Source organism: Haemaphysalis longicornis, unplaced genomic scaffold (assembly GCF_048455015.1).
Source record: "Haemaphysalis longicornis isolate Haplotype H1 unplaced genomic scaffold, Haemaphysalis longicornis Haplotype H1 scaffold_7, whole genome shotgun sequence".
Taxonomy (NCBI): domain Eukaryota; kingdom Metazoa; phylum Arthropoda; class Arachnida; order Ixodida; family Ixodidae; genus Haemaphysalis; species Haemaphysalis longicornis.
Window position 1 is genome coordinate 106,456,574 of NW_027526422.1, and position 59,123 is coordinate 106,515,696.

A 59,123-nucleotide genomic window follows, 5' to 3' on the forward strand; every position below is an offset into this window, starting at 1 on the left:
GAACCGAGAGTACGCGCACCGACACTGAACACGCGGCGCTTGCGGTGAGCGCGTCCCAACGCCTACTTATAAAACCGCTGTAGGTTGTTTCTATGGCCAGAGCTCTTTGTTTGCAGTATCAGTCCTCATTTTATCCGGATATAAAAGGGCGGTGCCAGGTATTGTCACCCCCTGTGCGCTCTTCTTTTGCACACGTAGTTCGTCGGTATAGCTTGCTCTTTTATTGATTTATTGTGGTGTTTAGCGCGCCGACGCTTCACAGACAATAGGGCGCGCCGAGTGTGTGCTCCGGAATAATTTTCACCATATTCAGGGGTTCTTAAAAGTGCACCAAAATCTCGAACGCACGGGAGTTATCGCTTTGCATGTGTCGAGTCGTAGAGACTCACTTCTTCGCCCACAGATCCGCGCTCACACACACCCACCCACACAAGCTTCGCATACCACACTTCCTGCGTTGCCACAAACGTGAGAGAGAAAAAAAGAGAAAGTTTAATCAGAATGTATTCGATACTTACTTGTGTTACATGTGTGGATTTTCTAAAGCCATTTCGCCCTGCACAACCCCACTGGTAACAGGCCTTGAGGAGCTCGAACATGTTGGCTCACGAAACTTTAACCCCACCGGCCTTCGGGGTTGCCCATATGACGGTCGGCCATCTTTATCCCCTAATTTCCCATTAGAAGAAATGAAGTGGTTCTCTCTCTATGCTTGGGTGCCCTCATTCTGCGCGGCTTGCTTCGGGCAGGATTGGCTGCGTTTGACTAATCCTTATGAATTCAATATTCACATTGGAATATTGCTTTCCCTGTACAGTCCTTTACAGAGAATAACCTTCGCCGAGAAAAATTGCGCAAGCCAACGTGCGCTTTCTATTGTTAAAAGGAGCAGTGGTATCACACCTCACCTAATTGAACCGCAATCTTATCCAACCGCAATCTCGGTATCACACCCCAGGTTATCCAACTGCAATCTTACCGGGAAACGCACATTGCGGGTGCTTGTGCCCTGCTTTGTTTGCGCCCGATATGTTATCTATCATGTGCTTCGGATCCTTACATTGTGCTTGCTTTTCACTGCAACGAGTGCTGTTGTTTTACTTTGCTGAACGCGCCTTACTATTAGTGGCTTGTGCCCGTTTTGGTTCAGTTGGCTGAAGTCTTTTTTTTTTTTACAAATGCCATGAAAAACTTCGTCCAGAACACTCTCATAAGTCCCCGTATAGCGTCTTCACCACAATTCTCCAGAATGAACGATAGAATTGGCCTTGTGTGTGAATTCGATGAATGACGGGGCCGACCATTCACTTCGAAATGAATCCGGAGCCCTCCACTACGGCGCGCCTCATCGCCTGCGTTGCGTCGGCGCGTTAAACCTCACAATCAATCAAAATCAATCACTTCGAATAAACAAAACACATCTGCGCAGGAACATTTGGCGACGAAACACGCCGTTCACGCCTTCCGCGTTTTCCTCTACACATGCTTTTTTTAAAATCAAATCATCAAATCATATGTTGAGCTTTGTCGTTCTCCCAATGTGCACACTTGGTTACTACATTTGGTGATTCTAGAGCGGTGAGTTTAATGCGACCTACTGCTACTCCTTGGAATGCATGGCTTATAAAGCTTCGTCGCTGTAAAAAAGCTAGGCATGGTTTGAAGAGCGTCATTACATTATTAATAGAACTTGAACCAACGTCTTTTTGCTATTCCGCTGAAACAAACTGAGCTGGTGCAAGGGTGTCGTCCTTGCTGGAAATAAAGCTTCAATATTCTTCATAACGCCGCGCATCGCTGATTGACCTGTATGCATCTCGTGTGAAACAACAAACTATAAACCACAAAATGTGCGGCAATAAAATGTGGTGCTGATCTTTCATTCCAGTTACACGCATCAGGGAGGCGAGAAAACCGGTTCCTGTCACTAGTAGAACACATTTTGCAGCCAATTCCTGGTTTTATAGCCATCGGGAGATTCCCGACACCTTGAAAGGGCTTGTATGTCGGTCGGGGACTTATCATGGGTATTCAGTCGGCACCTGGGAAGCAGCCGGCTGGGTTAGGTAGAGCAGCCATTCTATTTTGGGGCAGAAAACCCCATAGCTTCTCTAGAAAGATCTCGGCAACGCCACATTTAAGTCATCTAGCGTTGCTGTCACGGAAACATTCTTCTGTGGGTTGTTTCCCATTTACAATCGTTCAGACCATTGTAACGGTGCCGTCGTCTGCCGCGGAGCTTTATGTAAGGGATAGGAGGTAATCAGCCCTTCATGATTACCTACACAATGTCAGAAGGAATGCCAACGGGGGTACCTGGCACTGGTTCCAAGTCCGTCGTCTTTGCGGCGCTTTTACACGATGAACGTACAGAACGTCATCTACTGCAGTAGAACTGGGCAATTTATACCAACGATTTTCACCTATTTCTCACTGGCGTATGAGGCCGGGGAGGGGGGGGGGTGGTCACGCCCCCCTGTAACCTTGCTGCGAGGGGCCTATAGACTGATCTTCTCTGGCTGCCACGGGACGTGCTACCACGAGCTACTTGGTGTTGCGCACGGGGAAAACGAGGAAAGGTGAGGTTAGTACACCGACTGGGGAAACTCTCCTGGCTTAGTAACGGCTAGTAGGCCCGGACCGATCTCCTCTGCCGAGCGGCCACACCACGGCAATGCCAAAAGACTCTTGTTCCATTGAGCGAAAGAGTAGGCACAGAGGAGGACATAAGTACATGGCTCTCATAACCGCTCCCGTGGGAGCCTGGCGAACGTGGTTGGCTTGCCAACATGGAGTTCAGTTCACGTTCGCATACAAACTTCCGGTGTCCGGAGACCGTGAAAAGCAGGTGCTGCAAGTACCCGTGTATAGTGGAAAGCTTCACTGGTGATTCATGAGTACTTTGTGCGGGACAGTTGACCAAGGACGTTAGTACGCATCGGCCGCAGAGCTGGGGGTCGGGGGGGGGGACCCGGCCGTCGCCACTAAATAGGGTACTTCCTGTCTCCGACAGTTGGGGCCCAGTTATCGGACCCTATGGGTGAGCGTTAACCCGTGGCAGGGACCGCATATTTGGCAATTGGCACTGTCTGATGCCCTCGCTGAGCAATCAGTCTTGGAAGAGAGTCAGACAAAAGGATTGGAGCAAAATTGCTTCCCTCATTCCCATAACCCATCCCGATGTCCAAGTTCCCGTTCCCAGCAACGAACCCTATCCGGCTTTTTCCTAGGGGGGACAAGAGGGGTCCCCCCGGGCTCGTCCCCCTGGCGGTGGGTCGCAAGAAAGTCTTTCCCGTTAATTTCTCTCCACCTTCGTGTGGACAAAATTCTCTTTGCCGGTTGGCCTGTTCTTGTACTGTTGCAATTGGGTATAACCGGTTGTACTTCGTGTGGTACCGGGGAGCTATTGAAAGCTCCATTTACTCGATGGCTGCAGTGCCGGGCGATGCCCGGGTGGGCCAATAAACTGATTGGCATAACACATACCGAGTTAAATCATTTCTTGCAATAATTAGTTGCCTATGGATTCAAAAAAGATTAGTTATGTCAGTGCATGGGCTTCTACATAAAGTGTGCCACGGAAAACATTTTGTCACATATTTGCGGCAATTAACCTCCAAGGGCTCCCACGGGAGGCATGTGGTCGCTGTAGACTGTGCGAGGGGTCACTTAACAGAAGAAAAGTGAATGGAATTCCACAAAGTTGGAGGTATGATCCTAAAATATAACCCACCACCACGGCTCAGTTGCTGAAGCGTTGTGCTGCTGAGCACGAGGACTCGGGTTCAATTCCCGGCCGCTCCGGACGCTTTTCTGTTGGAGGCGAAAAGCAAAAAGCGTCCATTACACGAGATTTCGGCGCACGTAAAGATCCCCAGGTGGTCAAAATTAATCCGGAGCCATCCACTATGGCTTGCCTCATCGCCTGCGTTGCGTCGGCGCGTCAAGCCCTAAACTCAATCAATCAAATTCTAAATTCCTGTTCACATATCCACGTGTTGGTTTTCCACAAAACCCTGAAATTGGTTTCTGGGTAATTATATAGGTAGCACTTGGAAGCAAAAACCAATTAAATATATCAACGGCTGAATACTTGTTGAGGTGTAAGAAAACACGGAATACGCCCGAAATCCTAACTCGCCCATTACGTGGCTGTTTGTGGGAGACCTTGTAAAACAACTTTCGATAGCCGTATTTGTGTTGCAGACGACAAAAGCTGGCGTTTTCGCTCAACGGGAATTTTATCGTTATTGGATTTAGAGCCGACACCGACAGCCGCGGGGTCTGTATCAGTGAAACGGCTTCTAAAGTGAACATAAAACGGTGCGTTCTTCGGCACCTGAATCCGCATAGGCGCGCACACACAGTGCGAGGGACGAAGCGCCCGCCGTTCAACTTCCGGGGACGCGTTCCATAATCACTGCTCCAAAAACAAAAAAACGAAAAGCGGCTAACCATTCGCACAGAAAGACTGAGGCACCTCTACAGCGGCCGCAGTTCAGCTTCCGACGGCAGTGACAACTTCCGGCTACTCTCATCAGCTGTACGCGCCTGTAAACTGCAGAAGTAGGACAGCGGGAGAATGTAGTCCAACGAAAGAGGAGCAAACATTACTCGCAATGCGAAATTTGAGGGAGCGTTAGGTGGCGTTGGACTGGACAGTAAAGTTTTTGCATTCACATGCTTGTACTCGTAGCAATCGGTTATGTGTGCTCGGATTTGTTGTTCGTTTCAAAATGCTCGCATATATTTATTTCATGATGTTTCTGCGCGCGTAATATTAGGAATTCTACAAAGTTCACATCACGGTATTTATTCTTCTTAATTAAAAAAGAGAATGGAGGCAGTGCCTACCGGCAGAAGGGGACTGCGTTTTATTAGAGGGTGAGGAAAAAACAAAACGGCGCGATGGAGAAGCGACTGGCATGTCACAAATGCATGTTCTAGAAAGAAAACCTTCTCTGTGCTGCGTCACCACTTGAAGGCCTTGTGCAACAAGTTCTAATACCAAGGGCGAAAAACCCCACGGTACGTCAACATGTGGGAACATATTTAGCCCTTTCTAGCCCCGACCTTGGAAAAGATAAGCACAGTGAGAGTTGGTCTTTGAAAGTGCTTATCAGTTCGTCCTATACGCGAACAATGGGCATGACCATAGCCTTATCAGCCCTGCAGGATCGAATATAGCAAATATATTGCAGGGGTGCTATGCCCAAAGGACAGTGCGAAAGTCAGCCACACTGACACTCGCGCCAATGCGACTCAGTCCTTATCAATGTCATCAGTGCTTGCCTCCCTTCCCAGTTTTTCTCGTCATTTGTGAAGCATTTTGATGGGAAGGTGATGGAAGTACCGGTTTTGTCAAGTCGAAAACCAATAGGCACTCTTTTATTGTGAAAATATTGTTGAGTGGAACAACTTGAACCCATATGTATTTGCTATCAACAACATGGTTGAAGTTTTACAAAAAAATTGAAATCATTCTTTGTGTAAACTTTTCATTGTATTCCTACCCTGTAACAGCCAGGAAGCGCTCGTGATGTTGAAAATAAATAAATTTATTTGAAGCATTTTCCCCAGTTTTGTAACAACGGAGCTATCTACGCCCGTGTTATTTTGAATTGATTTTATGGGGTTATTTACTTCTTCCAAGGTACACCTTCCGCATCTGAGGCCTTCTCATTGTTTCCATTGAAAACTTTATGCATAAAGAAAAGAAGGTCTCTTGTTATCAATGACTCAATAAATCATGTAGATCAAAAGACGGTTCTCTTCTCTTCACAAAGTCCTAAGCATTTTAACTGGAAGTGTTCATCGGCTGTCGCTTCTGTGTAGCTGAAGGAGGCCTCTCCAAGACACCCATCTACAGCTAGAAAAGACTTACCGGGTGCTGTTCATACGTAATGCCCAAATTACATCGACGGCGAAGGGACATCTTCATAGCTGCACCCGACTGATGTTTGTCAATTTATGGGAATTGGAAGGTGCGTCCATATGCCACGCAGTGGCTTGAAAGGTGAGGATAACTAACTCTACAAGGGGAAAAATTGTTGCCTAAATAAAATACGCGATCGCCAGGATGATGATCATTGAGCTGTTCTTGGCTTTAGGAATATTTTCTCAATTGCGCGACATTTAAACTTTATACTGATCGGCTTATTACACACATCAAATGACTACCCGGTCACACAATCCAGTAATACTTCGTAGTTACGTGCGGAGTAGAACAATGCATGTGAAATGCATACAGTGCGGGGTAGTGCATGCGCTGTTGGTTTCATGGACGAAGGTCAGCGGCTTCCGCACGAAGATTGTTCGCGCTATGTTGCCAGCCATTTGAAAACCAGTGGTTGCCAGAATTGCAACTAACGAAAGCGCAACTTCGACACCAAACTCTTAACTTTTTAGAGCAAAGCTTTCTAACTCTACCAGCCAACGGTTCTTTCGTGGCATGCGGCACAACAAACTACCAACGCGGGGGGGCGGCGGCTGGGGGAGGGAGGGGGGTGGATGGTTTCACTCGCGGAGCACACTAGAGATGGCGCAGTGTATTTACCCAGCGTTCCCCGGCGGAGGTGCCTGCTCCCCGCCGGCGGCGGGGACGTCGGCGGTAAGGCTTTCTCGTCTTCTTTAGCGACGGTTGTTTTGGGCCTATTTTGGTGCACCTTCGCGTCCATTCCGCGGTGAATTCACAAGGCTTGATTAACTTGCTCGACAGCACCTCTAGTGTAATCCGCACCCGATGGAATTAAATGGTCGCACGGCAAACAAACGTTAAGGATTGGTTTGCAGGGTGGAAAAACAGAATGCACAAACCACATACAGACATCTGGCCGCTAGAGAAACGCTACCTTTTGCGCACCGCTTGCCAATAATGGGACTCCGTTTTCTAAATTGGTGATTACCTATTCGGTTGTCTTTTAAGAGGTATTACAAACGGCGAAAGTAGCACCTGGTTCTGATAAATAGCGCTTATAAACGCTCCCTCAGCTTTCTCGCAGTTCTCAATCTTACTAAACTAAATGGGAATCACTAAGCTCACATGCCGAATTGTTTCGGTGTCTGCGCTTGTGTCGCGCGGGGGTTTAGCTCTTAGATAGCACAGCACGATGGCTGGCTAGGTTCCTCTACTCATTCTTCGAAAGGCACTCCTCTCCGTTTTCTTTCTCCCGTCTGGCGGCCGGGCTACAACGACGGCATCCGGCGCTCCGACGCTACTCCTGCGTTAGGGACGCCGGCCCCGCGAATTCCAGGTAACGGCTGGCGGAATCTCTGGTTTCACTCTTTGTAGAGCCACGTGTGTGAATTCAAGTGACGTAGCATGGGCAATTATTTTGGGTGTCGTTTAAAGCTTTGCTTTCCAACCATTTTCGTATTTTTTTGCGGCGTTTCCTTTGTATTACGGGCCATCATTTCAACTTAAAGACGCTGAAAAATTCGATTGCATGATTGGTTTTTCTTGGAGGGCGGTGTTGTATTTCATTTGCTTCGGACTAGCTGAAACGGCCTCAATGACGAATGTAGCAAAAGTAATAAAGGCCGACCTCGCAGAGATTTTCCTGTGAGGTTTATTTAAAATTCCCACATTATTTGGAGGTTTAGGAAATGTGCTACGCACGGAGCCGAAGCTCTAAAATGTTCCTCCGCGCATATGCAATTAAAGGAGCCCTGAAGGAGGTTCTGCCGACGCCTGGGTCTTCTCATTTTCAAATAATGCAATGTTGTAGTAACCACCTACCTCAAGATTTTGTTATAGCGATGAGTATTTGTGAAGATACTCCAAATCAAAACGTTGAATTTTCACCCACGCCGCGATTCTTTATCGTTTCGTCCACCTCCTCGCACCGCGCGCGGAGGACTGCCCATGATGCCTCGCTTTTCGGTGACGTCTACACGAACATCCGTCTGCGGGCGTAGTAGGCTGCTGCGATGTTGTGCGCTGCAGTACAGTGCCTAGATTAGCCGCAGCATCGCTTTGGGACGGGGCCGTCTGAATTTCTGGGTTACGTGTTGCGCTGTTTTTTTAAATAGGGTTGCCTTTCTTGAGATACTTCAACGCAGAAATGTTGGTCTGTCTGTCTGTCTGTCTGTCTGTCTGTCTGTCTGTCTGTCTGTCTGTCTGTCTGTCTGTCTGTCTGTCTGTCTGTCTGTCACTCAAATCAGCCGTCGGGCCAAAGTTAAAGAAGATGCTGAAGAAGTTGATTATACACGCACAGTCATTTCAAAGTTCAACGTTCGCGAATCTCAATGTTTGCGGAGTGCACATAGCTGTGGAAGGGATGGCGCCACATGCACAATTTTCCATCCTTCAGCGACTATGGCAGTGGTGATCAAGTGCCAAGTCTAGATGAGAAGACATGCCTTCAAAATACACGCAAAATACCGAGGACACGACAATGCGGCACAGGAGTGCCGGCGTCTCAAGCCCGTCGTCTCAAGCGTGTTCAGGAAACGTCATAGCAACGTACTGAGTGGCTAGCGCGAGACCGCGATGCGAGGCGCACCCAGAGGCAGCATGAAACACACCTTGCGCGAATAGTCAGTTTCCCGACTACTCGACGACAATGCGGTAAACATGAAATCTCCATAAACAAACCGAAATTGCGCTCATGGCAGGACGGAAATGGTAGAGGAAGAGCATCACGGGTGGGCGGTGGAGAGACGAGGACTGATGCAGCAGGTGCGGCAGAATATCGTATTTTGACGACAGTTGCAGCGAAACAGGCAGATACGCTGCCAATTTTTTTGTTATCAATTTGCTTGTGAATCCTGCACTCCGCTCACGTCTGGAAAAACTGACGGAAGAAATGGCGCGGCACTGTTACGCTTTCCCACCACGCCAAAAGATCGGGCGAAACGAAAACGACGCTGTCACCGAGCGTACCCGGTGACGACTTGTGGTGGCCGTGCGAGTGTAAAATATGTGAGCTAATGACTAAAGAATCGCCTCAACATTTCTTAGAGTGAGCACACAGAGGCGTTCCTAAGCGACCGCGGTTCATATATTGCTAATTTGGCTGCTCGTTCGCGCCAATGTCGAGTTTGGCAGTGTTGTGGTGACACCATACCTGCGCGTGCACAGGAAGTATTCTATTTAGTTATTCCAACCGGTTCTAAACAATTATTCCAACCGGTTCTAAACAAATATAACCGCAACCAAATAAGCTCAGGCGAGAAATTTTACGACGAGTCTGTAGTAACGGCAGGTCAAGACTGCACTTCATTGTAGTTATACTGGCTGTACGGTTATAATTGCAAAGAATGAAGCGTGCAGAGTTATTCTGGACCATTTCAAGACGGTAGGTTAGTTTATCGTGACTGGGGTCTCATACTGATGAAGCATATTGTAATTTAGAGCGCACTAATGTTTTATACAGTAGTAGTTTTAATGAAGATGGTGCGTTATGGAAGTTCCTACGCAAGTAGCCCAGCATTCTGTTAGCGTTATTACCAACATATTCCACGTGAGCATCCCACGCTAGGTTAAAAGTAATATGGACACCTAAGTATTTGGAAGAGTCAACGGATTGCAAGGATACGTTATTGAGGTAGTAAACATCGAGTTACGTTAATCCTAGAAACATGCATGACTTTACATTTATTTGTATTCAGTTCCATTAGCCAGGTATTACACGAGTTATTAATAGCAGAGAGGTCAGACTGAAGTATTGGACTATCATTTTCACAAGGTTATTTCCCGAAATATAACACAGTCATCTGCGAAAAGGTGTAAATTAGAAGTCACGGCATTTATTCCTTATTACCCAATAAACCTTCCGCAGCTCTTCTCCGACTCTTGACTGATGTTCATTTTCTACAAGCGTTGCTATTCGCACACTATAATGCAGTTTGCAACTGCGGAAAACGATCTGTCGCCAAAGCGAACAGCCTAAGCGTCGTAAGTCAAAATACGGACCGCATTAGCGGTAGTGTTTAGTTGTATGAACATGATGGACATTCCTACGTTTATCACGCTTTAGGAACTGACAGAACCGAGCCGCATTCATTACCGCACGAATTTAATATTGTCTGCCCGCTGTTTCCACTTTACGATCGATTCCTGACGACCGGTCGGCCGATCGGTATTGTCGCCGTCTTCGGTCAGTGAGCCGTCACACCACGCTCACTTTCGATTACCCGGTGTGTCCGTGTCGGCGTCGTGTGACAATGCGGTCAGCCATTTCGGAAGTCGGAGTCGCCTAGCCAAGGCAGCTTAACCTGTAGCGGGGTAATTGAGTAAAAAAAAGACATCCCCCTCGCGAGGGGCACGATCAAATGCACAGCATTTCCGAGGGGGTGCGCCGGCAAGTCGTATTTCTTGATCGCGGGACCCGTGTCGCCATCTTTTGGAGGCGCGGGACAACTTGTGGCGCTTTCGAAACAAACGAGAAATGAGTGAAGGATATAAGGCGCGTTCGGTGCATCGAAATCTGTGTCGGTTTCGTGGCTCGGTCGGTAGGGCGCCGGGCACATTGCGTTCCGGAACGCCCGCGGCGTCATGGGTTCGAGACCGGGCGCCGGAAACTGTTATTTCTTCCTGGCTGCGGACTACGACAAGGCGCGCCTGCGGACTACGACAAGACGCGCATGCGGACTACGACAAGGCGCGCATGCGGACTACGACAAGGCACTCCAACGCCGCGTGACATTGTGAGTTACTAAAATGCTATGCATTTAAAACCGCCCAAGGGTGTCATGGTAATGGACTTTTAAGTGTGCGTAGCGCATTCAGTGTTCCCTCCCTCTTCCCCCCCCCCCCTTACCCACTACTTTCCGGGAAACTTCTATGCGAGCCTGGGTTTATGAACTAGACAAGTACACCGTAACCGATATTACGGGTGGTTTTGGAAGAGTATAGTGTGAGGTTTGGGGCGACGCCTGCTCCTTGTACGACCCTGCATTTGATTGCACAAAACATATATTTTACCCTCAGTTTTTCTCTTGTTGGCCTCGAAGCGGAATTTCCTGACCATCCGCACCACCAACCCAGCCACAGCGGAAGAGGCGGCGGTAGCATTAGCGCTAACGGAAAAGCCGAACCCTTCCACAATCATCACCGATCCTAAAACGGCAGTTCAAAATTTCGCCTCCGGCTTTATTTCACCCCAGGCACTCAAAAGTCTCCAACAAGCACCCCCAACGTCCCCCGTAGAAACCATCTGGGCTCCGCCGCATGCTGGCATGGAGGAGAATGAAGTTGCCCACAGTATGGCTCGAGAACTCACTATCCGAGCCGTGCCCAGCTCGTTCCCCTACGATGTCGCCAGATCCGCTGGAGACCGGATGATCACCTACAATGAAATTACCACCCACTACCGCCTCTCTCACCGCGTATATCCCCCGGCACACACACAACTCACCATCCAGCAAGAACATACATGCCGTCTTTTACTGACAAACACATATCCCAATCCCGCTAAATTACACTTAATTCAGCCAGCGCTATACCTTTCACCTGACTGCACTGCCTGCCAGTCCCTCGGCACACTTCAGCGCCTTATGTAGGGATGCCCGAGAGATTCCTATCCAAAAATAACCTCATGTGAGCAGTGGGAGGAGGCGTTGCGCTGCCCAGACCACGAGGCTCAAGCTTCACTGGTCGCCCGGGCGGCTGCGGTCGCCGCCAAAACGGCGGCCACCATCGTCAACTAACTCTGATCCCAAATAAATGTGTTTTTTCTTCTTCTTCTTCCCTATAACGACTCTTAGTTCATTTTTTACGTCCTCAGTGCAGCCAGTTGCGATATGTGGAGGGTTTGTTTGCCGGCAGCGGCCCTACATACACCTCCTGCCTCCCTCCCTCCCTCCCTCCTTCCTTTCCCAAGCCCATCTGTTGTCTTGTTTAAGTGGAGGGAAGCAAACTATGTTTACTCTCAGATGTTCCAATGTCGCAAAGCACACCCATCAGGATTTTTTCCTCTGAAAGCACAATTGCATTTTTGTATATCCGTAGTAGGAGTATAAAATGAATAAATTGTGCCAATGCCTTAAACGATGCAATCCCATTTGATATGGTAGTTGTACAGTTCAACCTGAAAGTTTTGTTTTCGATTCGCGAACACGATACGCAAACCATGCCACTTAAACAACCGCCCCCCGAAAAAGAACACACTGCCGAGATTTAAATCCGTGACGTTTTTCGAGTGAGTGGGAGGCATTACCCATGCAGTGCGCCGCAACACACTGGGCGGTTGCACCAAAATAATCTGTATATAACAAGATCGAGACCCACTATTTGTGTCACATCAATGTTTTTTTGTTTATTTTAAGCATACCTGGCAGGTTAACTCAGCGTTTCTTGAATAACAGTCGCGAAGTAAGGCTCCTTTACGACCCCGACCCCACATAGCTGATCTCCAGCAAGAGCCCTGTTTCGGCTGCGACTGCGATTTCGCCCAGCGGGAATAGTGCTCGCCGTGCCTCTGGTTTACGCTTTACGCTGCATACTTTTTCGCGGACATTTATTTATTTATTTATTTATTTATTTATTTATTTATTTATTTATTTATTTATTTATTTATTTATTTATTTATTTATTTACCCTCAGGGCCGGAAGGCATTACAGAGGGGAGTGGTTACAATCTACAATACAAACGCAACTAAAGCAATCAGTTTGTTATGTAAAGATTAATTCACCTTATTATAGAATGTTAGGAAGGGCATCGTGAAAAAAAATGCTTATCAGTAATCGATACAACTTCTGCAGGAAGGTGGTTCCAGTCTCGTGATGTACGGGGTATAAATGATTGCGCGAACGTTCTCGTAAGACATGAATTGAGACCTACTTTGTGAGCGTGATCAATTCGATGGGAAAGGTACGACAGAGAGGGAACTAATTTTGTCCTAGCTCATTATGATGGTATAGTTTGTGAAATAAGCTCAGGCGAGAAATTTTACGACGAGTCTGTAGTAACGGCAGGTCAAGACTGCACTTCATTGTAGTTATACTGGCTGTACGGTTATAATTGCAAAGAATGAAGCGTGCAGAGTTATTCTGGACCATTTCAAGACGGTAGGTTAGTTTATCGTGACTGGGGTCTCATACTGATGAAGCATATTGTAATTTAGAGCGCACTAATGTTTTATACAGTAGTAGTTTTAATGAAGATGGTGCGTTATGGAAGTTCCTACGCAAGTAGCCCAGCATTCTGTTAGCGTTATTACCAACATATTCCACGTGAGCATCCCACGCTAGGTTAAAAGTAATATGGACACCTAAGTATTTGGAAGAGTCAACGGATTGCAAGGATACGTTATTGAGGTAGTAAACATCGAGTTACGTTAATCCTAGAAACATGCATGACTTTACATTTATTTGTATTCAGTTCCATTAGCCAGGTATTACACGAGTTATTAATAGCAGAGAGGTCAGACTGAAGTATTGGACTATCATTTTCACAAGGTTATTTCCCGAAATATAACACAGTCATCTGCGAAAAGGTGTAAATTAGAAGTCACGGCATTTATTCCTTATTACCCAATAAACCTTCCGCAGCTCTTCTCCGACTCTTGACTGATGTTCATTTTCTACAAGCGTTGCTATTCGCACACTATAATGCAGTTTGCAACTGCGGAAAACGATCTGTCGCCAAAGCGAACAGCCTAAGCGTCGTAAGTCAAAATACGGACCGCATTAGCGGTAGTGTTTAGTTGTATGAACATGATGGACATTCCTACGTTTATCACGCTTTAGGAACTGACAGAACCGAGCCGCATTCATTACCGCACGAATTTAATATTGTCTGCCCGCTGTTTCCACTTTACGATCGATTCCTGACGACCGGTCGGCCGATCGGTATTGTCGCCGTCTTCGGTCAGTGAGCCGTCACACCACGCTCACTTTCGATTACCCGGTGTGTCCGTGTCGGCGTCGTGTGACAATGCGGTCAGCCATTTCGGAAGTCGGAGTCGCCTAGCCAAGGCAGCTTAACCTGTAGCGGGGTAATTGAGTAAAAAAAAAGACATCCCCCTCGCGAGGGGCACGATCAAATGCACAGCATTTCCGAGGGGGTGCGCCGGCAAGTCGTATTTCTTGATCGCGGGACCCGTGTCGCCATCTTTTGGAGGCGCGGGACAACTTGTGGCGCTTTCGAAACAAACGAGAAATGAGTGAAGGATATAAGGCGCGTTCGGTGCATCGAAATCTGTGTCGGTTTCGTGGCTCGGTCGGTAGGGCGCCGGGCACATTGCGTTCCGGAACGCCCGCGGCGTCATGGGTTCGAGACCGGGCGCCGGAAACTGTTATTTCTTCCTGGCTGCGGACTACGACAAGGCGCGCCTGCGGACTACGACAAGACGCGCATGCGGACTACGACAAGGCGCGCATGCGGACTACGACAAGGCACGCCAACGCCGCGTGACATTGTGAGTTACTAAAATGCTATGCATTTAAAAAAATAAATATGTACGAACACGTTATCGTGACGCGTGCTCCACGAAGCACTGATTAACCAAGGGAGTCACCGCGACCCGTCTACGCTGAGCAGACAACGCTTCTCTTCGCCGGAGGTTCGAAAAAAAGCCGTACAATTGCAAGATTTCGCCTTCGTGACACACGTGGGAGACTCGATGACGTGCATGCGTCTTAAAAGGACACTGAAGGGATTTGTAAACATTGCGGGATTACTACCGCAAATTGTAGTCCGGAGTCCACAGGCCATGTTTCGACCACTCTGAAACCGTTTACGCGAATTTATGTAGCAGAAAAATCAATTCGAAAATGTTGTCCTCCTCTCTGCATCTTCGTCCATTTTCTGTGGCGTTTTCGTGTGACGTCAGGAGGAGGTGACTTGGCTTGAATGCGCTACTGCACGGCTCACCGACCTTCCGGCAGAGTCAGTCGGCCCAGCGTTTAGTCGGCCGGCCGCCGACGGGTCGTCTAAATTCGTTCGCTCAGTTGAAACGAAGCCACGACACGTTTGTGAATGGAAGAATGTGCCTTTCTTTACTTTGTTAGTTTGTACACTGTATCTAGCTCGAAATCAAGGTCGCTCCACACAAGCGCACAAGCGCACATGCGACGCTTCGCTGACCGGTACGCTAGTAGGAAAATATAAGGAGTCTTGAAAGCGGGAGCAGAGTCAGCGAAGTCAATATATGCACTAAGGAAACAGAATCAACTGATCCTTTTACTGTACAGCGTAAAACTAGGGAGGACGAAGCACTTTTTTGCGTTGGGAGAACAAGCACAGCGGTCAGCAGCACGACCACACATTTGCGAACGCTTTCCTGTTTAAAAAATGCAATGTCTAGATAGGAGATATATTGAAAATTTGGAGGACGCTTACTGCACGAGCGCTATACAACAAATAGTCACCTAAGCAGCTTAAAACACTAAAACTAAATAAAGTGTAAACTGGTTATGCATTATATACCTTATATTTCCCAACCGTGCTGGCCCGTGGCCGAGTGGTCTCGAACAATAGGTATTATAGTTTGCAAGTCGGAAGTTCGAATCCCCTAGGGTACTTTTTTTGTACGCTGAATTTTTCCGTTTCGGCCGATGTTGCTCATACTGAGTTCCCAATTTTTGGCCCGTAACGTTCACTACTCCACGAGCGAGTTCACAGAACGCGCGCAGACTGACACTGACGCGCTAGCGAGTTCTCCTTGGCATGCTGTTGCCATAAGCACCGACTGCTTGCGGGCAGTGGGCCCAGGACAGAATCAGCAGACCCTTGACCTGGTGCGAACACGCTCAGGCTTTTTATAATACACGCATCAGTGACGAAAGCTCTAAATATGGGGTTAAAGGGCATGGCATTTGAGCGTCTGCGGTGACGTGGAGGGCGTTCATCCCCTGCGTAGGCCTCGGCTATGATTGCTACGATTCCAAGCCATCCTCGGAGGTTTTTCTTAGGTATTTTACAGCCGGAAATATGGCAGAAGCGCGGTATGACTATTACTGAGATATCAAAAATGCCCATCCAACGAGTCCGTTGGATTTCAAACATGTTGTTTTATGGCACCGAAACCGAAACTTGTTTGAATGCTAATCGTGGGCATCGTCCCATCACGGTGCACCCTTCCCGTCGTCACAACGTTTAGTTGGTGGGGCCACCGCAAACCGCGCATGGTATCTCCAGCTGTATAAAATGATTACCGACTTGCCAACCGGATAAAAGATGAAAAGTGGGTTAATTTGAGCCAGTCTACGCAGTGCAAGCATAAACGGGAGTTTGACAAATTCACTTCAGTGTCCCTTTAATGGCGGAGCCAAAATACACACAGGAAAACACGGGAAAGCAGCAACAAACTTTGCAACGAGAGTGTGTGCTTTCCGCTGCACGTAAAAATTTTGTACTTTGCGCAGAATATGTTGACCACACCATCCAGCTATTGCGTTTGTTCATTTAGTGTGCTCAAAATGGCGTTCAGGGCCCTTTGAATCGATAATGCTCGGTGTATGATCTTGCTGACTCCATATCTGTGTGCTGTAAGGCATGTTAGTCTCGTGAGGCGTCACAAACAAAGTCAATTAGTCGAAAATGGGCAAGGTGCAACTCATTTGAAGGAATCTGACGCTGCTGGTCTCACTCGGGCAGGAGGTGCAAATTTATACGCAAAGTCAGTAATTATAATGTACGGCCAAGGCGTAACAGCATCCACGGCAACAGGGGTGCTTAGTAAATCTTCAATAGGAGCTGGTGTAATTGGGTTAAAATGAAAAGTCACCGGGACAATCTCTGAGCTAGTGGCGTCAGCTGAGGCCACAACACTGCTCGCTGTTTGCGTGAGAAAGTTGGGTGAGTGGCTGTCCTGTTTTGTCCTTTGGTGTCGGGTGGTTTCCTCGCTCAGAACAGAGCGTTGACTCGTTGAAAGACTCCCCGTGGTGTGGTCTGCCATTGACGATGCTGATTCAGTACTTTGGTGCGTTGTCGCGGGCGGAGGATGAGACCTGTTGCTATCGAACCTGTACCGAGCGGTGGTCGCCAAGTTTGTGGCTGGTGCCCAGGTTTTTGCACGAAGTGTAGTCATAGTGGTATCCACAGTTTCAAATTGTCTAGAATTTTCTATAAGTGTGGTTCCTGGGACTCGTGGAGGAACTGATGGCGACCAATCTGGAAAGAGGAGTAAAGGAGTTAAACATAGTGTCATGTTACATGTCATCCGTGGACGCAAATTATTTACTCAACACTCTTTAGTCAGGAACAAGAATGCCCCGCGGAATTTCATCGTCGATTTTACTTCGCAAAGAAATACTTATTTCATTTATGCCGGTGCAGGCTGAGCAAACAAGGTGGTCAAATCTTTTAATTCCTGAATAACTGTGTGTTTTTTATAGAAGTATTACTTGCCTGATGGATTGGAGAATTCAAAACATAATAAAAACATGAAAGCTACCGAGAACACACCAAGGCAAAGTATGAGGCACTGCACGTGTTGCGTGTATTGTCTGCATAAAGCAGTTGACTGACCCAGTTGCATTTCTATCAGCTGGAACTCTCTCCCGAGGATTCTATTATGGTAGCGCCGTTTGGTTGTGCGAACTGTTGGGATATATTTTATACAACTCCCAGAGTAAATCACAACGTTTGCATATGTCAAAACTTTTGAACCTCATCGATTGGCTCCAGCACCAGAGTTACAGCTTCATTTTGAAGCGAAGGCATGAAAGGCTAAACTGCGACAAAATCAGATGCCTTCGTGACCGAACATACTCCTAAAGAAGGTCGACTGCGCCAAGGAAATGAAGTAGAGAGACGCACACTGGGTGCACTTCTATCTGGGATACAAACCAGGGTTTGCACACATGTCCTTACACCATGGCCAATTCTTGGCTCTTGATAACAAAAGGTAAACCAAGAAATACGCTGTAGGCTATTTAGAATTGTGTGATAGAAGCATCTGCGGAGTTTTACAGTACCAATCCGTACTTATAGAAATAGCAACAGTACGTTTACGCTAATAACGTACACGATGTGCCAACAAGGACGAATATAAAGAAAACACGATATTACAAGAAAACGCCGAAAAAAAGGATCATGGCAACAGTAACGATTCGTAACAACCGCGCCACTCTAGACCTGCAGGAGCTATTTGAGGGTGTTTAATACAAAACTAGCAAAGCAAGCTTTCGCTGTCGACCCGATTCTGCTGCCAGCGTTTATTTGCTGTGATTGACTGTTCAGCCTCTAACTCACCGACCGGTATGAAGCGTGGGCGACCAGGCGAGTATGCCGCCCGGCCTGGAAAGAGGCGGGTGTGCTGTCTGGAGCTAAATGTAGCACCAGTCGACGCAACCGCAACAGTTCAGACAATAAGGTTACACGCCAGACATATGTCCCACTCCTATCAAGGACATTTTCACAGCGCAGGGCGGTCCAATTACTATCATTCTAAACTTAAACAAACTGTACCGCCTAGACTTAGTAAAAATGCATTGTTTCGCTTTCCAATAAGTAAGCAGTCGTAGGCGTTACTCGGAAATTTTGAACTCATATTATCCACACAGTCTTCTTATACATTTAGTACTAATGAACGTCAAGAAACCACGGCACGCGAGGGTCCCTACGAAAAACTTGCCACGTTACCACATTACCACAAAAAGCTTACCAAATTGCTGGTTGTAAGGACGTAGGTTCACGTATAGTAATTACCCATCAGCTGAAGTGCCAAATAACAGAATTTTTGGGCTAGTTGTTTTAACAATGTGACTACGGCAACGCGAAACGGGGAAAAAACCTTGTTACCGTCTAGTTAATTGACGGCCGGAGACTGAAATAAATTTTGTTTGCGTGTTTGCTTTAGAGAAAGATACCGTACTTTTTGTTAGAATATTACACATTTTAGAAACAACTGCCACTTTTTTACAAGATTCCCTTTTGGGTTATCCAGGATTGATGCCGATGAAAATATTACTGTATTTCACTATTAGCAGAAGCTCAAAGAATAGTAACTGTTTTATCAAAACAACGCCATGCAAACCGCCAGTGCTCGAACCAGCGTTACTCGATAAGATAAATAAAAGTTGATTCGATGCCGAGTTGGGACTTTAACCATGTGAACTCACAAAGATAAAATTATTTAGTAGTTGAATGTCACCTTGTTTAGGCCGCCCGGTTGTGATTGGCAGCACTGCGGAGGACGTCGTCAGTTTCTGGCAGGCGCCCGCGTGACACGCACCTGGTTCCATCGTTGCCGTCTGCGCGGCAGATATAAAGTTGCAACGCACACACAAAAATCGGGTAAACCTTTAATTTGTACGTGGCGCAAGTCACCATAGGGTTTATCATGACGAATCACGAAACAGGAGTTGCAAGGGGGAGGCACTGTATAGCTCATTGCGACGTATCTTCTCACCACTCTAACTTCGGGTGATATTGTCGAAGCTCGATTTGCTTTTTTCAATGCGCGGGTTCCCGCGGCACCTCAGCGCTGAGGATCTCGCCGAAAATTGAGCAAATTGGGGAAACTTTTTCGAATCCGGCGTCGTTAAGACCTTATCCCCAGGACTGCTCTTCAAAGCATCTGTGAAGATTAGACAGGTGGCACCACCACCTGTGTCCCGAAATCGTCCCGATGTTAATGTGTATGGGGGCGGGATTTGGATGCTTCGGCCGCTTGACTACAGTGAAATTGAATATCAGGAATTGGACTGGGAAATTCGTCATTGTGAAGCCGCTGCTTTCGCCGGAGTGTTGCCAGGTACGGTGCAGCTGCTGTCGTACCCTCGGTAGTGATGCCACAAACGTGCTTGCACACGTGCAGATGATGACGCTAACAGGAAAGCACCATATTACTGTTAATATACCTCGAATGACGAAACCGATTTCAAGCCTACCTGGTATTGTGCGTCAGACTCTCTATTCAAAAGCGGTAGATGCGTACTTGGTGGAAGCCACATATGACTAAATGCGGGATAAAGCCCTCAACAAGGGAAGTGTACGCGTGACACCTGTCTTTCTGCTACCAGTTTGCTTCTTGATAAATTTGAATGAAAATTACGCATCGCTTGCACTCGTGTCGTTCAGGAAAGCTGTGTATAGTGCCTGTTTTAAACTCCATGCCCAACGGCAATGTTCTTTACAAGGTCTACGCTACCGTAAAACAGGAACTGAACAGTACCCCTACAGACGGCTGCTGCGTTTCAGCCTGAAATAGTTTATAACGATAAAACGTTCTAAAGTTTATTTCTGTTAGGATTATGTAGCCAACACTAAGTGGTGACGCTTAGAAGAATGAATACGCAGCGATATATTTTCGAATGCGTTTTCACTCACTTTTTCTGGCCTCGCACGTACAGGTGCTGTGCTCCCCTCTAAGAACAAAAACCCTTTGAGAACGAATTCACTTTCTCCTCTGTTCGAAAATAATACACCCGATTACCAAAACGCTAGGTCTTTCTTCTCAAAAGTGCGAAGGCTAATTTTTATCTGTTTAATTTAGGAATGAGTGAACAGTCAACTCACATATAGCATTTGTTTCATTTGCGGCTCCACCTGAATTGCATGGCTTCTTTGCGTCTGCCAGACTTCTGCATATCCACTCAACGCACAATTGTATGAAGCACTTCTAGGATATAAAACTTCGCCATTTTCTTTGAAAGAGGTTTCGCATGGGCGTGACCCTCCTGCAGCAGTTCATTACGATGCTCTAACAATGAGCAATGCCACGAAAAAGCCCCCTGATATGTCCATCACATTCTGGATGATCCTGGAATAAAGTAGAGTCCGCATGCGTAATTCATCGATATGCTCTCCACTTTAAGCATGAAATAGCATTTCTGCGATGAGGGTTCAATGAGTTCTCATTTTCTAAATACTTTGTGTACCCGGAAACGGATGGTCTTTTTGCATAGCGAGGGTGGCCATGCAGAATATCGTTTTCAATGCATATTTTTGGCCCGGAGCCTGAGATTTCTCGTCTACGGGACAATGTGATGTAATGTGATTTCATGATATAAGGCAATGTGATGTGCTTGCTCTGCACAATGTTTAGTTTGACACTGGGGTGGAGGCATAGGCACAAGTGATAACTGTACCCTTTGTGTCTTGGCTGCCGTTATCGCAATGCGGAGTACTCGGAACTGCTATCGAAACACGGAACAAAAGGGAGGAGCTTTACGCCGCTCCCCACTGCCTTGCATGCGTAACCATACGAACGGCAATTAAACTTCGTAGTTCAATATCTCGAAGAAGGATGAGCTAGAAGAATTCCGCCAAATGAAACTGTGTATAAACACTACTGCGTCTAACTTGTCAACACAAACATGCCTGCTCACTGAAGTCACTAAACGGTATTATTCAATTAGAGTTAATTAAGCAACCGACACCAATAGTTGCCACCTCATCCTGTCCCTCTGCGCGCATACTACTTTGTAGAGGTGGTTAGCGTAAGCGCTATTTTAAAGAAAAACTGTCGACGTAACTTTAATCCCCCTGTATATGTCTTCTAGAAGTCTTATGTAGGTATTCTCTATTCTCCGGTCTTTCAGTGCTGGTACCTCGGCGTCAGTGAGTACGGAATCAAACGCTTTCTCATAGTCTTTAAATGCCCTCTAAATGGGGTTTAGTGCATTCTGCGGATTTTTCTATCATTTGATTGACAACATGAATGTGACCCATAGTTGAGTACCCTTTTCTAAACCCAGCCTGCTCTCTGGGTGGTTGGAAATCCAAGCTGTCATCTATGGGGCTAACTATAACTTTGGTAAAAAGCTTGTACACGACAGACAGTATGGTTCCGTAATTCTTGAGCCCCTTGGGGTCCCTCTTCTTGTAACCAAAATAATAGTGGCGTGTCTACAGGCTACGGGAACTTTTTATGTCTTCAAGTATACCGAAAATAGTACAGCAAGCCTTCCCAAAGGAACATCTCATCCCTCTTTGAAGAAGATCCACGGTTATGCCGTTGCCACCTGCAGCATTTCCTCTTTTTATGCTTTTAAAAGCGTTTCTTATCTCCTCTTTAGTTACTAGTGGGTGATCGCAAGATGAGCTTGTACTCTCAGTAGTTTCCTCTTGTATAACAATCGTTCTGCTACTTTTAATACTTCATCCAAGTTGTGCGTGATGTTACCTTGCTCGATTCTGAGTACGCCCATGTGGTCTTTGCCGATGACTAGCTTTCTCTTAGTTGCTTTCAAGCTCCCCCCATTTGCAGCGTATCCTCTATGACTGCCATGCTATATGTCCGAATGTCATTTGTTTTACATCTGTTAATCAGTTTCCGCTAGTTCAGTCTGATCTGCTCAACTTGACATTTTCAGGGTCTTACATTTGGCAATTATTTCCTTCGTCTTTTTAGGTAGTTTTACAGTTGGTTCCCTACATATTGCTTCTCCCACACAGCTGCTGCTGATTAACTTATTCCCGATGTTAGGTTCTCATCTAGCCTGTCTACGCTGACCTGGTTGTGCCCGTCTCGTCTAGGAGCGCGAATTTGTTTTGAAGAGCTATTTTAAACTCATGTGAAATGGCTCTGACTGACTCTATGCGGACTTTCTGAGTTTTCACGAGATTTCTCCTTTCACTTTTCACATTCAGCCTTAGCTTGCATCTATCATTTATGAATTTTCATCATCCACCGATATCGCTGGTTTGGAGATTTGTGCTCGGCAGCCGAAAGACGGTTCTCCTCCGGAACTTCTTCTCTCAATATAAGCATAACAATAAAGTTTGGAAGCTTGGCGCCAGCCTGTTCTGTTGGCAGCGTTTCAACATGACTTACCTTTGTGAGGCCCAGTCTCTGTTTCTCCTTCTCTGTGTATCTCTGCAGATATGTATATATCAGTATACGTGCGTGTGCGCGTGTCGTGTGTGTGTGTGTGCGTGCGTGCGTGTAGGTGTGTGTGGGGGATGCTTAGCTAATGAAATAGCTGATGACAGTAACACCTAAATGCAATCATAAGTAATATATGTGCGCTAAGTGTTCCCTTTATTCAAATGCAATCGCTCCAAATTCACTCTAGAAATTTCTATATCATTCCTTTGCGATGAAAGCCCCTTGGCGGGAAACCGGTGAGCTCATCTGCAGTGAGTGTTATATTCAGGAATTCTGCATTACGACAGATTACAGAGTGAACGCCCTGGGTAAAGTTGGTTGGTTAGGCAATCAGGAATCATTACGTTTAGTTACCGTTACCTGCCGCCAAAAATGCGTGATTAATTTATATGCTTTATAATAAGACAATTAGAAAGGGTTTATAAATTTTGTATTTTGAAGGGTTCATGTTATATGACCACGAATACCTATTTCATGTTCACGAAACCGTGTTTTATTAGGTAGAAAAGAAATTCAGTTTCACGCACTGCCTGAAATCCCCGCGTGCCGCGACAAACACGTTGATAATTAGAACCAGACGGGACAAATGGTTACGTCACACTGGAATAAAAAAACAAAAAGCGTCCAGGTCATTTTACGTAGTGCAGCCATATTTAATGTTAGCGTGGCTCCCCTCAATTCTAGAGTCTTTTTCTCGAATTTTTCATCACATTCTTTTTGTATCCTTTTCCGATTCCTTCTGTAGCCATCGAGCGAGAACCTCCCGTCTGCAGCACACACACCATTTACGCGGCGTGTTACCAAGCAGAGACTTCTTCATCGCGCAGCATCCTTTCTTGATGACTTCAGGAGGCTTCCCATTGGGAAGGGATGACGTCTCCTTGCAATGACGCGGGACATTTTAAAACAAATATGATGTTTCCAGCCATATTCTAAAACGTTCCGTTCATACGGAATTATGAGAATGCCGAATTCATACGTAGTATTATTCACCCAGGCGTAACTAATACAGATAATCTTTCGAAAACCAAACGAATCACAAGATAAGTCAGAATATAGACTTTTGACACAGTTTTTGTAATTATGTCTGATTTAAAGCCCGAATTTCAGCACCATACGTTTTTGGTGTGCTTTCTGTATATTCCTTATATACGGAATTTATACGGACCACGATTTTGCATTGCTGGCTGTCGTACAATAAAACCTGTCTAAAAATATTTTAGCCTAATGCCGTAGTTTATTATCATGTGTTGCGGACACATTTACCTGTTTTTATCTCGGCGAAGTATCACAAAAAGTAAAAAGTTCATTTTTCCGTAATCCCGTGCATAGTACGTAACGTTTCAGAAGGCTACAACCGCGACTACACCTGCGGCACTGATCTTTGAAAGGTCACACGCACTCCTGAGCAATGTGTTGGTGTTTTTACCGAGCTTCACACAACTTCGAAGTACAGGAAAGACGCGAATCTTCGAAGTGACAGCACGTCCGCTAACACGTAAAAACGTTACGTAAGCTTACTTACATTACATGGAGTACCGTCATGTTTGTAGTCAAATTTGGCGAAATGACCTTTACACCTGACGAAGCACTGGAGCAGAGCACCAAATATCCCGTCAACCTGAAAAAGCAGAATAAATGCAATATAGAAAACATGGGGCCAGGTGTTTACTCTCGGACCGAATACTAGGTTAGCACTTCGCCACCATTTCATAAGTAACAGCACAATTCGACGCGAGTAAACATTCATGTTGGCGCGGGGTGACAAGAACAGAATGTGGTTATTCATCTTTGGTGTGCCTCAAAGCATCGGCCTTCCCCAGAAAACAAGCAAAAGTAAATCATTGTATAATTATCAGCCAGCATTATTAAAATATGGAGCACACGTAAGCCGTTCTTTTAAGTTGTGAATATGTAAGCATCCTTGCTCAGCTCGATGCCTCAGACGGTTTGCTTCGGTCTCGGATCGTCGAAGTACTTCGCCCTCTTTCTGCTACAGAGGCGGTTTCTTCGTGGTCCACTACGCCCTTAGCGCTTTTAGAAGATGGCTTCAACTCGTTTAGCCGCTACTGCTTCTTGGCTTTGGGGAATCGCAAAGGTGAGGATGGTGAATTTTTTTTTTTGCCAGTATGTCCGCTCGTTTGGAGGCATTACTCTGGGTGTTTAGTTCTTTTGCGGCATACAAGCTTTTGTGACCATATGGACGAACCTTTCGCTACTGAAGAGTTTAGGTTAGCGCTGCGAAACGCCTCACCCTATGGAACGCTTCCCAAACACAAGGGTTGCAACCAATTTCTTCGCTTCCAACGCACACGCCTGCTTTTTTGACGCAAGGGGCCATTTATTGATTTCGCTTTGACTGGTTCCCTTTGTAGTAACTTCATTATCCTAGTTTTACAGCCGCATAACCGTACTTCTGGTGAAGCACTCGTTAAAAGCAAGCCCCGCTAATGGTAGTGCTCGCGCTGAGAAAATGAGCAGGCGACATAATTACCATAGACGAGAAATTATTAAAAATGCCCTGTTAAACTTTAAACGCTCATTGTTACTGTTTCTTCTGAAGCAAATGCTCACAACACGGAGGGTTATTTAATATTCATAACAATACTTGATACGTTGACCTAGTGAGGACACTCGTCTAAGCGGTCCTGGTAGCACCATGCGTTTCCAGGCAACGAAAGGTCCCTCTAAAAACCTAACCCAGGCGATAAGCACAAACACATACAAAAATCTACAAAGGTCTTTTAAAGGGACAACCAAATACAGCTCATTTCATCAGAATATTATGCTGCTATAAGAGGTGTTTCAATAAATAAGTATAATGTGTATATATGCATGGAAAGGAAGGCGGGCTGAAGCTACTGAAGGTTACGAACTGAACATGCCATGTGTGAACATAGCAATTCTAGACTGCAACGACTCAATGGCACATATATCCGTACGCAAGGATGTAAACAAATACACGAAAGAGAAGTAGGTTCAAAATGAATTTGATATAGAGGCACAAATACTGAAAAAACCTAGTATTGTATAAGTCTTCAATCATTGCCTACACCATTTCCTCGGTTTGTGTGGCCACCATTCCTTTGCACGGGAATTCAGCTTGTTGGAGGTGTTTCGCATGGAATGTCTCAGCCTCGTTGGTAGTTTTTTAGCGTCTGTATGCGAACAAATGGTCTCATAGGATTCCGTACCCGAGAAGCAGCTACTGCACGGACAGGTGTATTGCTGAACAAAGTTACTTATTTATTTTTATTTACTTTCTTCCCCATGCTGACCGACGCGTCCACCTTCTGAAATAATGTTTTGTTATGTTGTGTTATTTTTATTTATTTATTTATTTTGCTGGTTTGTTTATTTTTTATTTTTATTTTAACTCAAGGTCAATAGACATTGCAGAGTGTAGTGGTTATGAAGAAACAGTAAAAAAGACCAACACGGAGTAAAAACAAAAAGAAAACTACAATAATACTTTTACAGTCAGTACGAACACCTCGGTAATGTCATGAGCATTCCCGGGGTGTTCTTGACATTACCACTAACATTACCATTTGAGGTCTAATGAATTTAAGAGGTACCCGGGGCATGGAGCACGATGAGATTGTTGGTGCTTGTATCGGGAAGATCACCCAGGAAGTTGCGCCTCAGATTAGTCAACTGTAACAGCAACTCTAACCTCTAACGACGTTAAAAGGGCATGGAGCTCGACGTACAATAAGTATGAGGGTGCTTGCAAACAAAGAACCGTTTTCTGTATCTTTTGGACGTTAAGGCTTACACTTTGAAGTTTAACGACGTCATCTCATGCGCCCAGTCAGCCGTACGACTGTCATGTCGCTTGGATTTGCAAACAATGTTTTGGGATAAGTCTGACGGTACCACTAAAGTTGCCCTTTCAGAGAGAAAGAGAGAATCTTTTTTTTTTAGTCTTTCTATCTCAATCGCCATAAGATCCCTAGCTTCCTACCCCAAATAAACGTGGTTGTGATTATAAATAATATAGAGATGATGTTGCATATTCTGATGCGTACTGATGCACTCAGTCATTTGCAGTTGCTGGTCAAAACCCGAGTTTCGCAGGTAAGGGAACAGGTACGCGATCGCAAGGAAATAATGAGGTTCTCACGCCTTCTTAAATGTAACCAAAAAATCTTCCAATAATTCTTTGGAATCTACTGAGGCAGTGTTCTCTTTCTTGGAGGTTTACTTGCCACGGAAAAACTTGATAATCCCCACAGCACGGGCTCTGAAAACGGTGGCAGCAACACGATGGAATGCCCAGTACGTTTTAACACAACCAGGAAAAGAACATTTTCGTAACTTCGAGGTTGAACAAATGTGGACACATTAGGAGCAGCATAATACGGGAATACTTGGGCTTTTCTATTCTGCTTGCACGTATGGTATGATAATCATGTGAAATTTCTATCGTACCCGCCAGCGCATTCAGGAAAAGGCTTTCCTTTAGCAATGTAGTGGCAAACAGGAGGCCTTAAAGATCGTCGTCGAAGAAGGGTATGATCGCCTAATCCCCAATGCTGCGAAGCAGGTGCTCATAAAAGGAAGCGAACTAAGATTTGCACTGGAAGTAGTAGTACTTACATTTGTTTAAGGATTTGCAGAACGAGCGTACGTATCTGTCGAAATAAATATTTTTCCCCGCTGACGATTTTGCTGGACGCTCGGTAAGTTACATGATGCCGATGGATAACAGGACCCCGTCACACAACTGTGGCTCACTTTATTACCGACATCCTCATATGATTATTATTAAAAGCAATTACGGCCTTTAGCGGAATAACAGACTTGCCTGGGCATTTGTGGAGTCAAGTTCGCAGTTTACCAGTCTGTTTTGGTGGAATAACTCTACAATTTTATGTGCCCATTCCCGTTCACCTGAAATAAGAAAAGATCGTTGTTTGTTGGTTCTTAAGCTGAGATATTTTATTGAAAACTAGACACTTTCGGTACAAGCAATAAAACGTGCGACAACGCTTTCTGCAACCGGTGGCAGGAGTGACGCCAGCGTTGCTGGTACTTACTGCATCTTTTTCAACCCGAAAAGCATCCTCAAACTTAATTACAAGGCAATGGCAATTGAAGATATCCATCTTCTGAAGAAGTAAAGTGCCGAACGTAAGGGAAAAAGCAAGGACACATGCGATGTCTGCACACAGTGACCCAAACTTGCACTTGATGATGATGATTGGGTTTAAATGGAGCAAGGACGACTGAGGGCAAAGAACGCTACACTGCTAATTCCTGCTAACACCTGCTATTTTAACTAGGGCCAGATATCTTTCCTCGGTCGTAAGAAAGCATAGTGTAGATTGACCGCTTTGAAAAAAGCCTACATAAATAGTCAACAATTTTGATGAAGTGCACCGACCGGTTCGGCATATTGTTATTTATTCGCACAATACTGTCAATCCCTAAGGGGGATTATAACAGGAGTGAGCATATGCAATCAAAGTTTCAGAAAAGATGCGCGACTTGCGCAAGCAAAGCCAAAGAGGTTATCGCAGTACTACTGTGCACATTCTGAGTAGGCATAATGAAAATCTTACACTAAAAAAAGAAAACAAGTATGCATAATGAAACAATAAAGACACCAAGATGCAAGAAAGCATCAGATTAGATATATTTTAGGGTATTCAGGAAATTCACACAGTATGAATGCACGAAGGTAAACAGAACGCCATCCATCAAGATTCACAACCCAGCACACTTTTTTCAGCAAGTTGAAAAACTTTTTTATTGGTTGGCTGTTGAGCCATAAGAGGGCCTATAGAATTTCATTAACGAAAGTTACAAGACCTCAAGGATAACTGTTCTTGAAAGTTCTGGTGTGCCCGTCTGTGAGGCTGTATGCGATATTCTTCTAAGCCGCGGCGTACATTTACACTGCTTTTCTTTAAGGTTTCAGTGTGTATGGAGTAACCGGTAGTGAAGCTTCTAAATTCCATTGCTACAGGAGCATATTTCACAAAAACTGTATAATATTATGAGCCATTCCGCTCTGCGAAAGTGTATGAACTGAGAAAGCTTTTAGTACACGACATGTACGTGACAAAGGTTATGCGTGGCACATAAACTGTGTTCCAGAGACTCACCTATACTTTGTTAGAAAGTACGTGAGAAAGCACAATCTGTGATTTTTTATCAAAACTGAGTATTTTGAGCCGTCAAAGAGGCTAAGTGTGCAGGAATGTTTGGCGTTGCTTTCAAGAAATTATAGATTCGTTGGAGCATGCGCATTTTGTAGTACTATTTCAATCAAACTGCATTATATTTTTAAAATAAAATTATAATAGGAAGTAACCTGTCAGAATTTGACATGTGCCGTAACATGTTTCTTGGAGAAGAAAAATGTTATTGTTGTTCTCCATAGTAGTCGTTCCTCACACTACAGTACAATAGTGGATCTGCCACAGAGAGAGGGAGAAAACTTCTCTGTTAAGAGCAAATAAGCAGTGTCAGGAACCCATTGACGGTGCCCGCTACGACGGCCCCAACCAACGGAACCTGCTCATGGAAGTAAAAGCGGGGTACTGGGTGGGGTATATTAACAGCAATTTGTTTTGGGTGAAACGGGGGGAAGTGGGGGGGGGTGGAGGGGGGGGGCGCACGTATTTGTCTGAAGCTGCCCAAGTGAGCGCTCCTGGCTTTTGGTAAGGATTTGTGCCGCGGAAAAAGCGAATATGTTTGAAGTCCTATATTCCCTGGTGTAGTCATTAGAGAGGGAGATGCAACTTGAGCTATTGAGCAGAGTTTACTGGCACTGTGTTTATCTTGCGAAACTTAACTGAAATTACGCGAAAACCAGTCACCGAGAATGTTGTGTTAATCAACCACTTCAATACATTATTATTGTAGGGTAGGCTACACCACGGCGTTGAAGTTTTTTATACCTCAAAACAACGCTGCTTTTTACTGTAATTATCGGGCAGTTGGATTGTGACCACGGCGAGAACACATGATCGAGACAGTTACATATTACTGCCAAACTAACGACAACTCAGCAAGTTTTTTATACCTCAAAACAATGCTGCTTGTTACTGTAATTATCAGGCACTTGGATTGTGACCACGGCGCCAACCCATGAACGCGACTGCCAATCTAACGACAACTCTGCTGTCATCTGCATATCTGCATATCTACAACTCTGCTGTCATCTGCATAAATTCATACCTTCTTAAACGGAAACTGTCACGAATGTTTAGAATAAAAGGAAGGGGCCCCACAACACTACCTTCTCGAACGTCACAAGTTTGCTGTATCCTGATGCAGCAAGCTGTATAGAGAGAAATGTTTAAAACTCGGTACGGTTAAAAACTGTTCCCGCCAGTTTCGCAGTTGTTCTTGTGCGTGGTGGTGTCGTTTTTGTCGAAGTAAGCGGATTCAATACATCCTGTGCATTTGTTAACAATCTTGCATTTCTTTTAACAGTCGTCGGAATAGGCAAACGGCGGTTGCGCCTAAATAGAGGTCTAGGTCTGATTTATCTAACAAAACAAGCTACAGTGCCCTTAAAGGGAGACTGAAGTGAATTTGTCAAGCTCCCGTTTTTGCTTGCACTGTTTAGTCTCTCTGAAATTAACACACTTTTCACCGTTTATCCGGTTGATAAGTCGGTAATTATTTTTAAAGCCCGAATGAAGGAAACCTACCGTGCGCGGTCTACGGCGGTAGCAGCAACTAAATGCTGTGACGTCGGGAGGAGGTTTACCTTGATTGGACGATGTCCAAGCTTAGCATTCAAATAAGTTGTGGTTTAGGTTCTGTAAAACAACATGCTAGAGATCGGGCGTTATCGTTGGATGAGCATTATCGATATATCAATAATCGTCATACCGCGCTTCTGCTATGTCGTTGGCTGTAAAGCGCCTAAGATAAGCCTCCCAGGACGGCTTGGAATCGTAGCAATCCCTAGCCGAGGCCTACGCGGTGGATTAACGCCCTCCGCGTCCCCGCAGACACTCAAGTGCCATGCGTTTTTTTACCCCATATTTGGAGCTTGCCTCACTCATGCGTGTATTGTAAAACGCTATTTCGCACCAGGCCAAGGGTCTGCTTATTCTGGCCTGTGCCCACTGCCCGCAAGCAGTCGGTGCTTATGGCAACAGCACGCCATCGAGAACTCGCTAGCGCGTTAGTGTCAGCCGGTGCGCGTTCTGCGAACTCTTTCGTGGAGCAGGGAATGTTACGGCCCAAAAATAGTGAACTCATTATAGAAAACATCGACCGAAAACTAAAAAAAAATCAACTTACAAAAAAAGAACGTACCCTCGGGGATTCGAACCTAGGACTTGCATATTGTCATACGTGGCCCTCCAAACCACTCGGCCACGGACCAGCACTTTTTTCTCTACTGCATAGAAAACTACACTTACTACAGCCTACAAAAGTTATGAGTAATCCAAGAAGATGCACATCACTGCAGCTAAAATAAGCCGTCCGTCAAACCTCCGGCAAACAGACGCACGCGTCCAACAGATGCAGACATTCTGGTGGGTCACTTTGCGCCGCATGAATGCTCCGCACCAACGCAGCTTGCTCCCGAAAAATGGACTTTGTTGGGCGAGGGAGTTCCGCGTGCCTGTCCGTCATGCGGCACTTCCAGAAGCTATGCAATCCCATAACCACAAATATACCATAAAGAACTCAAGTAACATCTCGAAAAGGCAAGAACCGAATTGTATAAGGGGTAATGTCCATGTCCTTTTTAAGAGTTCGTTCCAATACATCCCAGAAAAACACCTCATCCCGGCACAAAACAAACAATGATGAATAGTTTGAGGTTGATTGCATAAACGGCTATTGTCAGACCAAAGAATGAACACTCCTTTCTCGCGCAACCGTGTTTTCACTGGGAGGGTTGATTTATGGAGCTTAATAAAGAAAAACGTTTTTCCCTTTGGAGGAAGACACATACCTGTAACACGCTTCAAAACACTGTCTTTATGGTGGCCGATGTAAGGCTAACGATAAACCGGCACTCGGAACAGACTCTCTAATAAAGTGTTTGTCAAAGCCTTCCTAGATAGGGTAAACAGATATTGCAGGGAAAATCTCGCAGTAAGGAAATGAAAGGTGTCGACACCTCCTTTAAAAAGCCCCATGGTGGCTTCGTACTAACTTCATCAATGGAAAGCAAAAAAAGGTAAATGGAAACTTATGCGCTGTTGAATGACGTTTAACAGAAGTGGATGATGCGTAACCTTATAGAAAAAAAAAAACGACATAAAAGCTGGTGTACAAACAAATGTGTCAGTCCAGCACCCCCAGACACTAATGGAAGAAACAAATTGTCCCTACGTAGAGGTTCCCATTGAGACACCCACATAAATGTCGCAAAAACTCTATGTAGAGCTTGTGCTTTAGAACGCGCACAATGAAGTAACTGCAGCCCATAAACAAGCTTTGCTACAAGGAAAAAATTACAAACCTGCGCAAGCGCAAACACAAAAATTTCTCGCCCCATTCATGCCTGAGAGGCTCGCTTGAGTTTTTGGAGTGCCAATGACCAATGCGGCCTGGTGTTTCGTATTTGGTGCAAAGGTACACCTAGATATTCAAGTGCGTCCTTATCCCCAGTAATTCCAGCAAGTAGGGAGGGTTTCGCACCCCATTCACCAAACCGAATGCCTTTGTTTTTTTTCCTATTCACAGCCGCTCCAGACGCTTCACAAAACTGCCTGGTCAGATGAATGGCTTCTTGGATGTTTTTTTATCAACACAAAAATAGGGAATGTCATCAGCGTTACAAAGAACCCTAACCTCGCAGCATAGTAAAGAAAAACCCCTTACTCTTTGACTCTGACTGAATACTAAGGCCCAGACGTTCGAGGTATAAGGCAAACAACACGTGTGAAAGAGGGCAGCCCTGTCTAACACACGACTTAATTGAAAGTGCCTTAGAACGCGGCTGACGACCAGTTGTGTGGTGCACTGTTTTTTTAATAAAGCTGGATACCTCTTAACAATATATCCCCTATATTTGTCTCTTCCAATAGTGCGAATAGGAAATCATGAGAAACGCGATCAACTACCTGTGAAAGGTCAATTCGGAGAGGGACCACCTGCTCTGCCGAATCAGACACACACTCCAATATTGAACGAGCAACATGTATGCTTGTTTGAATGCTCCTACTTGAAATACCGCAAGTTTGGTGAGGTCCTACTAAACTAGTGATTACAAGTTGAAGGCACCTGGATACAATTTTTGCAGAAATTTAGTCTACGTTGCAGAGAATTATTGGCCGATAGCCGTCAACCATTTCAGCTTTTGTTCCTGTTGCGTTTTCGGAAATAAAATGGCGTGTCCCATATAAAAGGTTGGCGGAAAAACGTTATGGTCGTATGCTTCTGTGAATATGTCTAACAGAACGGGAGCAAGGATAGCAGAGAACTTTTGATAAAACTCTCCACTCAAACCATCTGGCCCAGGGGTCTTGTTTGTCTTAAGGTAAGATATGGCAGCCTTAATTTCTTCGAGTTTAATAGGCCCAGAAATCAGACCGCACTTATCGTCTGACAGCTTAGGCAGTAAATCAATGAGGGAACTCAATTGTTGCCCCCGAGCCAAAAGACTTGACCCAGCAAATAGTGTGCTGTAATGGTCATGGAAAGTCCTAGCAGTTGCAGTTGCTTCGATGTACCTCATACCTTTATGTTGAATTTCAATTACTTTCTTTGCAAGTGATGACTCCCGCTAATCACTTAGTGAACGACGAGTGGGGTAGCTATCAACTAATTTTTCAGTTCTCGACCGAATAAGAGAGCCATGCTAATTTTCGGTAATCTATTGCAGACGTTTTGCTTTAACAATGCCAATTTCCTCCACACCTGATCGCGGACTCACGGCTTCGAGTTCATGAAGCCCAGCCAATGTACGAGTTAGTTCCCGTACATAAAAACGTCTTAAAAACGAAAGGCGAGCGGACTCTTCCATTGCGCGATTGCATACCTCCTGTTTGGATACCAGAAAATGAAATATAAGGTATATAATGTATGACCAGTATACACTTTTATTTAGGTGTACCATTTCAAGCAGTTTAGCTTACTATTTGTTGTATAGCGCTCGTGCAGTAAGCGCCCCACAAATTTTCACAATATCTCACGTCTAGAAATTGCATTTCTTAGAAGGAAAAGCGTTCCCAGATGTGTAGTGCTGCTGACAGCTGTACTTGCTCACCCAGCGCAAAAAAGTGCTTCCTGCTCGCTAGTTTTACGCTGTACGGTAAAAGTTTCAGTTTATTTAATTTTCTTAGTACCTATAATAACTTCGCTGACTCTTGTCCCGTCTTCAAGTGGCCTTATATTTGCCAACGAGCGTTCCAGTCAGCGAAGCGTCGCATGTGCGCATGGGCAGCGCTTGTGTGGAGTGACCTGGACTTGGAGCTTGATATAGAGTACAACCTAGCAAACTAAATAAAGGCACATTCTACCATTCACAAAAGTGTCGTGGCTTAGTTTTAACTGAGCGAACGAATTGCGACGACCCGTTGGCGGCCGGCGGACCGACTGGGCCGACTGACTCTGTCGGAAGGTCGGCGAGCCGTGCAGTAGCGCAGTCAAGCCAAGTCATTTCCTTTTGACGTCACACGAAAACGCCACAGAAAATGGGAGAGGTTGCTGAGGGGAGGACAGCATTTTCGAATTGATTTTTTTCCTAAATAGCTTCGCGTAAACGCACTCACAGTGGTCAAAACATGGCCTATGGACTCCGTACTACGATTGGCGATAGTAATCTGGCAATGTTTACAAATCACTTCAGTGTTCCTTTATTACAATGAGAACGCTATAAATCACGCCAAATTTTTTTATTCTGTAACCCATATAAACTCAACCTCCGACCGTACGCAAAATAACAGTTAGGGTAATTAGTAAGATACAAGTACTAATCTAAACGGTACAAAGATAATCTTCTTACGCTAACTTTTTGTTACCTTTTTGTTAACTTTTTGTTTTGTAACTTTTTGTTACCTATAGATTTTTGAATACAAAAATCTTGCACATAAAAGCTGGTATACGCCATACATAAGACAAGTTAAGGGTATTTTGTGAACGAATATGTTTTCCTAGGCCAGTTTTGTTTATTAGTGGCAAGCGCATCAGCACGTACGCTCGAGCAGGCGTCATGATTACAATAGGTTGAGCATAACTTTCGCCTGCATGTACAGGATCAGCTCAGGAAACGTGCGTACTAGAACGTTAAACACTGACGATCCGAATCCTGTTCCACGAAATCTTTGTGACTATTAATTTTATCTTTGGCGTCACTTTCACGACATGCTCCATATCTCATAATCTTGAATTGATATTTTCACGTAGCCGAGGACGACGCAGGGTTTTTTATACAACGAGTTTTCTGAGCGACTTGTGCTACGTGATGGGCATGAACAGTACACAATCAGCAAAGAGCGTTCAACAAAGTGGAACGCGCCGTTAAGCGTCATCAAATCGCTTGTCGCATTGCTTTCCCTGCGAGCATTATTTCAGTCCTGTCCTTTATTTATTTATTTATTTCTTCATTTTCTTAAATACCTCACAGGCTCTCTTACGAAGCATAGAGTAAGGAGCGTACACAGGAAAAAAGTCTAGTGAGTGCAACTTGTGCCACATTTTAAAGCAATACACTTGGACTAACAATGATTGCGCAAATGAGTAGGAGGGGTTATAGGCAAAAACAAGATTTTAACAGTCGCAAACAAAACACCATGAACAAAAACAGAATTGAAGAAGTTAATACAATGCAATCGAGATAGATGTATCAATAATTGTTTGTGAAATGTTGCCGGATTAGTTAAATTGACAATGATGTCGGGAAGGTCATTCCAGAGTTCCACGGCACGAGGCAAAGCCTATGCAGTGAATAAGCTGGTGTTTCCAAAGATGCATGTGATGCTTCGTTGATTGTGCAATCGTTTAGACATGCGCAATGGTGCTGTTAGTGGGAAGGGTGGTGGGCCGGACTCGTGAATATATTTATGAGTCAAAGACAGGAGGGCAACTGTGCGCCTTATTTTAGATGCTGTAATCAAAGGTCATATTTTAGTTGTGTGACACTCGAAGGACCACTGAAAATGCATCAAAGCACCAACGAATTTAAAGAATCATCGAATTGAAAGAATGCTCGAATCATGAAGAATCATCAAAAATTTAAAGATTCACCGAATTGGATCGAGAACACCATCGATTAGAGAACATGCTAGTCAAGTGTTAGAAGGTTGAAACAGTTTCGTTAGCAAACAATCCGTGTCACAAGACAAAAAATTGCAAATGCGCTCAGCTCTAAAACGACAAGACAAGCAGGCGGCACGAAGCATGGTAAGAAAACATGAACAGGAATGTTCGTGGGAATATTTTTTTTTCATCACGCAGCATAAAAACTTATACCTCGCTTGTACCACAGTGCGCTTTCAAACAATGTATTTTTTACTTGGTATAAAACTGAAACGACAGCATGAATGAACATCAGGCAACACTGAGAAAGTACATGCCCTACTTTGCGGCTGGACCGTTCAAAGCAGGTGGCGCATAAAATGGATGAATTCCAGCGCTATTTTTTTGCAATGAAATTGAAACGAGGTTGTTAGCAAAATCTAACATTTTAGGCTAAAATTTTTTTACAGCTGCACATCAGCACATTGCAAGACAAACATTCACGCAAATAGTTAGTGGGTGTCATTTAAAGCTTCACTGCTGCATATTTGCATTACAGTCGCTATGGTTAATGTAGTATGTTTATACTAAGACGAAACATTTTCAAGGTGAATGCTTCATTATCAACCATATTCTGCCATGCAGCTGCTAAACTGTGATGCGATGTTCGAACAGCAACATCAAGGGTTGCATTTGATAAAAAGAGGTCTAGGGATTGCCCCTCAATACGTTTTGTCAGCACGGTAATCTCACTAGGGCTGGTGAATAATAATTATCTTCCGAGAGGAAGACAAAGTACAGTGACTTTGTTAAAAAACTTGCTAGGCACTTATTTGAACTATCTGGGGAATAAAATGTAATGTGGCTCAGACAGCGGTGACTTGCCTGAAACTTGAGAAGAAACGGCCAATAGGGAGATGAACACTGCGACTGTGGCAGCACAGATGTTAATTCGTGCCATTCGCCTTGAGTAGATGTGAAGCTGACCCTTGAAGCTTATTCTTGACGGTGTTCAGCAGGGAGTTGGCTTCACGTTGCGCCGCGAGCATATCGTGTGCCAGTTTCGGCTGTTGTTGTCAAGGCAGCTGTTATTCCCACGTAGTTGCGGTGTGTCTATTCCTTATCGGGGTTATTACTTTCCGGAACGTCGAGTGTAAGGCAAACACTTATCCCTTTCTTCCTTGATAAGGAATCGCTGGTCCGATTCAGCATACTACGGCGTAACGTAAATGCAGGGATGTCATGGTCCTTCTTATACTGAATATTGTGTTTATGGGTACTTTTGACGGCAGAGTAAATACCACCACACTTCAGAGAAGCAACAGTCGAGATAGCGGTGACCCTAATTTTAGAATAATGGGCGAGTACAGGCCCCGAGCTCCACGTTTGCTGCAACATCTGTCGCTCCTTTTGCCACGCTTGCAGGGAATAGAGGCTCATGTGGTTTACCATTGTAACTTCCTGAATGCGGCGCTCGTGCCGGGAACTACGTCGCTGCAAGTGAGCATCTCCAAGCTTTGAGAAGCTGTGCGTGATGCTTAGCGTTGTGTTTTGACGTAGGGCATTGGGCGTTACACATTTGCTAGCCTGTTGTACGCCTCGTAGCTAATGGGTGGTTTAAACGTGTGAGTAGTTTGGTTGGTTATGTCGATGTCGACACTAAACAGGATTTCGCGATTCACCCGTGCGTGTCTGTTGGCAGTGGTCGCACAGTGGCAAATCTTCTTGAGTGGAGATGGGACAGATGTGGTTGGGTGTGTCGACGGCTGAACTGATTTAGAATGAGTGTAAGTAACGGGGATTTTCTGTTACCGGCAGCAGTCATGGTCCCTGGACAATCCATCAGAGTGGGCACATTATCATGTTTATGCGCAACCTTGCCTTGTAGTTACCTAAACGTTTACACTACCAAAGGGAAGAACATTCAGAATTGTTGAACGTGTCTCTCGGGTTGTTGACATTTTCCCGTAATCGAAGCCCGAAATGCAAGCACGCAGTCCATAAATAGTGAGTTACATTGAAGGTGTGTAACGGGTGTTGTGGGAAGTAATCTTGATACTTATTTTGGAAGCCGTGGTTTGATTCCAATCCAGACTCAAATCCATTCAATTTTCATCTAACTTCAGTTTTTTGCACCTGTGTGCAATATGCTATTTTGGGGCTGTTTGGTAGTTACAGACGCCGGTCATGTTGTTTCTCGCTGAATAGACAATGTATTGCTTTCGCATTACAAATGACAGGCTTCTGCTGTCCGGGCGAATACATGGCGGTGTGTCGGCACTACGACTTCCTCGCGGTGCAACGCCGGGTCTTTGCCTTTGATCAACGTTTCCGTCCATCGTTGACGAGCGCCCGAACACCTGCAGAAAAGTTGAAGGCGCTTGCTAAAGGGCTGTAGAAAGAGCCAGAAACTGCCGACGAAAGTTCCTCTCAGGGACCTTTTGGAGGAGGCCTCCAACAGGACGGTGAAATACTGCCTAATGAGAGTACTTTGAACACACCGAGACCCAGTTTCAAGCTTCAAAGCAAAATACTGCCTCAAGAGGTCCAAGCTAGGCTTCACGAAAGCAAATCTGTGCTTGTGGGTGACTCCGAACAACCAAAGATTGCGGTGAAAGAAGCTACAGCTATAGGCGCAGTGATTACCCAAACAGATACGCCGCTTTGAACTTCTGCAAAAATAAATGGATTCCGGAAGTGAGTGTACAGAACTTCGACCCAGCCGGTTCCAGAGGGAGCCCAAACTTTCTCTGGAGGTGAGCAAAGTGCGGAAACCTAAAGTCAAGCCAAAGAAGGAGAAGCGGTCGTCCTGAAGATGTATAGGACAAACCGCAAGAGCCTTCAGGAACAGTGTAGCCACAACCATCTCAGGAGTAGGTTGTGGCTACATTACTTCTCGATTCAGACGCAACCAAAGCCTAAAATAGGTGTCCAGATGCCGCGCGAGGTCAGCTCCGCAGGGACGCAGTTGAAGCACTGGCCAAGACATGTTACGTTTTCGAGTGGCCAAACAAATCCTGCCATGCATTCAACATGTCTCTTCCACTCAGGTATCGGAACGTCAAGACCACGTCGGGAGAAACCCAAGAAGTTTTCTGAACTACAATGGTCTCATTATGTCCAGATGTGTTGCACTGGAATCTATGGCACCAAAAAGACAGGATGATCAGCACTGCAGTTGCGACAATTTATCAGCACTGCAGTTGCGACAGCCTGGAATATCAACTTAACCATTTGTTACCAGTGAAGAGGGCTAATACTTGCCACCGAATGAAAGGCTGACAATCGAAAAATGTTAAAATATCATTTTGGCTGTTTCTTGTAGTAGCGTATTTACGCACGTGTTTCGAGACGACGAGTTATATTTAAGGCTCTGTCTATTCGTCTTAAATAATTGATGTTTAAGTGTGGGTAGAGTGCACAGAAAAAGTAGAGCTCCATTTTTTCAGAGTTTCTAGTTCGTAAATTGTGAGTTGATGGTGTTCTTCTCAGTTTATTTTTTTAAATTTTGATGTTTATCGGAGTTTATTTCTCGGAAAATACTCATTGTCTGAAATTCACAGTTTAGGTTTCCCTGTATTTTCACGATCCAAAACGTTAGATAAACTAATATCCTTACAAGGCTCCGCACGAGGCACATTGAGCAATCTTTGTGACGGCATTGGAGACACCGCGGAGCCCGAGTCCTCCAACATAAGCTGCAACCTACTTTCGTGATGTGTTTAAGGTGAACGGTAAGAAACCACAAACGGTGGCCGTCGGAGCCTAAGTCAAGCTCCGGCGAGTGAGCTCCTTGCCTGTTAGCAGGTAGGGTGTTCCGGGACACCTTCAGCTATCAGAGCAAGGCTGACGAAGAAAGTACCCTCGTTCCCTGCTTTCTACTATATCATATGGCATTTCTCAACCCCCCCCCCCCCTCTACAGACGTGATCGGTCCCTGATAAGAGGCCGCAGCGGAGTATATTTTCCTATATTGCCAACCTTAAGCTTTCCTGAACCGGAAAATAACTCTCGATTTCTTGCTATGCAATCTCGTGATACAGCCCTTTATCTTGCAACAAAATCAGTTTTCTTGATTACTAAATATCTTGAAGGCATAATTGGAACATCTTACAATGCTGAACAACAAAGTACTGGTGAGGTCCGATGTAGATAGGAATTTGTTAGTGCTGCATTAAGACGAAGTTTATGCAGCAACGTCTCCACGTGGCGCGGTAGACGCTCTGGCAGCCGCATTCTGACATATGGGTCTATAGAATATAAAAAACCGCAATTATGCTGCTGCAAGGACCATAAACGGTTCCTTTCCGACAGAGCTAGTGCCTTCGTCATTGTGGCGGCACTATCCTTCGTAAAGAAAATCTTCTTTCTTTTTTTTCATTTGTAGGCCCTGGCGGGCAGCCTCGTCCGCTTTCTCGTTTCCAATGATGCCGCTGTGGCCTGGAAGCCACTGGAAGGTAACGCGATGTCCAGCGCCATATGCGAGATGGTGCAAATACTTTACGTCGCGCTGGACGTGTTCGGGAAAGCTGAAACAGCTGGCGCGTTGTAAACTTTTAAGTGCTGCCCTCGAATCAGAGAAAACGGTCCGCCAGACATCAAGCCCATATTGCGATAATTGTGGATCACGTGAAACTGTTGAACACATATTACTGGAATCATCTGCCTATGCCGACTCAAGGTGCCATTTACAACATTAAATTGATTGCCTCCACCCTGGACCATTGACATTAAGATTGGTACTTGGACCATGGCCCTCTCCCTCCGCTTAGCGCAAAATCTCGTCCGCGCTATTCGAATTACTCCAAGACATTGATGTGTCGACGAAATTGTAGTCGTTCCTCCATCTCAAGAACCTTTGAACTGAACACCCTGAAGAAGGATCATAATTTTTTTCTCTCTACTACTACTCTCCTTTTCTTCACTACACCTACTACATTTTTCCCTCTCCTCCTTTCCCCGTAGAGTAGCATGCCGGCAATCTGATGTCGGCAAACCACTCTACATTTTCCTCTTTAATAAAGAGTTTCTCTCTCTGTCTCTCTCTGGTGAGGTCCTTGTTGATGTAAACAACAAGCAGCAGGCCACAAAGCTATCAGCTGAGACTCGAACTGGTGATCTGGACATCAGGCTCACACCCCACCAGAGCCTGGACAGCTCCCAGGGTGTCATCTCTGAACCAGATCTGCTGAACGGAACAGATGCAGACCTCCTTGCAAGCTTGAAGGATCAGAGCGGGACTGCCGTGAGAAGCATCACCATTCGCAGAGACGACGAGGAGATTCCCACCAAGCACATCATCTTGACTTTTGACGGCGCGGCCCTTCCACATCGTATAAATGCAGGCTTTATCCGGCGGTCCATCCATCCCTACATCCCGAACCCATGGCGCTGTTTTAGGTGTCAGCGGTTCTGGGACGGTACAAACTCCTGCCGCGGTACAAACTTGTGCCAAGTGCGCCGCACAGGGCCACCCCACTGGCAATTGCACCTCTGCTACCGTCACTTGTGCTAGAAGCGGAGGCCCACACGTGGCTTACTTCAGAAAATACGAAAAATTTCAACTTTAAAAGAAGGTGATCCACATAAAATTGACGGATAACACCTTTCCAGAGGCGCAAAAGAGGGTCGCCTCTTTCCCTCTGGGGAAGTATGCCGACGTGGCTCACCGGGGGGCGGGGCGGCGTGTGGTTTCCACAGGGACCCAGTTCAGCGAGTCTGACCTGGTGCCGCCCCCGCTCCCCGCTGGGTTGGCTCAGGCAGCCCAAATCGTCACCACACCGCTTGCTGAGGCAGCAGCGGTTGTAGTGCCAACCGCTTCCGTCAGGACCGATGCCGCTCTCTCCCCTGCCTTCCCGTCCTCCACTGCGTTGGAGGGTGCAGGGGGGATGGATATCGGGGGACCCGTATTGGCTCTTACCACCACCGCACCGTACATGCCACCTGTGGCGCTCCTGACGTCCTCGGCGGTTGCGGTTCAAATGAAAGGCACTCGAAGGGGTGCCAAGTGCAGGGGGCACGGTCCATCGGGCACCCCCTGACGTCTGACGAGGAGCTGGATGTGGCGCCGTTCCAGCCTGCAACGCACCACAAGGAGTGGCCTCCGACATCCACGACAACAGAAAGGCCCAAAAAGCCCCCTCCTAGAGCACAAGCCCCAAAAGACAATACAAACACACACGCTCCAGTTAATTTAAATAATGGGAACAAAAAACATCATTCAATGGAGCTGCAGAGCCCACCTTACAATTCTTGACGACATTTACAAGATCCTGCATGCTAATCAGCCAAGCGTCATCTGTCTCCAAGAAACACACCTCAATCGCGAACAAATTTTTAAGTGGGTACTTGGTATTCAGAAAGGACAGGGTTGGCTGCACACACTCTTCGGATGGTGTGGCCATTGTCACCCAGAAATCATTGGCATGCCACCCTCTCCCTTTGAAAACTGTCCTTGAGGCCGTAGCCATCCGCACTATAATATTTAATAGGTTGATAATGGTATGCTGCCTCTGCATCTCCCCTGACTTCCAGCTTCTGAGCCCTAATTTCGAGTGCCTTGTAGATCAGCTTCCCGATCCCTTCATGCTCATAGGTGACCTCAATGCACATAATTTTCTCTGGGGCTCTTCCCGTATGGATGCCTGAGGTCGGTTCATTGAGAAATTTCTAACATCTTCAGGAGCATTCCTATTTACCGAAAACAAGCTCACATACCATATTATAGGACTCAACACGTACTCACACCTCGACTTGGCTATTGGCTCTGCAGTACTCTTTCCATCTCTTCAGTGGGACGTTGGCACTAACCCATAAGGTAGTGACCACTTCCCAACCACATTAACACACATAGGTAATGACCCGAACAGTTCCCCTTCCAACAAAAGGTTCAATGAAGCTCCAGCAGGCTGGAGTACAATTACAGAAACATCCAAACAACATCATACATTCATTACACGCCCACACGTGGCAGAAGCTGTCCAACTACTCACGACACACATTCTCAGCACTGCCGAAAAGTTCATTCCCCAGGTGCCCGGTGCACCGCGCAACCCAAGGAGACCCTGCTGGAACGAGGACTGCAGGCGAGTCGGGGAGTCCCAGAACAAGGCGTAGGGTGTCATTTGTCGGTAGCCCACGTCGGATAAACTTTTCGCCTTTAAAAAAACAAAAGCACTTGGGAAGCGCGTGCGCCGTCAGGCGAAAAGGTAGAGTTGGCGAACCTTACTCGCTTCCATAAATTCTTACACCGACACTCCCAAAGTCTGGACACACATACGAAAACTCAAATAACAACAAACCCACAGTCTGCCCTCGGTTAGTACAACAGGGAACACACTGGAACACCAGGCTAACACACTCGCAGAATACTTCCAACATGTGTCCAATTCAGCACACTACACCAATACTTTCATGAAACCGAAAACATCCTGTGAGAAGAAGTCCGTGCGAGATAAGTTCACCTCCACTTAGAACACCCCCTTTTCAATTCATGAGCTCAAAATAGCACTCAGTACTTGTAAGGCTTCAGCTGCAGGTTCACACAACATTACATACACTATGATACAACACACGCAAATACATTTGAAACAATCCTTCACCTCTACTACAAAATATTTCTTTCGGGACGCCTTTTAGGCCTTGAAGGAAGGCCATCCTAGTGAGTGTTTTGAAGGACCGGAAGGATCCTTCCGCTCCCGCAAGTTATCGTCCCATTTCCCTGAGAAGCTGCTTGTGTAAGACCTTGGACATGATTGTAATCGGGAGATTGGTGTACTTTCTAGAGCACAATGGTCTGCTCGAGAGCTGCCAGGAAGGCGTGAGGGTGGGACGATCTACCAACAATCAACTTGTTGCATTAGGGTCATATGTCAAAGAGGCTTTCCTCCACAGGCAGTATGACAGTATTCTTTGATCTGGAAAAAGCGTATAGTACCACGTGGCGGTACGGCATCCTCAGCGATTTGAAGTCCTTTGGCATGTCGGGTAACATGATAAACACGCCAGTTACTTGTCTGAAATGAACCTTTCGTGTAAGAGTTGGAAGTGCACTCTCTAGGGTTCATGTGCAGAAAAATGGTGTACCGCAAGACGGCGTTCTCAGTTTTACTTTGTGTATTGTGAAAATGAATTCACTTAGAAAGGCATTGCCATCATCAGTTTCCTGTTCATTTATGTGGACGACATACAATTATCATTTAAGTCTTGTAACCTGTCTATCTGTGAGCGCAAAGTCCTGCTTGGTGTTAAGCTAGCTGTCTGGCCAAATAGCAACGGTTTTAAATTTAATCCACGAAAGTGTACTTGTGTTTGTTTTCTAAAAGGCATGGAATTTGGCCGGATCCAGACATCAAACTTAATGGTGTCTCGATTCCAAGCCAGAAATGAAACAACTTCTTCGGTGTAGTCCTTGACGAAAAGCTCACATTCACCCCCATATCAAGCAACTTAAACATAAATGCTTAAGGGCTACGACTATTCTCGAGGTTTTCTTACACACTTCATATGGTGCTGACAAACAACTTCTTTTACGTGTTTTTACTTGCCTAATAGATTCACGATTAGACTATGGCAGCGTTAATTATGGGTCAGCAAGTAAAACATCCCTCAAAATGCTGGACCCAGTGCTTCATCTGGGGCTCCGCCTGGCATGTGGCGCCTTCCGAACTTGCCCGGTAGAAACCCTCTATGTGGAGTGTAATAAATGAAACCTACAACGTCAGCGAGCATACGCAGACCTGCTTTATCCTTTTAAAATCCCATCAATGACCCACCATCCTTTTAAGCCAGATGTTTACTTTTTACGATACACCCATAACTGAACTCCTGCTAAACCGAGCGTCATTCTCTGCACCGTTCTCTTACAGAGTTAGAGAGGGAGCGTCAGAGCTTCCTGTCTCATTTTTAGATATCCTCAAAACTTCTGCGACATATTTTCTAGCACTGTAAAATATCCGCTCTGTATCATGCTACACATTTTTTTACACGTATAGAAAAAAAACGAGCGCCCAGATCTACAATCCTGCAGCACTTCCTGCATCTGCAGCAGAAATACCAGTGTGCTGAATTTTACACTGACGCCTCCAAAATGGCCACTTCTGTGTCAACTGCTGCGCATAGACCCGGCCTTACTGTCACTAAAACTCTGAATAGTAATACTAGTATCTTTACGGCAGAGGCCTATGTCATACTCCTTGTTGCTAATCATATCCTTCGAAGTCAAAGTCCGAAATTCATTATCTATACAGATTCCCCAAGTGTTTTGCGTGCATTATCGTCACAAAAGTCTTCCAAAAACCATGTACGTCTTGTCTTCGATTTCATTATGTGTGTTTACGCCCAGAAATTCGAACTGGTCCTTTGCTGTGTCCCTGGCCACTGTGGTATAGCCGGGAACGAAACCGCTGATAAAAAGGCCGCTGCTGCTACACTCTTGAATAGAGTAGACATAACAACCTTACCCTATATCGACATAAAGCCGCACATCATGTAGCAACTTAGCAAAAAAGGGCAAACGCACATGGTGTGCAGAGACAGAGAACGAGTTACACGCAATAAATCTACACTTGGAGCAACACGCCACTGAAACACGCAAATAGATACACAGAAGTCACCTTGGCTAGATTACGGAGAGGGCACACACATGCAACGCACTCCTACCTGCCCCCTGGATCTCCAAGTCCTCTGGGTAGCAGGTGTGGAGACGGCCTGTCCGTGATCGACATCCTCATACATTGCGAGGAACTAGAAAAAACACGACACAGACACTTCTCACAACTATACAGACAACACCATTCCACTACACCCATCGTACATTTAAAGGAGGACCCCATAATTACCTACAAGCGTACTGTTAAGTTTTTAAGTGCGAATGCACTTCTTAAGCGACCCTGAACCTGCGTCCACCGGCGATGTCCGCGCTCGTGCGAATGCTCGTGCCTGGCCGCTGACATGGCACATACCCACGTGGGGGATTGGCCAGGAATCTCCTCGTCTTCCTTGGCAACGGGGGGAGATGGGCGCGCGCTGCGTGGACGCTGACATGGCACATACCCACGTGGGGATTGGCCAAGAATCGGGCGTGAGAAGGGCTAATGCCCCTGCTTAAAGGAGTACTGACACGAAATTTCAAAGCTGAGATCCGCTCTAGCAATCAAGTACAACGACAACACAAATAGGTGTCTGTGAATAAATGCATCTTTCTTTCTTTGTAGTTGTGTGTGTGTGTGTGATCTCTCTTTCGCGAACATTACCGAACCGCGCAAATTCAACTCGTGCATTCGCACTTTCACATTCTTCCCCTCGGGGAAATGCGGGGAATTTTTTTTTAGCGAAGTTTAGTTTTTACAACTCATCACTTATCATGCATGTTGACACCCTGGCCCTTTACACCAGTCACCTACATTTTCTTTCATGCCATTTCACGAATATTTTTAGTTCAAGGCTTTACTGTCACTTCGTCCATATAAAATAAATTTTCCTTGCGCTCTTTGCCCTTAGTCGGCCTTGCGCCATAAAGACCCAATCATTATCAATATTCGAACAAGGGTGTGCAGGATGAACTTTTCCAACAGTCTCCTCAAAAAACATGACGAGTTTTCGAATCAATAATTACAAACTAATTATTTGAAATACAGCTAGCTACACTTTAAATAAACGACAAAAGCCAAAATGTAACAGGAGCGTGCAGTCGCCACATACTATTTTCTGCACTGCACTTGACGCCCGCAGCATAATGATGTCGGTCAGTCTTGCATAAGAATTTTGCTGATCTAAAGTAAAAAAAGTCAAAGCGTTGGCTTGCAAATATTTTATTTCGACATTGCACAACTTCTCTCGGTGATTTTTGTGAGCTTCCACAATGTACAAAAGCCCCTGTTATCATCTATTACTTACGCGTCGCGCAAGAAGGAAAGAAACAGAATATTCATTTCGTACTGTTTAATAAAATTAATAATAATACTTCTAAGTTCAGGACCTAAAAAGGTAGCTACTGTGAAAATATTTACTTCGCACTCTAGCAACGGATTTTCCCTAAATAGTCGACATATTTATAGAAAACACAATTCCTAGGACGCAGAAACATCAGTAAAGCTTGCACTCTCGCTGACAAGTACGGCAAAACGCAAGAAATGTCCGTCGTAAGAGCCTAGACAAGTCGTTCAGTGCAATACCCATGCCACCATCCACGTTATTCAGTCCGGCTTCCGTCGGGATACGTAGTTCTGGTAATAAAAATACGAAAAGAGAGCAGCCATAAGCGCCGACGCGAGCGTCATCACCCAGGACATGACACAAGGGTAGCCGCACTCGTAAACCAGAGGAATAGCACCCTGAACCACTAGCACCAAAAACTGAACGATCTGCATCTGGGTGACGTGCTTCTTCCACCACAAGTTCGGTCGCAGAGGAGCGGGAAGTGCCGAGAGGCCGTAGTAGGTGTACATGACCATGTGCACCATCGTATTCAGGACGGGAAACATGGCCCCCTGTCCTGTGACACCATTATTCACGCCCATCCAGAAAGTGAACAACACCAAGGTGTGGTGCAACAAGTGAAGGAAACTGACGTGGCCGTCCTTCTTCAGCAGCACGAAGAACACAGTGTCTAGCAGCTCTGCAATCTTTGTGAGGATGTAGAACCAAGCGTAGTAGAGGGCCGGGCCACTGTCTGAGGTGGGGTCCACGCCTTGACAGAAGATGTTGTAGGGAGGCAAGCGGCGTCGCGTCGTTGCCGGATCTCGCAGGTAGGTCAATTTGAGGGCGGTGCTAAAGAAAAAGGCGCTGATCAGTACCATGGCGGCGTTGTAGGCCACAACAAGAGGTCGGATAGGGAAGGGCCTTCTGTTCTTCATGAATGCTGGCCCGAGGTGCACAGAGAAGCAGAGGTAAATGGCCACGATTGACGCAACCGCCAACGGTGAACCCATGAGCGGCCAGTGTTGTACTCTGGGGCTTCCGCCGCCGAACAGAAAGTCCCAAAATGTGGAGTGCATTTGCCACGTGTCCAGATCGTGCGAACTATCCATATTCGACTCAGCTAAACTGAATACCTGCAAGTTACAAAATCGAAAATGAACCCGCGGCTGTGCACTGAGGCAATGGGTTTGTCTAACCGCAATTCCCGGTTTCAATAAAGTTTTATTGCAGCGAACCTGGTTATTTTCTTGTTGCAGCTGTGTCGTGTTCTGACGGCAGTGTGCTATCTGGCGAACATTTCCGGGGGGCATACGCCTCCCAGCGTCAGTACACTGCCATCGGAATCCAATTCATTAATTCCTGTTGGCTGCAGCATCAACCCCAGTGATTTTTACATATTCACTGAACGAATGGGTCAGTGATGGTGGCAGCAGCATTTAGAAGCTCATGCTCATTTACAGAGACGGGCTCGGAGGGTGAAATAAGCATATACAGCTTTCGCCCATTACAAGCGTAAGTATTCCACTGAACTTTTTCTCTTAATATTTATTTTTCTCTCCATTGTAGATAATCGCCCATGGTATGACAAGCCATGTATTCGAAGAGAAGAGGCCTACATAGAGAAGTGGGATAGCTACTGGAACAAGAATGACGTAACCAGCATCAGCTATACGTAATGTCGGCACGCTTGTATCCACACCGTAAGTTTGGAACAAAGTTAACTTGCACAGCTATTTAGGGGCAGTGAAGTGTTTTAGAGAGGGAAGGAGGGGTGTAAGGAATATATTGCTGCGTATTGCGTCCTCAAAAGTCGTCCAAGATGCTTTCTGAGAGTGAATTTTTGTGGGTATCTTCATTTCAAAACTGTGTTTTTACTAAAAAAAGAGAACAACCAGCCCTATCAGAAACACGCTTTTCCGCGGAGAGAGCATTGTGGAACGAGTACTTCAATCTTTTGCGCGGCTTCAAGGGATGACAAAGCTGATGCACCGTGCCTTCATGTTCTCTAGCACAGTGCATTTCTTATACCAAAGTGCCCCACAAGAAGAGGCTTGCTGAGGATAAGGTATATTGCAAAATGTCCTCCCCATAAGTCACATTGCACCATTTATCAAGCCACGTCACTAATTCTTCACTGTTTTGAACGTTTTATTTTTTTCTAACATATCACATTTCGCTTTATCTTTATCGGAAGCCTGGTATGTCCACTGAAGGACGAAGGCCAAAGGCAGGATGAAGGCAGGGGCAGAGTAAGCGCAGGGGCAGCCTTGCTGCTCTCCTTTCGCGCTGTATCCACCTGCCCCAAAACTCCGTCCTACAGGGTTGTTCCAGGTTCGAAATTTTATTTGGTACGGTATAAAACTCCGCCGGATACCACGGGAAGCTGTACTAAATAGGTTCAACCATGCTTTGGTGTGGGTCTCTGAGGCTCAAACAGCATTTCGTCACCAGACAAGGATTTAGAAACCCTGTTTGAGTGCATTTGCTACTAACCTCCCAATGACTATTCAATCACCTATAGGCCTTCAGGCACTCGATAGGCGTGGCTGCATATTCTTTGGAGAGGCTTTTGTCCTGCAGTGGACATAGCCATGTTTAAGATAAAAATAACATATCAAATTTTGCAAGCCTGTATTTTAAAATCCAGATGTCAGCCTACAGCCAGCGGGAGATTCAACAGCTCCCCGCACCCGCAATTTTCCGATATGCGCATTTCGAAACGTTTCGCTGCACAGAGACCCACGTGACGTGTCTGTCCGCGCGATGCGTAACGGTAATTAAATGTCGCCATTGGCTGCGCCCCAGACCTAAAGCGACCTAAAACATACCAAATCACTATTATCAACAAAAACAACGCGTGCATTTGTATTAAAAACTATCAAATTCAGAAAAATTGTAAGCAGTGAAAACTAAACCTAGAGATAGACCTGCTAGGGCTCGAACCCGAGCCATCAGCGCCAGTACTCAGTGCGCTATATGAAGGCCAAAGAGCCCGAACGGTAGGCTCCTCTTAGCAGGCGCTCAAAAAAATAGCGCGCGCAGTGACATCGCACATATCACGTGGGTGCTCTGTGCAGCGATCCGTTTGGAAAAATGCTTCCCGTATGCTTTTAATTGCTGGAAGCGTTGCAGCTCCAGCCGAATTCCCACCGTTATACCAAAGGTCGGTGAACTCTTCGTCGGCGCCAAGCTTCTTAGCACTTATCATATCAGCCTAAGAGAAAGTACTTGCGAGAATGAGCAATTTGTCCTGAATCTTGATATTCTGGTTTTCTTTACGTGAAGAGAATTCGTGTAAGTGCTGTCTCCTCTTACGTTTCTAGCTGTGAAAACACCATCATGCTGCTTTCAGCACAGTCTAGCGTCGCCAAGGTGAGTCGGATGGCATAACTGTGCGTCCACGTTCCCTAACTGATTCCAGTCTTTTATTTTGAAGCGATTGTCTTGTATGTTATTTCGGGCAACACTTTTTGATTTGGTTCTGGGGTAGCTGTGGTGCAGCGAGTCGAGCGGTGTTCCCAGATCATTGTTGTGCATGGCTCGGGTTCGCGTTTCGGTAACTTCTGAACCCACCACACTCATTTTTATGATGGGTGTCACCTCGATATACGGTTCTGCTGTTTATTTACTTGGCCTCGCCGTTTCCTCACAATTACAAGAACTGAGGAGCAAAAGTCGTTCCCGCTCCTCCCGCACTACGTTGTCAATTTGCCCTTGCCGCGTGACAGGAAGTTCTGGTAAGGATGATGAAGAATAAACTTTTATTGAATCCCAATCCGTCCCCGTGTGAGGCAGACCGGTGTGGGGAGTCCTTAAGTGTCACTCTTAAGTCCGAAATAAAGATATAATCTAAATCGCACCATGAAGGTTTTCTGTTTTCTTTCACGTCCTGCACTTTGCGGTGTTCGTCGTCGAGTTAAGTAGACGCTGAATCGTCCTTGATTGCGACAGGCGTAGCCTCGTGTTGTTCACACTTGTCTTTTGTTGGGACGCAAGACACTACCTTGGTGCTGGCTCCCACCTGCGTATCCTTACATTCATCTTCGTGTCCGCATTTCAAAATGTTTCCGGCGATGCAACAAAGGCTGGCCCTTTAACGGAAAAATCAGAGACGCTATGGCACGAATTGCTCATAGTTCTGGTCTTGGTCGTCTTTTCGTCTTCACGCATGGATGTGAAGCGCTCCGTCATTTCGTACGTCACGGTAAATGAACCGTTGCATTCCACTTTAATTTTGGAGCTGTTGTATTACAACGAACATCCTGGCCTCACCCTATCAATAGCCCACATGGCCGATGGTATGATCAGAGCTGTGCGGTGGAATTTTCACTCGCTTCGGCTCGGCGGCGTCGTAGGCGTGAACGTCGGCGCCCCCGGCTGCTGCCCGTTTTCCTTATCGAAAAAGTTCGGGAGGCTGTGCACGGTCGTCTCCACATGGTCCAGAAACTTTTTCACTCACGTGGCTCACCGTCAAAAGTTGAAACCTGCAGCTGCGAGAGGACAACTGTCCAGGTCGATGTTCCTGAGCCGCGGTGAGATGGATTGACTAGATAAGCTAAAATGCCATTGCTGTTGAGTCTCATGCCTAAGCGCAGCCGGTTGAGGCCCCGACATAGCAAATTCGCAAGCAACCAAGGTGGGTATTCGAGTGTAACACAAACTCTCTACACATCTACAAACAACTTCTTGTGCTTGACGATTGCTGTAACGGACATTGAGTGTTCCGCCGATGTTTAAATCATGCCGCCCTATTTTGAACCGTTTCATCTACTATGCACTTTTCTTTTAGTAAGCATTACGTTCAAGCGCGAGGCATGGGAAAACGAGTGTGTTTTAGTACCGTGACTACAGGAGACGCCGACAGGACACGCCGACAGCCCGTGCCTCTAAGGTGCTCCGCCCCTAAAATCCCCTACCCGTGGCAAGAACCGAACGTAGGTCCCTCGCGTTATGAAGCCTGCGCCTATCCGAGTGCTCCAATTTGACATGGTTGAAGCGAACGCCAAACAGTAGGCACCGATTCGCGCCGTACACCCCCAACACAAATATTGACTAAACTATCCAGATAAACACCGATGAGTTGCTGCGGAAGAGTAGAATATCTACACCCGTACCTGAGAGTTGTGGGTATTCTCCAAAAGTGGTGCCTACCTCCAGAGCACAATATACTCGCAGTGGGAGATTACCCACCAAAGAATCCATCACGTGAAAGTTTCGCGTTCACCTATGGTCATCGTTAAACAGAAGGGGGAATAATTTTATTTAAATAACACTTTTAATTAAAAGAATACTGCAAAATATCACTTAGGTAATGATTATCTGCTTCAAATATGCCTACGTTTTCTCTTTGTGCAGCAATTTTCACAAGTATGAATATTGCAACCAGATTTAGAAGTTTAGAAATCCTTTGTCTTACCAAGCCTTCTTGTTCAAAAACTCTGCTAACATTGTGAGGGCGGCCGCATCGAGGCACAGGAGAGGGTATTTGTATCGGCTATTAATAAATTTTCTTGAAAGGAGGTTTTTCCCTGCCATTCAGGGTGTTCTCCTCGACATGGTGAACGGCTTTCTTCTCCACAGAGTAAGGCCAGAATCCTTCCGTGACGGTCACGTAATATCGATTGCGAAGCCAGGCAGGGATCCTCCGCAGCCCCAGGCGTATCGACCAATGACACTCCTCAATACTGACTATAAGATTAGTAGCGCCCATTTTGGCCAGACGCAGCAGTGCCGTTTTGCCTGGTATAATCAAAAAAGTGCAAACGTGCACCGTGCCAGGTCGCATGATTTTCTCGTCCCTCGCATTGACGCTCAATTTATTCAGCTATGCGGAGAAGATTGGCACTTCTGGAGGCTTCATCTCCCGAGATCAAGCGAAAGCCTTCGACAGAGTGGAACATCAATACCTGGCAGGCGTTTTGCGTCCATACGGCTTTCCGTTAGACTTTGTAACCATGCTGGATCTGCTGTACTCAAACGTGAGTGTTAGACGCCTTCTGAAAGGGCTATTGAGTAGTCCGTTCTCTGTAGTCCGTTCTCTGCAGGGCTGCCCCTTCTCGCCTCTACTCTTTGCCATTCGTCTTGACGCGCTACTTCGCCGTATTGCTGCAAACACCGCCATCCGCGGCTCCCCGTTACCAGGCGTAGGATAAGGCAAGGGGTCTGCGTATGCGGACGATGTGTCACTGTTCATTTGGGACGTGGGCAGCTATCAAGCGTTTAGGCGGCTGTTCAACGAGTATGGTGAGCTGTCTCGAGCTCGTCTGAACAGGGGCAAAAGTATGGCGGTGCGCTTCGGCACAATTGCGTCTGGCCTGCCGGGCGACGTAGAATGTGTTATGGGTGTTCGAGTATTTGGTGTGATTTTCCATTCCTCTGGTGAAGTTGCGCGTACTACGTGGAAGCGCCTCCTTGAGATAGCGGGGCAGCGTCTTGCGGTCGTACCAAAGTTCACACTTTGCCTCACAGAGCGAAGCTAAATGATGAAGTCGTCCGTCTCGGCAGCGCTTTTTTATGTAGTACGCGTTCCGAAACCGCCCCGCCATTTTACCTGTGAGGTCACCGCGAGGTTTGGGTCGTTCTTTTGGGTGGGCCAGACAGAAACAGTGTCGCGTGCGCTGTTCAGATTGCCCAAGTCAATGGGTGGTTTCAGTCTGCCTTGCTTGAAAACCATGTGTAGCGTCGTGGCCATACGCGCAGTGTTCCACTTTGTAGACTCAACGTAGTACAAAAGAGGGCGCTGGTGGAGTACGTTCTGGGAACTTCCTGCTCAATGTTTTAGGACGGATGCACGGCCGGTCCCTCGTCCGAGAACTTACCGCCATTTCATGCCTATGTTGTCAAAACGCTGAGAAACGTCCAGTCTACCTTGCCACGCCTAAATTTCAGCGAAATTCCGGCAAGCCAATTGTGCGAAAAATTGGTAATGAACCAGTTAGACAATCAGCAGATAGCAAAATCACGCGGCATCCGTTGGTATCGGCTGACTTCGGCGGCACTTCCGTTTGATGTTCGGGATTTCGGATGGTTGCGTGGCTGGGAAGCTCTTCCGACGTGTGACCATCTGGCGAGATTCGGCGTTGCGCGGTTCTCACGGTGCCCGCACTGTGGGCACACAAAATCATTGGAACATGCCTTGTTTCAGTGTCGTGTAGCGCCAACGTTTTGGGCTATGTTAAGCAGGTTGTCTGGTCCCACACTTCTAATGAGCACACGTTCAAATGACGTGTTGGTGAACCTCGGGATGTGTGCTGGTGCTTTGTATTGTGGTGAAATCGTGGTGCCGCGCCTGTTCGCGCCCGACGGGAACGGGCGATGTTTCCACTGCTGTGGCGTGTGCGGTGGATCTTTCTTAGTCACTTAGAAAATGAGTTGGCAGCTCTAGGCGAAGAAGCCTTTTTGTTATGCTGGTACAGGCGCTCCATGGAGGTCAGGAATAACTTCCTGAGCATAACTATTGTACTGTATTGAGTTTCAGCTAGTTTCTGGACTCTCTCTGTGGACACCTGTGATCTTTTTGTAGATGGAATTAGGAGTAGCTTGTTTCACCACCACAGAAATTTGTTGTGCAAAGTGTTGACTGCCCGGAGTAATTGGAAACTGATTCGGTTTCTTCTATTATTTAAGACAGCGCCGTTACCACTAGTCGCTGCGTGCTGGTATGTGGTTTTGTAATAAATTCTCTTTTCCAATAATCTTCTTGACTGACCACATTTTCCTCGTTTAAGTAGCCCCAGAAAGACTATCGTCTTTCAAAAAGTTTTAATACGTCAAAGTAAATGCATACGCTTGCGCGCGGCTCAACTGGTCTTCCGCTCTGTCAACTGAGCGCTACCTCAGCTGCGATGGCGGCGGCGTCCATACAGAACAGGGCGCCGTCTCCTCGCTTAAAAAGTTTGCATTTTGAATAGAAGAGGCGGTCAGCTGGACGCTTTTAATGCGAAATACTTCAATACTCTTTTTATTGGCTTTGTCTTGAAATTATCAAGCGATTGTTACATTGGATTGCGTGTAAGAGTGTCCGGACGTACATCACTTCCATCTATCCGAAAATTCAACGTAAGCGACTTCGAATAATAGAGAGTTTTAGCTGACCGTGTTTCACTCTCCGCTATGGTCCCGACGTCCCGCTCAGCACAACCGGAGCGTCAGCAGCCGAAAGGCTCTTAGCTAAGAGATAACCGTATCTCCCTCGACGGGGAATAATTCGCGTGACTGGTCGTTTCGCGTGCGCGTGTAAACCAAAACTTCATCCTACAGGAAACCAGAATTTCTGTTTGTTTGCCCAAACAAAGCAAAATACCGTGTTTCTTGGCCTCATTTAACATTTTTTTTGTATAATGTAGTCGCTGACATGGTATAATTTTTCAAAATAGCAATAAACAAGCCGATAAACTTTGCAAGAGCCAAGCCAAGGCTGTCTTTCTCGGCGCTGCATAGAAGCAACCCCGCGCTTCGGTCGACGTTTTTCGCCTCCGTTCTGAAGATCTTTCAGGTATGTGCCACCATCTCCTATTCGGAAGCGCTTTCAGGGTTTCGTCGGTCGTGTTTCAACTGAAGAAACGAAGTTCGCCGTAGCGCGCTCGCATCGCGGGGGCAGCGATGTTAAAATTCCGCAAGGTAGCGTAAGCTGCCGTGACGGTCCGCTAAGAGGCCCCAGTTAGCGGCGCGGGGCCCCGTTCCGGTATTGCCGGTAGCACGCTAGCGTGCCACGCAGGCGCAATGGCGCTCCCGCTTGCTATCGGAGCGGAGCGGACCGTCAGAAACGGTCAGCTAAAACTCCCTAATCAAGAGCCGACTGTATGGCATTCTGTTAGGTAAGATATAAGTACGTGCAAGGCACGGGCTTCGAAATGTTTTGTTTCTGCATCTCAAAAGTTGTGGCGGGAACTTTTTAATCTTGTACAATGTAGCAACCCCATTTTACGATTTCTGACTGACTGTATAAGGTCGCACCAAGGTGATAGAAAAGTGATTTTTACTTGAAACCACGTTTTGCGCCTAGAAAAGGTAGCTACTGTGCAAGTGTCTATTATCACGAGACCCCAGGAATACCCCTAGTTCTCAGCACGTTTGTAGAAAACACAATTCCTAGGACGCAGAGCCCATCAACAAAGCTTTCACTCTCTCTGAGAAGTGCGGCAATCCAAGAGACAGAATTTGTTGTCGCGCCGACATGATTCGTTCACTGCTATACCTGTACCACCATCCACGTTATTCAGTCTGACTTCGGACGAAACACGTAGTTTCTGTAATAAAAATACAAAAACAGTCCACCCATCAGCGCCGACCCGAGAGTCATTAGCCACGACATGACACTGGGGTAACCGCACTCGTAAACCAAAGGAATAGCACCTTGAACCACCAGCACCAAAAACTGAACGATCTGCATCTGGGTGACGTGTTTCTTCCACCACAGCTTGGGACGCAATGAAGGCGGCAGCGCCGAGAGGCCGTAGTACGTGTGCATGACCATCTGCACCGCCGGGTTCAGGAGTGGAAACATGGCCCCTTGTCCCGTGATTCCGTTGTTGACGCCCACCCAGAAGGTGATTACTACCATTGTGTGGTGGAGCAAGTGGAGGAAGCTGATGTGTCTGTCCTTCTTCAACAATATAAAGAAAACGGTGTCCAGAAGTTCTACAATCTTTGTTAGGGTGTAGAACCAGGCATAGTAGAGGGCCAGGTCACTGTCTGAGCTGTGGTCCACGCCTTGACAGAAGAGGTTGTAAGGCGGCAAGCGGTGTTGCGTCGTGGCCGGATCTCGCAACTAGGTCAATTTGAGGGTGGCGTTGAAAAAGTAGGCATTAATTATTACCATGGCGGCGTTGTAGGCTACTACAAGCGGTCGGATCGGCAAGGACCTTCTGTACTTCATGAATGTCGGCCCGAGATGTAGTGACAAGTAGAGGTAGAAGGCAACGATGGACGCAACAGCCACCGGTGATCCCATCAGGGGCCAATGCCGTACTCTGGGGCTTCCGCCAGCGAACAGAAAGTCCCAAAATGTGGAGTGCATCGGCAATGTGTCCCGATCGTGCGACGTCTCCATGTTCGATTGAGCTATACAAAATACCCGCAAGTTCCCAACATCGAAAATTAGGCCACCACTGTACACAGGGAATGGGACTGTCAAACCACAATTCCCGTTTCAAAAAGTTTTATTGCAGCGAACGGAGCTGCCTGCTCGTTGCAGCTGTTTTGTATTCTGAAGACAGTGACCAATCTGACAGGCACCTGTGGGGGACATGCTATTTGGAAGCAGCCAGTTCTCGGTGTCACAATCCTGATGCTAAAGCCTAATGTAAGCGTTCTCAGACGCTGTGTGTGGCTCTTAACCATAGCCAACTTTAGAGCTATGGCGCATACTTGTTCGAGAGCGGCGTACCAAAATTGCAGGTAGTTTAATATAACATATTGATTTAAAATTGTGATCGATGCACGAGCTTCAGAGTGATTGTGTCCCTATTCGTTTTCCGGCAGGTACCTCTTGGGGCGTATGCGGGTGTTGCGGGGAGGTGGGGGGCTGTTTCCATGCTATTGTAGCCACTATTGTATACTAAAATGCTTTATACTTCCCTTTTTCGTGTAGTCCGCATGAAGCCTTACTCCCTATCTGAGGCCCTAACTGACACACACCGTACAGCTGTCTTATGATAAATTTACAGCCGGGGAGAAAAGAAGACTTTTATAATCATCATGCGTCATGAGTTCGGTTCCTCGGAACAATCGTTAAAAATACACTAATCCCTCGTTATAACAAAATCACTTTATACTCGAACTATCGCTTTATTCGAAATTTCTTGTGGTCCCAACCCAAACGCATGCTTTATAGGCCGCATTACTCGAAGCGCTCTGAAAGACTGACCCGCTTAGAGCGAAGTGTCTAGTGGAGGCGTCGCCGATCGGCGGCGACCCAGTTGCAAGCCAGGCAGTCAACATGGCTAGTCAACGCAAGCTGGTCTTTCCCCGATGATTTTCTGGAGCCAGTTCATGCGCGAGTTGTGCCATCCGACTTTAGACAAAAGGTCCAAACGCGTGGTGTGGTCATCGAATTTTGTTCCTAGACATTGCTCAATGGCTCGGGCACGACGCTGCTCGAACACCGACACTCGAACCGTAGAATTAGCAGTGTCGCCGACAGAGGGGTGCCGAAAAACGCTCGTTTTGCAAACCTCAAGGCTGCACACTTCGGGAAGAATTTGCCCAGTGATCATGCTAAGCCTCTAGTGCAAAACCTGTTAGTTTGTATGATTGTGCTGTGTACCCAGATTGAGCGGGTAATCGTTTTTTGAGTGCAAGAAGTGCAACCCCAGACTCTAGCAACGGCATTTGCGGCGGTTTCCAGCACAAAACTCGCGTAGCACTCCGTGACGCCCGCACACCTTCTTATAAATTGGCAACAGCCAGTGCCACGTTTATGGGCGACAACCACGGCCTCATGCAATGATTGATCAAATTGGAGCAGGGGTTGCTCGTGCCTGGCAAGAACTTGAAACAGCCAAAATTCACCTCCCTTTTGGCACCTGAATAAAGTTTCGCTTCACTTAATACATTGTGTTTTGGTTCATTGTATTTGTAGCGCAATTAAAGCTCAGCTGCTTTTGCTTTTGCTGAAATACCGCATACAACAAATTTTTTTGCCGCTCCGCTGACTTCGTTATAACGAGGGATTACTGTACATAGAATGGTTGTGGCGGCACCCAACCTCAATGTCAGGTGATGTGTAATAGCCACCGATGCAGAATGGGATTAAGGGAGCAGTGTATCGTGGAAGGACAGAACTAAAGCGGCGCAGACATATTGTTTCAGCTTTTCCTGCCGCTGTATTAGTACACAAACTGCTAGAAAAGGGTTACTGAAACAAACAATGCCCTACTCATAAACACTCAGTTCTTGCCGAGATCATGTTATTTTTGCTATTGATAAAAGAATTACGAAGCAATGTTACCGTACTAAAGTCGTCCAGATCCACTCTTATTTCCTCATCGCGATATACAATCTAAGCAGCGCTCATACTATACTGGAATGCAGGGTGGTGTTCAGTATGGTGTCCTTGACAAAGCAATGATTGGTCGTCCTGGACTGGCTCTCATTTCGTTGCGATGTTTGATACGGTGTTCGTAACAACTCTCCTGAATTCATTTGGGAGGGTTTGTTTTAATTCTTGTACACACTCACCCAATTTACCCGAAAACTGTCTTCAGTAAAATGGTCTATACGTAAAAACATAAAAAACAACAGTGGTAGCATAGATGCAAACTGGCTTTTGGTGCCTTACGCTCACTCGATGCTTCAATATTTCACGGATA

General features: G+C 46.1%; 2 protein-coding genes and 1 pseudogene across 2 annotated transcripts; all 3 read right to left on the reverse strand.

The window, feature by feature from the left end:
• Positions 1-14,255: 14,255 nt before the first annotated feature.
• Positions 14,256-36,976, reverse strand: LOC144146780 (uncharacterized). The gene is made up of 5 exons (XM_077678709.1): positions 36,778-36,976; positions 27,536-27,621; positions 24,251-24,346; positions 19,045-19,144; positions 14,256-17,060 (listed from the first exon to the last, which is right to left on the reverse strand). Exons 1-5 carry the CDS (start codon positions 36,851-36,853, stop codon positions 16,504-16,506), a joined length of 915 nt encoding a protein of 304 aa, XP_077534835.1. The 5' UTR covers positions 36,854-36,976; the 3' UTR covers positions 14,256-16,503.
• Positions 36,977-46,731: 9,755 nt separating this feature from the next.
• Positions 46,732-47,977, reverse strand: LOC144144773 (very long chain fatty acid elongase 1-like). The gene has a single exon (XM_077676284.1). The coding sequence runs from the start codon at positions 47,919-47,921 to the stop codon at positions 47,088-47,090; it is 834 nt and encodes a 277-aa protein (XP_077532410.1). The 5' UTR covers positions 47,922-47,977; the 3' UTR covers positions 46,732-47,087.
• Positions 47,978-55,664: 7,687 nt separating this feature from the next.
• On the reverse strand, positions 55,665-56,863 carry LOC144146464 (very long chain fatty acid elongase 1-like; annotated as a pseudogene).
• Positions 56,864-59,123: the final 2,260 nt, after the last annotated feature.

Coding starts and splice junctions, on each gene's coding strand:
- LOC144146780 (XM_077678709.1), bottom strand. CDS start 36,853: ATGGCACGAATTAACATCTGTGCTGCCACAGTCGCAGTGTTCATCTCC. Junction 19,145..24,250: donor ATGACGGTACTCCATGTAAT/GTAAGTAAGCTT, acceptor TCTGCCGCGCAG/ACGGCAACGATGGAACCAGG. Junction 17,061..19,044: donor AACCGGGCGGCCTAAACAAG/GTGACATTCAAC, acceptor TCCTCTTTCCAG/ATTGGTCGCCATCAGTTCCT.
- LOC144144773 (XM_077676284.1), bottom strand. CDS start 47,921: ATGGATAGTTCGCACGATCTGGACACGTGGCAAATGCACTCCACATTT.